Genomic DNA, 72,089 nt, shown 5'->3' on the forward strand with positions numbered 1-72,089 from the left:
CAGTAACATGTAATCTTAAAAATTCCCGACCATGTTGGCTGCTCTCTAAGGTTTACATGGCGCTGAAGAAATCTCTTGTCACTGCCTCTTCAGCCATCAGTTGGACGTCTTTTTAGAATTCTCACCTGCCTTCTTGACAGGATCAAAGCAGTTTTTGTCTTCCTGCGTTTGCGTCCTTCGTTGCTTCTTGTAAATACTTTTTTTGCATGCATATTGTTACAAAGATACACGAGGGGTCGGTTTTATACAGACAAGTACACTGTTGACTTCCTGAGTCTGCCCAGGTACTTTCCCTGTGTTAAATTTAAGCAACAAACACAAGCAAGTAAATCAGCAGATGGAGATGTGTGATGTTTGTAGGTAAGCCTCTACACAATTTTCATTTTCTTTAAAGCGTGCTTCCACATAGCGGGGCTCTCTGGAAGGCACCAAGTCTCTGTGGAAAACTGAAGAGATAATTAGACAGCAGAATATAACTGCAATTTATTTTATTTTTGACTTTGCAGTTTAAAAAGCACCTCAGACAGAAAAATATGTGGGAAGCCAATTAAAGCAAGGCCGTTTTTTTTCCTCCTTTTTGTTGGGTGGATGGTTCAGAGAGCACAGCAGCTTTGTGGTCCTATTTATTTATTTATTTTGAGTGTAATCTGAGGAAATGAACCATGAAACACAATTAATGAAATAGCTGTGCTGAATCACATAAACTGGTGTCTGCACAGCTGCCACTCATGTCACAAATGCATCTCGCGCCTAATGTCCACCAGGAGAGTCATTAGCCAGCCGCCTTTGTGGAAGGCCTCCTGTGCTTTAATTTCAGTACATAATAGAGTGGGGAGCTGAGTGGCCTTACAATGTTGTTGGTTTTTTTTTCTTCCCAGCAAAGATAATGTAAAAGAGAAATAGCTGCTACAGGAAGCTTGGATTGAGATGGGGTTGGGTGCATAGGCAGGGTTCAGTTACTAGATGGAAAGAGATATCCCTCTGGGTAGAAAATATCCAGCACTGGGTCAGGGGCTGTTCAACCTGAAATGTAGAATGACTGTCTGTAGGTTCTTGATATCGGGAGGCACTCCCAGCTGTAAACACTTGACTTCTGCATGTATTGTGACATGACTTCATTTAATGTGTCTGCATTCCATACTCTCTGTTAACAGAGTGCATCAAGAGGGCAAAGCCAGTGAGGCTGTGGGGCTGGTGCTACAGGGCTGCCCCAGTCAGCCCGCTGAGGGGCACGGTGCAAGGGCTGCAGGATCCAAGCCTTGCTGAGGAATTAAGGGTGGGAGAGGTTAGAGGACACCTCTGAGCGGCTGCCGAACCGGCTGAGCACTGAGTGCTGTATGCTGTGTTGCCACTGATAGCAGTTTTATCAAGATAAATCTAGTCTTGCTCAGGAGGATATTAATAAATTATCTGGTAATGAAAAATGTGAGAGGAACCATACTCTTACATCAAGGCCTGATGATTGCTTTGATAGATGCAGTGGCAAGATTTTCCTGACAAGGCAGAAATGAAAAACATGACACATGGACCTTTAAGGGTGACCTCAGAGGAAAACGCAAGTTGCTGAATGATACGAAAATAGAACAGAAAAACAGAAGCTTGAAGGGGCTCAATGTCAACAGCCAGACAGATAGGCTAGACTGATCAACTGATCATTGAGTTTAGTGTCAAACGCAGAGTCGGGAGAGAGGAGCCTCAGACTTGGCAGGACAATAAATGTAGCAGAGGCGGCTTTGAAGTAGAGTCTAGTGTTAAGAATGCTAAGAATTAAGAGAGGAGGAACATTGAGGGGAGAAAAATACCAGGCTCTGATAAACAATGGGTTAGTCAGGAAATAATCCCAGATAGTGTCATCAGTAAACCTGCTCGCTTCTTTTGCAGGTATGTTAAAAGCAATGCTAATTGGAAAGTAAATGAATGTAATTAAAAATACCCCTTCAATGGTTTGAGGACTGCATAGGAGGATAAGAGAGAAGGTCACTGTTGGAGGCCGAAATTACTAGAAACAAGACAACTTGGAGCACAAGATGTAAAATCATAGAAGAGGGAATGATGTTGGGGCAAGATTCGCTGGCTTTAATTTATTTTGTGCTTGGGAAATGTGTTCAGCGACTGCCAGAACCCTGTGAAAATATGCAAAAGTTGCCTTTTGTCTTATGTTACAGATGTTACTCTACTGTCTAATATTTGAAATGAGCCAATGTAAACTGAAGAGCAATACATGCATTTCAAAAACACATTACAGAACTTTCTGTGAGTGCAAACTGAGGAAAAATGGTGGCAAAGTGGAGCGAGCTCATACGCAGGGCTCACTTCCATGTGCACTTCTGTAAGAGCATCTCTTTAGAATGAAAAGGCAGAATTTGGACTCCCCTAACACCTGTATGTCTCCTTGGAATTTTTATTTGTGAAAAGGTAGTGAGTAATCTGTTTTTTTAGAGAAATTCCCACTTTCTCAAATGGGCAACTCCTCAATACCACAGACAGCAGGCAAATCTGTTGCAGAAAGGTGAAGGCGCTGATGCGATCTTGAAGGGCAAGGGTGGATTAGGAGACGTTCAGAAATTGTTTTAGAAAAGTAATGATTTGCTGAGCATGTGTGTGCATGTGTGCAGGGAGGTGTGGGGGTTTCTTTTCATCGTGTCTTGTAACTACAGCGCAATCACTTGCCAGGTGTCAGCAAGGTCTGGCCTCTGATCTTGAAGTGGAACATAATAGATGATCTAGCAGGGGGTTCAGCAAACATCACATACAGCTTTAAACTGTCATTACAGAAAAAATCTAGGAAGGTGACATTTAGTGACATACTGGGTGACATTTGAAATGACAGCACTTTCTTTCAGCTGCAGCATTCCCTCCTGTTGTGAACCAAGGGAATCTGTGACTATCTGTGACTATTGCTTCTTTTATTGATGACCCCAGTGCCTGCAAAATTCGGGCAAAGTGGCTGTACGTGGTCTGTATAAGGTACCCAGTGAGCACCGGTGCCGTTGGAGAGGGCAGCCGGAGTTCATTTACCTTCCGTGGTGTCATCTTAACGACAGATCTGGAAAGGAGCTTTAACTTCTACCCCGCTTCTTCAAAAGCGTTTGAATGGAGCAAGAGAGGCAAAAACAAAACAAAACCAAAACCCTTTGGAGGAACTGTGCCTCCATGGACTTCTGAGACTGGAAAGTTTCACAAGTAATAAAAAGTGCAGTTCAGTGCTTGAGTTTCAGTACCTCCCTACTGCTCTCAAGAGTCATCAGTAAGTGTTCACCTTCTAACACATGTAAATGAGCTGAATGCTTACTTCTGAAAGCTCTCAGAGCTATGGGAAAACTTCGCTAATTAGCAACTAACTGAGTTCTTGTTGACTGCTTCCTTTTCTCGTTGCGTGCCGGTGAGCCAGAGTTTCTTTTGATTGCTGCTTACTTTTGCAGATAAGGGTTAAAAGGACTCCTTGCGGCACTGTGATCGCTGCAACGAGGCAAGCTTTGGATGCATTTAGCCTGGATTCTATTGAAAACTGTTGTAAACATGAAAAGCTTATGGATTATGGATGGGTCTGCTTTGGTTTTTGCTTTTGTGTTCTTAAAACTACAAGGGGGGAAGAAAAGGAGTGGATTTTAGATATCGTTTACAACTATTTACTGATTTTATAGGAGGAAGCTTACTTTCCAAGTTTCTGCACAACTTTGAAGAAAAAATCTCGTATAGAACATGCAGAAAATTATCAACAAATGAGATGTATTATTCTCGTCATATATCATTAGTCAAGTTACTCTTTCAAACAATTTTATGAATCAGAATTAGTCTTCTGGGAAGACATTCTGTGTCATTTGTTATCAATATCATTTTAGATGCTATTAACTAGCAATGAAGTTTGGATGCAAGTAACTTTAGTGGCTGAGTGTTATATTAGCACATCATGCTCTAACCATATATTTTTCACTTGTTCTTAAATTAAACTGCTGTGCTTTACAGTTTTACCATATTCAAGAAACAGAGGTGTTTGATGTGCAGCGTGAGGTAGAGGAAGAAACGTGAGGAACTGGTGAGAGGTAGCAGTGAACCCTCTGAACAACAAGTAATGTGCATAAAATTTGCTTTTAAAACTTGTAAAACCATCTTTATGGGTGGAATAAGCAGAGTATTTTTATTCTTTTAACTTGTTCTAGATTCTATTCAAGAAATGAACAAAATCCTGAAGCTCCTGCTAACAAAAACATGGGTTAGATGTGTATCTGTGGAGCACAACAGCTGTAGGGCTTACACTTGGCACAAAAGCTTATATTGGCTCTCTCTACAGGGAATGAATTTTAGCTTCATGAGTACAACTTTCCAAGAGTTGGTATCCATGAGGAATACAAGAATCACCTGAACAGATTAGCACTATTCTATCTAATCTAGTGTCCCGTTCCTCAAGGCTTATATAAGGAACAGTAATTCTTGTTTATGAAGCAGGTGAAAAAAAAAAAAAGAGCAGCTATTGGTGGTTTGGGGAAGAGATGAATATTATAACTACTGATCCTAACAGTTAATACATTTGGATAGAAAGTTGACAAACTACATATCTAACACAGCTGTTCAGATAATGCACTTGAAGGTTCTGGCTAATCTGACTAATCTGGCTTCAGTGGGGCCTCTCCCTCCTTCCCTCTTTGACCGCCTTGATTCTGTATTAGGAAGCTTCTTACAATGAGAAGAGGCAAACATATCCTATCTGAGAACCCTTTTATTTTCAGCTTTCTCCTAAGAGAATTTTTGACAGCCACAGTTAAATTTCAGGCAGTCCTTTTTGTTAGAACAAAGTTTGTGTAATGCCTTCCAAAGCTTTCTCTGGTATTTCCACCTTCTTCGTAGAAACCATGGAAGGCCTTCTCACTGTTAACTTGAAGACAACATTCTTAGGCCTGCTGTAGCTCTTGGCTTCGTTAACATCTTGTATCAGAAACATTCTGTTCATTTTTTATTAACATTTATATCAGGTGTCCCTCAATTACAGACCCACCATTACCCAACCCACCATCTTGTCTGTCTAATACTGATGCTGTTTAATTACTTTTTTTTAAACAGGATTAGTGGTATATGATAGAGAATGGGCTTATTCAATTTGCAGACGTTGCCAAGCTAGGAGAAATCAGCATGCTAGAATGGCAGTAGATACATAGTTTTGTTAATGCAGAATGATATTTAACAGAGATAAAAACAAAGTATTATGTTACATGGGAATAGCCAAGTGCTCAAACACAGGGTACAAAGCTGTGGGCTAGGTGAAATTCAGTGAGAAGGGGACTTGGTCTGCTGTTTGGGGTCTGTTCATCTTGGCAGCTGTATCTGGAGCAGTTTGTGCCTAGCATCATCCCCAGCCTCCTTCTGCCCTGCAGCCATTGTTCTGCTTCCATCGTGCTCAGGTTTCATCCACAGCTCATTTCCAGATGGACCAGCAGCTCAGACTACAAAAGCTGTAGCACTGGAGCCATCGCAGCATGGATGTGCAGCTTCAGTTGCTTCAATCACACCTTTTGACAAAAATATCATCTTGGATAATCTTGAAACAATGTGAAATGGCACGTGTTCTCCAGGTTTTATGGCAGATGGGGTAAGAAGAAATTCTAATTAAAGAAAGTAAAATTTAAGTGAGGTGTTTAAAAAAAAGCTTTCCTTTGATCATGCCGTGTTGGAGCAGGGTGGCTAGAGAGGTTGTAGGTCCCAACCTCAGACAGACTCAAAGGCAAAGCCCATATATGGTTTTCTGCCTGCAAGCAGGGAAACAGATTTAACTGATCTCTGGAGGTCACTTCCAGCCCTCTGATTCATCTCTCTTAATTATTTGTAGTGCAAAATGAGTAAAGTGAAAGGTTTTCCTTGAGGTACAAAGACTGAATTTTGCAGAAATCACCTATCTCTTTTATTCCTTTTATTGTTAATCGCTTCACTGTAGGCAACTGGATTAGCCTTCTTCTGTTTGATCAGTATGAGGAAAAGGGAGGAAGAAAGAACATTAATCATATCAAATTTCTCTCTCAGCATTTTGACAATAAGATGGCATTTACGAAGAACTCGGGTCATACAATATATATCTGTCTGTCATTAAAGAAACACTCTCCAAGCAGTTTTATTAATCATAGAGCTCACTACAAAAAAAAGTGTCAGAGTGACCCCACCTACGACATTAATCCTATGAAGATATTCTTGATGGATATCTTTATCTTGATATCTCCCACTAGAAGATGCCAGCTTTGAATGAACATCCCAGTCTATTTCTATAGAAATGGTAAAATTGCTTTTATGCTTTGTAGTTTATTTATGACCATCGTGCTGTTTTGTAGAGGATTTTACTAAACTATTCATTTTAATGCCTGGAATGACTGCTGAAAGCTGATAGAGAAGAGCATGGAGACACTTGCAGTCACTGACTGAACATTTATACAAACCCACTTGCGTTCTCATTTAATTATCAAAATTTATGATAAAAATTATTAATTGAAAATGTTTGTCTTTACTCAAAAGACCTGCTAAATCTTTGAAGCTTTGTGGTTTCATTTTGAGACCTCGCTAGAATTTTCCTCAGTCTTCTTTGCTCTTCAACTTCATTTTCGAAGCTCAGAATTGAGGCTGAGATTGCCTATCCCTTTTGTGTCTTCATTTAAATAAAGAACTGAGGGAGCTATAGGACTGTACTTGGAAATCCTGTAGAGTATAAGCAACTAAATTTTACTTTTTATTTTTAGCACAAATATACATTCCTCAGCTTTTGAAATTAGAAGTTCAGCCCAATAGATGTTACTGATAAGCCCCCAGCACCAAGATCATAAGTGCTTCCTAGGAGAAGTCTTGCTCTTAGCGAGAATAATTTGCTTGGATAACTCTTTGGATTCCATGGAGATCAATGCCTGGCTGGAACACAGAGGCAAAATGATACTGAAAAAGCCCTGTAGGACAGTTTATTCCCTTTTCAGACAGAATTGATAATTACTGTTCCCAGTACTGTAGCACTCTCCTTTTAATTCTTCCAATAAACTGTTTTGCATCTTTTTTCTTTTTTGCTAACGAATGAGCAGATGCATTTTCTCTAAGTCACGGTGGGTTTAATTCATGACAACTTGTCTTTGGGCCTTCTAAAACCAGCTGAACTTCTGGCATTCAGAGCACAGACGCTCAGACTTTTTAATCACTTTCTGATAGAATCTGGGAGATGGACAAACTCAGACAATCAGGAGGAGATTATTGGTATGAAAATCCAGAGAGACTGCAGTGTCTTGCATAATAGTTACAGTAGCTCTTTGAAAAGGCAATAGCAAGTAGCTGATGGCAAATAGATCCCTCAATCTATGAATTTTAAAAGGCAATATGCAGTATAGAACAATATAAATCCAGGAAGTCTGCCATTTATCTGCACCTTGTTGTCTTAACTCATGCAAAGACAGCAGCGTTGCATCATATGAGGAGGAAAGGTTGATTTAGTAATTTTTTCCTTGAAAACTTTTTGCCTTGAGGCAAATATCACAGTAATGATAGCAGTCCATGTAGTTTCGAGGTATCAGTCAGGAAAGACATCAGCATTGAGATAGAAAGTCAGGAAAGATATCAGTAAGGTTATTAAGCTTTATAACTTCATAGATTCCAGTAAAACTAAGCAAGGGCTAAGATGCTATCCTAAATTAATATGGACTTATGCACTTACAACTGTGTAAGTGCATACAGTTGTATGCACTTACATAAGTGTAAGTGAAGAAGTGGGGCCAGCGTAGGCATCTTTTGAGCATACTAGCAGAAACGCTGAAGATTTATCAAGTATGGGACAGACCTAAAGGCTGCAAAGGTTTGAGCAGCTGGTACAGCATTGTCTGACAATTGTGATATCACTGTATGGACTTGGACTTTCTCTTGTTTTCTGTTGAAGAAATTTTGTATGAAAAAATAACATTAAATCAGATGAAAAGTAACTCTATAATCTAGTGCTTTCAACTCTCACCTGGAATACAGGAAATTGATCAAATATGGGCTGGACTTGAAGCTTGCATGTTCCGAACAGGAATCTGTGGGTCTTTACTCACCAAAAATGCAAAAAGGAAATACTTCCATCACGTTAGAGGTATGGGGGAGGCTAAATGTTCCTTTTCTATGAATATTATATCGAGTAGAAGTTTTCTTTCTTGACAAGCCTTGTTAGATATGAAAGCAAAGCAAAATGATAATTCATCAGGTTATTTTAAAACTGTCTATATAATCACTATGTAATTATTGTATTTAAGCAAGTAAAACATTAACACCTGTACTAGGTGAGGCTGGGAAGCTGAGGGATGAATGTTTCTCTGTTGTATCCTTAACAAAAACCTACAGCATTTCCAGTAGCTTTCTGTACTTTCAAAGCAAACACTGTCTTTCTGTGTATGAGTATGAAGCTGAGAGGTGGGGGAATAGAGGAAGGTGAGCTACTTTAGCTGTGGTGCAAAGCCTGAGTCCCTGTGACAGTGCGTCAGTGGAAAAGCAGGGCTGTCATAGCAGCACAACAGGGATGGGGCTGGTCCAGCTGAGACCGCCATAAGACCAAGGGAGGATGTGTTTGTTTAGGCACGTTCTCTGAGTTTACCTCTGCCACTTTAGTTTGAAGAAAATAAACTGTGCTTCTGCCCACAACTACATAATTACATTGTACTCTAATATCTCTCGACTTCAAAATGACAGCTAAAGCAGATTAAAGCTGTTTACAGCCTATGGGAAGTAGTATGGTGGCTGCTGGCAATATTTCTTTCTCGCTCAGTAACCAAAGTCCGGTCATAAATCTATATTCTTCTTCAAGGAGGAAGGCTGTGATTAAAGGATTCCTCCTACAGCTGTGGCTTGGTGATAAGAGCTTTATGTTCAGACCCTCCTAAGCAACAAAAAGAAAAAAAATCATTTTTCATTAAGTTAGCTACTCTAATTTGGGTGCGGGGGGAGAAGCAGACAAGTAGTTTGGTCAATGACTTGCTGTAGACTTGGTAGAGAGCATTATATACAGTATTTGTAAGCAGCTGGGGTTTGAGAGATAGACTACAGCCCTTGTACCACCTCGCCTGTGTGCCTGCTCAGTGATACTTTGCTCTGTGACGTGGATATTGTGAATTTAAAGAACTTTCTTTTTATGTACTTGTTAGCTGTCCTCGGCCGGTGTCCGAAGTACAGAAAGTGGGAAGGGTCTCCCCAAAACACAGACCCATGTGGAAAGAGAAGCAGCCCTAAAGCCGAGTGCTGCTGCCGTGTTCCTTCCGCAGCCCAGGCCTCGCAGAACTGCCACAGAGGACAAGGGAAAGGCTTCTGGGGATCCCAAAGGACTCCAAGCAGAGATTTTAAGTGCTGAGAGCTGTGCACTGCTGCAGACATTGCTCTGCCAGGCAGGACTTTGAATGAAAGTTTCTGTGACACCTTCACCACTGGAAAAATAACAAGACAGATCCGAAGGCACCAAAACAAAACGCTGCAAGTCAAAGTGCAGCGGCTTTGATGCATGTTTTGCAGGGTTTGAACATTTCTGGTGACAGAGCTCTGCTTGATTATTGTAGGGAAACTAATTAAACTCTACACCAAAATCATTGGGGGAATAATGTGATGCCTGGTACAAGAAAGAAGCACGAGCAAACTCTAATCCTTCTGCAGCTCCAGACATGAGTTATCTCACTGCAGCACATGCCCCCGGTTCTGCTCTATAACTCTGCAGTAACAAAGGGCACAGTCAGAGATTCGATGACATGTTTTTATATTTTCTTAATTTTTTAGAGTATATTTATATTGGAACCTTTTGCCGGTTCTGAGTTTACAATGTTCAATATTTAATTTGCATAATAAAGTGCTGTGCAAAATGGGATGAGGGTTAATCAAAAGGTTTTATCACTCTTTTTAATTATCTTCATTATGTTAGAACAAAGATGTAAATTTTAATTTCACCTTGTTAGCTAACATTTTTCACCAAAAGTTTGGATTTGCAAATCATCTGTCATTTTTAATAGGAGCAGATGCCAGTGATTTTTAAGAACCTAAGTGCCTTAAGTGTTGTAGGCTTTATTAATTTGACTGATATACAATTTAATATAACTTAACATAATCATTAATGCCATTTAGCATCAGTGTTGATATTTTGCAAGGTGGGTTATAAGCAAGAACAGCAACGCAAGACGAGAGTTTGGGTTTGATTTTAGTTCACCTAAATCTGCTCCTGAATAGAGCTAGTCTTTTTAAGCTCACCCTGTAAACACTCTTTCCTCCCCCCTATTGAATTTTTAGTCACAGCTATCACCTGGAAGGTTATTTTCTAGAGGTATGCGGTTATCTTACTTGCTGAGAGGCAAGCAGCAAGCTTACTCTTGGCCCAAAGACATTTACCTATAGTGTTTTATATGTTATATTTATCAACTTCCCCAATCGCAGTGAAGCCCACTGAAAAACACACCTGCTAATGGAAAAGGACTATTAAAGCACTACTGTGCGTTCACCTTGCACTAAGCTAGCTGCCTATAGCCCTGCCATAAATCACAGTTAAATGATTACATTCCACCAGAATAACTGCTGAAAGAATAAACTTCCAGCCAACAGGGAGACTATGCTAACAGAATGAAAACTCCATTCATTAACAGGGTGACTCTACTCAGCTGTGTGCCCCCTGATAGTGTTAAACAATAGGAAAAGGTAAACATCCTTGCCAAGCAGCCTGATCTGTAGCAGCTGCTAATAAAGGTGGGGTATTAAGGCACTTGCCATTGCTTTATGCCTGTAGTCTCCATGCAAGGTAAGGTAGCGTGAGCTGTACTGTTGCGGGTAGGGATGTGGAGGAATCAGAGGGTAGGCTGGGAGCATGTGCAACTTTTGTGGCCTGTAGCAGGCCCTACGGGGGCTGTGTGATGCTAAGAGAGCATTGGAAATTGAATGGATGTGAGGAACTGCTCAGTGGAACCTTAGAACTGAAGACTGAAGCTGGAGGAGGGGGTAGGAATTGCCTCATTTGGCTTTTGTGTCTGAGAGGACTTGTGTGTACCTCAGTTTCAGTAAAGTGGAGTTCTAGAAAGCCTGCAGTCGTTAGTAAATGAGATAGTTTGCTAATTAGAGCTACTGTTTTTTTGTTGACTGATGTGTTTCTTATTCTGGAAAAAGATACTAAATATTTTCAGATTGCAAATAAGTGCTTGAAAGCTTTCTGCTTAATATTTTGATGGAATTGATCTGAAGCATGCTAGGCAGCATTCAGGCCCTGGCAGATATCTCCTTTAGTTTGCTATTAACTCTCCAAAATCAGGTGAAGAGTTGCTTCCTTCGCAAAAGCTCTGTTCTGTGCAGAAGAAACAAGCAGGCTGTTCCCCAGGAGCAGTTTAGGGAGTGCAAAGGTCTTCTGGTATGCTGGGTTTATACATGTGTGAGGACTGAGACAGACTGCCTGTGGTCTCTATTTCCCTCCTCGGAAAGAGGAATGTCTGTATTCTGAGCACAGGAGAGAGAAATAAGACAAATGTCTTCGGTGTAAAAAAAAAAGTTTATCGAAGCTGAATGTAAAGCTTTTGGGTTCAGGGAAACCCAGTTCTACCAGGAAGCCTTAAGAGGAAAGAAAATGCAGACCCAGAATGACTCCCACTGCGCCTTTTGCTATTGCTCCCCGTCCCTGTGTTTGGCTCTGCTTTGACATTTTCTGTGACTCTTTTCGTGCACGTGTGTGCCATTGTCCATGTTGCAGGCAAGGGAAGCTGGTGCACTGACCTAGCAATGTCAGGAAAAGAAGAATTAATGGATTCATTTAACAAATGTAGAGCCAAATGTAGGATGGATAGATGAAATTTTGGTTTTTAAGTATGGACGGGTACTTTTTTACATTATGCTTCAATAAAGCATTTGAGGATAGTTATGAATAATAAGTAAGTAATTTTATGCTGAATGACTGCAGAGTATAGGACTGCTCCCTCCCTCCCTTTCTCTTATAAGTGTAAAATTTTTTTCCATTAGAGGCCATATATTCCATTCATTCCTGAGATGCAGCTTCCATTGATGCCAGTTTATGGGCCTGAAACCTTGACTGAAGATTAGGAAGGAAGACATAAAGAGACCTTTATGGGTTTTTGTCTTTGAATAATTTGAATCAAATACTTTCCCAAGAAAATGTCTTTTAAATGCATTTTTAAATTCGTCCTCTCATAGTAACGTCTCTTTTCCTAAGCAACTCGCTTTTTGAAAATATTGTCTCGTATTCCTTTAATTGAATATATAGTCTCAGAAATTAGGAGCTCCTTTTTAGTTGCACTGAATGCTTCGGAGCAGAACAGCGTCTGACTGCATGATTTCAAACAAGAGGAAGTGGGAAGCTGTTTCACAGTGAAAGCATGAGCAGTAACACAAGAAAACAGCAGTATCCATGTCTCCTATCTGTTGTAGTATATTCCACTGCAATTCCTAGGGTTAGTGAAACAGAAACCTGCATCTGACAGGCTCTTCCCGTTTAGAGTGAGGCTCTTGGTTTCCTCTAATTATAGACTTCTTCATAGTTTGTACTTTGGAGCATAACTTCAAGGTCATGATAGTCATGTGAAAATACAAACTTTCATTATGAGGTTTATGTATCCATGTTCTTCTTCCTAAATATATATATATTCTGTGACACTGTACCCATCTGTTTTCCATCTGATCATAGATTACTGTTTATATCCCCATCTGAGATTATTCTTTTCATGAAGGATATATAGGAGCAGAATACAGAACTCAGCAGCATCTTCGAGTCTGTCTCTTTGATATGTGCCCAGAGAAAATCATAGGTTGAGAAAAACCTTTAAGATCATATAGTTCAGCTGTGTACCTATTACTACTATAGCCTGTAAAACATCTACATGCTTCTTGAGCACCACAAGTGGTGATGACTTCACCACCTCCCTGGGAAGCTTGGCTGAGGCTGCTTCCAGTCCACTGACATCCTTCTGCTTGGGGTACCCAGCCATGTCCCGCAAGAAGCGTGCAGGTATCTTCTCAGAGCTGGCAGGGTGAGTGTGGTCAGAATGATGTCCGTGTGGGTTGAGTGTCCCTGCAGAACCCAAGTGTGGAGACAGGGGCAGGAAGAACAGAAGGACATGGCCACACACTGCAGCCTGTCTCCGTAGTGCTGACAGGCAGAGCTCCGAGTTGGGTGCTGCTTCAGAGAACCTGGAAGACAAATGATAGTTCAGCAAGATAGCTATATTTTAAACAGTGTTATCGAAATGAAAAATAACCTTCAGTTTGCAATAGCTTGGTAAGATCTTCAATTTTCAGTATGAGTTCCTGGCAATGAATGTGCTGTTTAGAACCTTATTGACAGCATTTGCATAGCAGCAGTGGCTCAGAAGGCTGTATTTTGTCAGTTGCTGAGTACAAGTTTTTGTTGTTTTAAATCTGTGACAGTGTGAAATTATGAAGTGTTAGGTTTCCAGAGCCTTTATTAATGATGAGTTGCACAAATTCATCTTTGTACAAAGGACTCTACTTATATAATGAGAGGAGAGAAAGCTAAAAACTAGGTCTCTTTCCCAGCTCCATCACAGGAATTCTATTTATTTATTTGTTTTTGTGTTTTAAGTTTAAGCAGCACAAATTCCTGAAATATTCCAGTGAGGTTATGCCTTGTGAGCCCATTTTTAATATTCAAAGACTGAGGTGTTTGATTCCTTTCCATGAATATTCCTCAACTGCCAGACAAGTAACAGAGCCCTCTCTACCGTAAGTTGCATGAGTACCTAAGTTTTCACCTGGCTTTTCTGGTGAAGGAGCAACACTAGCAGCTGAATTTTAGAAAATGCACCTGAGTTCTTTCATCATGGCAGCTTAAGAAATGAGGGAAGAAAAGGAAAATAAATCTGATTTGGTGTCATTGGAATAAGCTTTGTTGGAAGAAGGCCTTGTCGTTCTTCTGCACTGTGCAAGTCTAAAATCTCAAAGAATAGGAGGATGAACTCAGAAGAAAAAGCTGCTGCTTGCCCTGGTGCTGCACAGGAACACTGGGATGTACTTTGTTTTGATGGTTGTCCTTTAAGTATGCTGCTTATATAATGATTTTTCTATCACAAAAGAAAAGTTATTATACATGTATGTGTTATGGCTACTTTTCTTTTCCACAGCTTATGCTTGCACTCAGACTAATTGTATGGTCTTCTCAGAGCCAATATCCCCAGCTGGGCAGCACAACAGGTGCAGGTGCAGGGCATGCAGACAGGGCTTGCTGCTGGCAGGACCCCTCTGAACCAATGGCTTTGCTTGATGTGAAGCTCTACACAGGAGAGAGGATGGCTTTTTTCAACATCTATTAAATTTATTTGAAATAAAATCTCATCTCTAGTGTTTAACAATATAAAATCATAGCCTAATTATTGATAATTCTTTTTTATATTTATTAGACTTTATTAATAATGATGAACTCATTTAGTATTAATATGGGTGTTCTAAGGACTACAGTAGTGTTTCCTCTGTAATTTATTGTTCATTAATGTATCATTATTTCCCTCTAATGTTTTAGAGTTGCTATAAAGCTGAGGATATGCTAAAGCCAGGATAAGAATTTATCTCTGCAAGTAGCTAAAGAGAAACTGAAAGTTCTTGTTTTAAGTCTTACTTATTTTGCAGTATGAAAGAGGATTCTAAATAAAGAGGAAAATCTGGTGTTTCACATGTGTGCTGGACAGTCCTGCTATACATGTGAAGTGAGGAAAAAACTGATATTCACCTTCGAAGGAATCAACACTGTGGAGCTCTATACAAAATAGTATAGCAATTAAATTTGCATTATAGCTGTTGAACCATAGCTCTGAACAGCTATAACAGTGAAAGTTACTGGATTAATATTGTATGTATTTCCTTGGAAGTTTAATGTTATCACAATCCCATATTTTGAGAAAACAATTTGTCTCATTTGTCTCATGTTGACTTCCTCTTGCCTTCCATGGCATCCACTTTATCATCTTTGTGAGGGACTGAAAGGTAGTCCTCATTTATTTTGAGTTCTGTTCTGTCTCTGTGCATGTTCCAGCAGACTGCGATAGCCCTGTGTTTTAAAAGATTAGCTGAAATGCAGAACTAGGCATTACTTTTTCCTGTATTCAACTTGCTGGTATGATATTTCTGCAGTTTTTCAAGCCAAATCCCCTATTGTTATACCCTGGGTGAGTGGCTCTGTAAGAGGAAATTAAACCCCTCCACCTTTAAAGTTATTTAAAACAAGTTTTAAACCTTTCCAGCTACTTGTAGTTCTCTTTTCAGAAAGTGAAGGAAACCACCACAGCTTCCTATCATGAAAGCAATGCTGCTGTCCAGTGTGTTTGAGGATGGGAATGTCAGAAAGGCTGCTGGGAGATGGGCTTTGCAGGGGCTATGAGAGCGCCGAGGGCTTCAGGAGAAAGCAGCAGCACTGCTCGTGGCTGTGTGAGCAAGCAGCAGGCAGGCACGTTCCCACTGTGAGTCTGGAGTGTGAGGGCATATTATGGAGGTGCTATACAGACAATTTTTGGTATTTCTTGAGTCTTTCCTGGGTGTCTTTAAACATGACAGTACCAGGAGTAGTCAGTTTGTAGATCGGGAGACAAGTTCATCGTGCCCAGGCTCTTGTCAATACCAGGATAGATGCATATAGTTCAACGTAAGAGATTTAATAATGGAGTTTTCCATTAATGGAAGAATAATACTTAATGGTTACTGTGTGGATATTTCTGTGACTACTTATGTGGCTTCTTCATAACCTGCTGTTCCTACGGATGAGATATATAACGCCAGCACTCCTAAGGCCTAGCAGTAAGCTATGGGTTTGCCACAGCTCTGCCTTGCAGCAGGGACATTCAGCATCGTGCTGTGTGGGAAGAAACCTCAAGCTGCTTTCTTGACCCCAGTGTGTCTCTTGCACTTACCCATTCTCTTGATCCTCCAGATTCTCTGGTAGCTGAGATGCAGCCTTAATACTGTACCTTGTGAGATATTTCTCAAGATCCAACTATGTATTTATATGTTATGCTTAGGACAAAGGCACACAGAGATCTTAAAATATGTTTCTAGCAGAGGAGAGCTCCATGTCTCACTGTAAGTGACTTATCAAATGACTGTGTATTATTTGTATCTGCGTGGAGTTCAGTGTGAATGGTTTGTTAGACACTTACACTTTGTCAACAACCTCTACGAATGCATTTACTTTGTGTAGCACACTTCATTATAAATGGCTTACAGAACATATCTATAACCTTGATAACACCATTTACTTTGTTAGTAGTGGGTCCTCGAACACTTAGAGCATAACAATAACCAAAATGCATATAAAAACTTCATTGCAAATCTATTGTTACTTATTTATAGCATGCGCACCAAAAGCATTACAGAGTATTTATTAAACATTTATAGATTATTTTTGCTACAACTAGTGTGTGATATAAATACATTATACATTTCACAGTAAATCATTATCGGGCATACCTTAAAAATAAAGAGGTACTGGGAGGAATTGGGGTCTGTAGAATTTAAGAGATTTATTTTTATCATGCGCAATTCGGACTCTACTTTGTGTTTATTTTTGTTGATTTAAATGGAAGAGGGGTTAAATAAGTAAATTCACATCTCTCAGTAGCAAAAAGACAATGAAAAAATAGTTATGTTGAAACCCTTGGTCTTTTAGCATGCACTGCATTGAGTATCTGCCAGCAATTGCACACCAAACTCTAGAAGCTGTAAATCATCCTGCTTTTCTGGTGGGTTAGGTGCAGTGTTTCCTGGAGCTAACAACATGGAGCACAGGTTATTCTCTCTCTAGCGATAGTTTTTTATTTGATCTGAATTGTTTTTCTGCTGGCTTCCAGTACTGAGACCACATTCACTTACTAACTGGAATAGCACACAAGACATGAATGTGTGGATGCAGGCAGATCAAACTAATTTGGCTCTGTATTGTTTTATGTTCTATGTGGTACCTACAGTCTAGAGCGATGAATTAAGGTGTCTCTTAAGTCCACACTTAGTAAAGAAATAGCTCCCATTTTACTGAGAGAATAACATAGGGTTCTGATCCAGAGAATGTTTATACAGCAGTTTGATAATGCACGTGGAAAGTTTCTCTTTCCAGTGTGAAGTAACTTGCATGTGTGAATAATGGCAAGAGCTCCTCTCCGGTTGGTTGCAACATGCTATCAACATTTATCTAGCTATTACCTGGCATAGTTTCCCTTAGCAGTGTGCTATTCAATAACTAAATAGATGGAGTAATTTAAACTCTTACCTAGGCTTCAGGGGAGCTGGATTCCCCACAAACAAGCACATCAGTTTAGTGAAATGACTGTCAATATAAGAAAGGTGCAGAGTTTTAAACCTGTTAAATTACTCCCTTTTTTGCGTGTATCTATCCATTTATTCTCAAGTAACATCTCCTCATTAAGTGCAGCTTTATATTAGCTGTTATTTCTCCTCTTTTATCCTAAATGATAACCTATTTAATTAATTTTGCTCTAATATAGAGGGAGGATATAGCTGAGTGTTCTCACAAATGGGGGCGTGTAAGTAAAGAATCAGGATAATCTCTCAAACTCATTTTCTCCCAGCCTTGCAATGTTTGCATAACACATGAGTTGTTGCTAGCATACTTGGGCATAATACTTATTTCTTCAGAGGAAGATGTTAAAAATCTAGGAAGTGGTGGAATATCCGTATTTTTTTTGTTTCTTCTAGTTTTCTTTTCAAATTCATACCTTGCAGTTTCATGCTGTTGTCTCGCTGTCATAAAAATACTGCATTGAAACCTAAAAGACATGGGGAAAGTGGAGAGAAAAGCACAGGCTGTTTAGAGTGAAGGAATCGCATAGGCAAGTCACTGTGACATCAGCTTCCTTGAACAACAGAGAATTGCGTTATGTCTTCGTTTTCTTAATGATGTTGATTTTGCAGGTTTGAGTTGTTTTGCATTCTTGGTGATGAACAAGGAACATATAGGTAGAAAGGTAAAAACTGCCTTCATTGAAGAAGGATGTTCAGTCAACACAGGCACTGCTATCTGTACAGATACAGAATCCCTCTGTACACAGAGATGCATGCATGCAGAACAAAAAGTGCAGAGCCCCTTTCACAGGTTGCGAGCAGTGTTGGTTTTGGTCACTGCAAGGGCTCATCTGAGGTCATTTCTGGAAGAAAAGCCACTTCAGGGATTCAGAGAACTTGCAGAAGGGAGAAGGTATACCCTTGACTTTACAGCTCTTCCAATCACTGTATTTTTGTCTATTACTTTCAAATTATTTTGATTTGGAGATTATCATGTTGTTTTCAGCTATGGGCTCTCAGATTTGAAGCGACTTGTAATTACTCCTAGTTGGGCATCAGGATGAGCGACATGGCACTTTGAACTCATTTGAGTACTTACAGGCAAATTGTGTGGAAACATTTATTCTTAAATTTAAAAATCAGTATTGCATAGCAGTACCATTGATTCCTCTGCAGCTTGTACCAGCAGTTCTCCCCCAGTATTTGGGGAAGATAGAACGTTTGCATGGAAAAATAAACATCAATTATACTTATTTTCTGTGTGTTTGACTGATAGTAATGTTGAAGAGAGACATTTAACTGACTTATCAGTCAAAGGAGAATAGATAAGTAAAAAACTCATTGTGCTTCATCTGAAATGCCCAGTTATATTTGTAGCAATGTTAATGACTTGATGATGGCACCACCTGGACGTGTAGAATGCAGGAGAAATGCAGGTGTACCTTTATCAGGCAGTTTTTCAGTGAATGAGCTTTGAAGTACTATTTCTTTTCAGGACTTTTCCTTGCATACTTCTCTCTTAAGCGTGCAACAAAAGTTACGCTTTCTAAGAAGTCTTTAATTTGGTTTTCAGTATTTCAAGTGTTAGCTTAAATGGTTGCATTTCATATGTGAGAATTGAATACAAATCCAATAAAATAGCCAGGCATAATTTGCTGCAAAATTCTGGAAAAATCTAGTGGAGCAATAGCCACTTCTAATAGGTGTTTTTTTTCTTCAAAAATCTGTGAACACCATTAGGTTTTTGGCGTTTTCAAATGCTCATTAGTGTCATCCACAGGGGTCTAAGATAGTCATTATTAAAGAATGAGTTCCCAAGAGAACTCAGCCGACAGAAGCCAACAAGTGACAGAAGTTCAGTAGTTGCTAGGTGAGTCACTCATTGAGGTGCTGCATGGATAAATTAGCTTTCAAAGTCCTAAGCTGAACATGTAAAGAACACAGATGTCATGTGGCATATTCTCCAGAGGTTAAATTTAGGTTCCGCAGCTCACACTGCCAATTTTAAGGAAGAGAAATGTCAGCCATCACAGAGCTGAGGCTGAGGGCTTGTTGCTTGTGCAAATTTTACTGACATTGACATTAACTGACTCTGGAAGATAAACTGTGGATCTGCTTCAGCTGTCCATGATTTCATCTGTATTGCTTGTTAGTTCTCCAGTTTGTTCCAGCACAATACCAATTTGCTCCAGTTGACTTGACAAGCTTATGTTTTGTGCCTTGTATTTGTCTGGAGGTAATTTATAATCCCAGCTCCGTTCCTTGTGTGATTACACAGACAGGTATTGTTTGTGCTGTTTGCTGGTGCTGGGCAGTTACATAATGCTGAAGCAAGTATATAAACATGGATTTTATCAATGTGAGGTGTGTGTCTGTAATACCAACTAAAATGTTAAGCTTCAGAACAGTCACAGATATTATATTTTTGAAAAGAAAGCTCTTCAAAATCAAGACAAGGATTAAATTGGAATAGATAAATTTTCCACTGAAAATCTCTCATTTTTACATAAGTGAAATGTATCTGCCTGTGTTTATTTTTGGTAAAAGATTCTTTGAGAAACAAACTTTCTTGTAGATGACACGAATGCATTTTCCTACAAAGCTCACAAGTGAACCCCCTGAAGGCAGTTTGGATCTTTTCCACCACTTGGCCCAGTCCTTTCTTGTGTTGCTGTGCCCAGCTCGGACAGCAGGAGGTGGCACACATTGTAATTGGGAACTGGGCTATGCTTTCCCACCCTACTGATGGCTGCTTTAATTAGAAGTATCCTCAGAGCTGCTTGCCATCGATGACGTTCATCTGTGTGCTATTCTCAGAAACCATGCATTCTGATCGTTCAGGTAAAGGAATCCCAACGTAAAGCTTCTCTCTCTGGTGTTCTGAACATGGCTCCCCCAGAGCCTAGGCCTGCCTTGAGCATCAGGCTGCTCGGAGGAGTTGTGTGCTTCCACTTGCTTGTGTTCTGCCAGGCACACAGCTAAGGCACCAGAGGCATTCCGATAAGTGAGGAGGAGCACAGTCATACTGAAATTCAGAATTCTGTATGACAGCTGTCTGGATGTGGTTGCTCTTTTCCCTCAAGCTGCCCCACACCAGCAGCAGTTTTCATGTGGTGTTCCCTTCTCCCAACAATCAGAGCTCCGTTGCTGCCTGCAGCTCAGCAAGGACCAGAATGAAACCTATTCCAAAACCCACAGAGGTCACCTTTTTGATAAAAGCACAAAAGAGATAATTAAATTAATGTAATAATTGTACCTAGCCAATTACCGATTTCCCACCTGTACTGTGGTTTAATGAGCTCAGCTAATGAACTGTAATGTAATTAATATCTGTGGAGGGAAGGAGGAGTAATAAAAGAAACAGTAGTTTCCTTCTATGCTTGCACCTAATATTTTTTATAATGGCAGGGGGGAAAAAAGCTTGAAGTTAGTTGAAAGGAAAACGTTTAGCTAAGGACGAGAGTTTTCAGGCATGAATCTTCTGCAGAGGTCTTGCCTGAAATTATGCACCTGAAAAGCATCTGTGTAATTACAGAAATACTTCAAAAAATACTCTTTGCTTTTCTGAAACCATCCTTACAAAATATGTGAGGGAGAATGAGAATTTAAATTAATCTGCAGATCTGAGTTGTTGCTGAATAGTGCATTCTCACAGTGCAGGATTCCAGTGTCTGATGCAGCGTGCAGGCTGGTTGATTTGGTCCAATCTGCCTTTGGGTTTGTGCGGTACCTCGCCCTATCCAGGATGATTAGGTCAGGCTCTCTGGGGAGCAGTGAGCCCTGCTTGGGGGAGGCCCTGCAGGACTTCCTCCAGTCCCCGCGTGTAGGCAGGGGGTGGCTTTGGGACACGGCTGTCCCACCGCCCCAGCTCTTACATCCTGGGGCAGAGATTGCCACAGGTCAGTGAACCTGGAAATGGAGGCTTTGTGTGGAGGTCGCCCTGGTAAAGCACTAAAAGGCATAGGGAGAAAGTAAAGCGAGTCAGAACCCTGCTGTGAATGTAGGTTCATTTTCTCTGAATTAAGTTATGCTTAATCTATTAGGGAGGCTGTGCAGGAGATCTATCAACTTGCGTTTCAGAGCCGCTGGAAAGCAATTCACATTTCTGCTTTAGTATCTTAAAATCCAGCACTAGTTTTAATTATTAATAGGCTTCATGCTATTATTATTTACTTGCACATATACATTAATCATTACATGGGTTTGCTAATTTTTCATTTCTTTCAGAAATAAATAAATAACTGGTGACAAGATGCTCAGAGCCCTCAAGAGAATATGTTCCCCTCTGATGGGCAAGTAACATCTGTGGGCATTTTGCTGGCTTAACAGCGTGTCTGTCAGAAACTTGGTGATTCAGAAAATTTACTAGCACTCACCTAATGATTAATTAGCCTCCTCTGTAAAGAACGGGGTCTCTTCGTTATGCATGTTGTCACCAAAAGTTTCATCTGCTTGCTGTAATGCATATGCTAGAGACTTAACAAGTAGAGTTCCAGCAGTCAAGAAATGAGTTAAAGTTGTTTTTGTGAGTAGAAAAATAAAATTAATCTGTAAATGTTTAAGTAAGTCTCCAAGGATTTTAATACATATGGACATATGGGGTATTATGGAAAATCTGTTTTATCTGAAAGAAAATACTATAGGATACTAGCTTTATGTAAAATAAATTGTTAGATCCAAGAGGTGGGAATGATTTAAACAAAAATCATGTTTTATCTATATGTAACATGCACTGTCTGAAAAATGTTTTGAAGAGAATTTCATTTGTAATGTACGTGAAGAATTTTGCTCAGCAAAGCTTACATCTGTAGCCTTCTGTTACACAGAGCCCATCAGTTGTCTTCTTTGGGTTCTGTAGTGTACTGAAGGGCAAGGTCAGATGGGCGCTTGGGGACCTAAATCCAAAATAATTATCATGTGTGTTGAGGTGAGTTAACTATTTGTTCTTGTAAGCAAATACATTCAATGGTGAAAAATAGATGTGAGGTAGAGTTTGCAGCTGCTTCCTTTGTCCTCGATGCCTGTTACCATTGCTTCAATTGAGTGAGGCATGGCAGTGTGTCTGTGCCTTTGTCCATAGGGAAAATGGGGGCACGGAGCAGGTGACCTGCCTGGGCACTGCTGCATAGTGCTGTAAAGTTGTTTGCAGATCAGAAGACAAAACTTGCTCTACTTGGTCTTCTTGTTTATCTCTGTAAGTATCTATGTTGAGGGCTGCTCCAGAAGTAGTGCCTCCTATGTGATGATGTTTGCACGTGACAGAGATGGATGCTGGGAGGATGACTGTAGAGGTTGGACCTTTCCACCAATGTGCTATTACATTTTGGTGCAACAAAAATGGCACTCAAAAAAGGCACTCTGACAGAATGGCATCTGACATGGAAATGGAGATGAAGAAAAGGTGTGTCACTGAATTCATCTATGCAGGAAAAATGGCACCTATTGACATGTGTCAACACTTGCTGGACACTGATGGAAACTAAACGTTGGCTGTCAGCACAGTGAAGTGGTAGGTGGTGCATTTCAGCAGTGGTGACGGTGACAGTCACCTCCACTGGTGCAAATACTTATAAGTGCAGCACACAGGCTCTAGTTGATCGTTGGCAAAAATGCATAGCTAATAGAGGAGAAAATTAGTGTTTTGTAGCTGAGAATTTGCTCTATCTACTAGTGTTATAGTGCTTTTTGTGTGTATTGTAGTTTCCATAGAAATAAATAGGAGGCATTAAATCTGGGGTGACCTAAAAAGTTTTCATGGCAAATAAATTTCTGTCTTGGAATAGTTTTTTTTGCAGGAGATATCTGTGGGAGTCTTGTTGTTGTTGTTGTTGTTTAATATATCCAAAAAGGAACCCGAAAAATGCCATGTGACTTGTGTATCTAATTAAAACTATTCAGCACAGCTTGAATTTACAATTTTGATTTCTTGCAGTAATCTGCTTGTGAACAATCTAGAGGAAAGGAGTTATTCATGGAAACTGTTGAGTAAATAATTTTCAGATAATGAAAACATTCAAAAAAGTCAAGATAGTTAATTAGTGAGCAGAAGAAATTAAATTAATTGAATGAATAATTCATAATGAATTATTCACCCAGCTCTATTTTACAGAGTGTGGAAGGTCTGAAGAGGAGCCAGTGTTTGAATTAACTCCAAACGGAAAACCACATCTCTATTTCTGCTGTGTTGAGGTTATTTATTGATGTGTAAAAACAAGCTGGGCGAGCCAGTCTATTTAATCATCTTACTCTTCTTGCTCTGTAATGTGAGTCATGCTGGATTTGAGACAAACATAGAGCTTTGCTTGCAAATGTGCATTGGGGAATATGTGTTAGAGGGTACTTTGTTTTTGTTTTCGTTTTTAATATATTTAAATGTTATGAGAGAAGTACAAACAGAACCTTCTGTGGAAGCTGTAAATCAGGTAAAAGCCTGTATGCTGCTAACATTTGCAGTTGACATATAATGCAGTAACGTCCAAATACTTCTGCTTAACTTCATCTCATACTGCACAGGACTGTATCCAAAAGATAGACAGTGTAAGCTGTATTTGTTTCCTTGTAGTTGAGGAGCTGGTTGGTTGTTCTTGGTCTTGTTTTTCTAAAGGATTCCTTACTTTGCTTCTTGTTCTTTGGGAAGAAAAAATAGCAATCAGGTAATGAAATATTGGAAACCCAAATTTGTGCTGAAGTGGTTGATTTTTGGATCTGCCCTGAGACGGGGCAGGCAATGAGAGGCCAGAGCTCACCTGCTTGTCCTTTTCCTTTTGTTTTCCTTCCACTGTGCTTGGAGGAGAACAAATCACTTGATAAGAACAGAGCTGTGTCTTCCCTGTGCTGTAACTTCTGCTCTTAAAGGAACTGGGCTTGTGGTGGAGTTATGCTTTGTTCTCCATGTATCAGTCGTTCTCCTGTTCTGTGATGAGTCTGATGCAAGAGTTTTCTAAGTTTTGGGTGGTTTTTTTTTTGTTTTGTTTTGTTTTGTTTTGTTTGTTTGTTTTTGATTGGAAGTAAGGCTGTGCAGGTGGAGCTAAAAAATAAAATAAAAATGAAGACGGTGAGAAGTACCATCCAGCATCACTCAGGTTGTTCTTTATTGTTCAATTTTCTCTGTAAACTAGGAAAGGCTAAATTACAGATGTAAATTTCTGGAGAAACAGCATCTGTGGATATTGGTAAGATATGCATAACCATAAGGAAAGGAAGAAGTTGAAAATTGAGTAAGATATGTATTGCCATTATTTTCTTGGGTAGTTGAAACCAATGAATGGATCTGAGTAGCCCTGGAAACCACAGCTGTGCTATAGCAGTAGGGCACTTCAAACAATTGCTTTCAGTCTGGGTTCAAGGTCATTGAAGGCAGCAGTTCTCATTTACTGATTGGCTCATTTAATCCACAGCATGAACAGGAGCTGTGCTAGAGTTGCCTTTGCTGCTTTTCTGCTTTTCTTTACTTCACATCAGTCCGGTCAATCCAATATCAGACTTCTGTCGAAGAGCACTGTTGGAAAATATTATGGGCTACTTTCTGTGATATTAGTACATTTGATCCTAATTGCAAACTGTGGCGACATCCTGTGTAAGCTAAAGGTAACTAAAGTGCTGAGTCAGAAAATCTAGGTCAGTAATGACCAAAATTAAAGCACTAAAGGTTCCTCACTTAGGTTTTATTTCTATATGTTTCCAAAGGCAGTTCCCAATTGCTGACATACTTGGGCTCTTAGAAACCCTGCTAGAGTACTCGGCACAAGGATCAGGTAGCAGGTGGTGGTGTTATCCATTTACTGCAGGTCATCTCTGCACCGGCAGGTACAGAGCAGGACTGATTGGATGAGAAGCAGGCTTTGACCGCAGGTAGTGGAAGGGATGCGGAAGGAATGAAAAATATAATTGTAACTGGTTGTGTTAGAGAGACAAAGCAGGCTAGAATTTAAAAGAAGATATCAAGGGGTTGTTGTGCATCACTGAACAGCCATTTAGATTTGACTGCAGTCGTACAGAATTTGTCATGGTGGTTTAGTTAACATGTTAGGTTTTGATGAAAAAGAAAGTGTCTTTGATCGCTCCGCAGAGAGAACAGAGTTTACATTTGGAGCAGTGCAGTAGCTAATTTTATAAGGTCATGCAGTTCAATGCCCCCTCCACCGCAAACTTGCTGAGGGGAGCAAAAGCAGAAAGCCCATGGAACAAGAGGGAGAAAAATGATTAAGTTGCTCCAAAGAAAATTGTGCCTCTGCTTTATGTTCATAGCTGTAGATTCTGCCATCCTATTTTATAGGATTGTTGCATAAGATGTCATTGATAGTTCAATAGAGGGAAGAATATGCTAAATTGAATGAGGTAGCACAAGGCTCGTGAAGGTGAAGATTTCACAGTGTTTTTTCAAGTCATGGCAAGATTCAAATCTTGCATTATAATATTTTAGAGGAATGCTATCTTAGCCATTGAAAAGGTGGCATGTATTTGCACTCCACTCTCAGCCCCGGTATCTGCGGCATCCCTCTGTGGCAGCTTGGCCACCGATGTGTTGGGTGTGTTTTGTAAATACAAGGCATTCATATCATTGGAAGCTATTGGTGCTGTGACGTGAAGTGATACAGTATTGTGGAGCTATCCTTCTTAGCAGGATGTGATGATGCAGGGTTTGGTTTTTTTTTTTTTGCCAGAAAATCTTGCTCAGGACAGGCTGGAGGTGGAAGTTCTGAGAAGGCTGCTCCCAACAGGAGGGTGGCATGGGAGCTCACTGCCTCCCATCGAGCAGAGACCACAAAGCATCATGGCCGGATGCCCTGCATGTGTCATGGGCAATCGTATCATTAGGATAGTGGCTGTGTAGGAAGCTGGTCCCAAGTGGAGGACGTTTTGTCAGTACTGTTGTTCTCACGACTTTTGGAGAGCATTTTAGCCATATCAGAGACGAGTTCTGCCTGTGTTTGCATCTGGCCTTTTGCAAAACGAGGTGCCCAGTTCATCACTGATGAAACCTAGATGTGTGATTTCCAATAGAAAGCTATAAGTGCTGAATTCTTTTTTTTTTTTTTTTTAACGTGTGTGTATCTCTGTGCTTTTTCAAAAGGAAGTGACCAGCTTCATTAAAGTTATTCTTGTTTATTGTTTTTTTTTTTGTGTAAGTTTACAATGGGTCTGAAGTGTAAGAATATTATTTGAACTGAATTATTTAAAAAGTTGAGAAAGGAATAGCTGAGCAGTATTTCTTGCCTTATATCTGCCAACAGTATCATTAAATTGTAGAGGATTTCTGGTATGCTGTGTATAGATACATCTATTTATATACCATTTTTCTTTTGTTGTTGTTTTTACTACAAATGTCTTAACAATAGTGCAGCAAGAAAAATCTGACACATTGTAAGGAAAGAGGTATGTTTATTGCAGGTTTGAGTTTCACCAGGAAAGCTCAGAATTGCATCAGGCTCTCAGCAACGATAACCGTTGTAGTTTTGTCCCACCTTGCTGCACCTCAGAGGAATGCCTGTGCTTACTATTTAGCATTTTCTGTTTTGTCATTTTCATGGCTTACACTGAGATTTAATTCTGTAGTGTCTATTAAATCAAAGTCCAAGTGATCAGGGCAGTAGGATTTGGGGGTTTGGGTTTTATTTGTGTGTTCTTTTATATTAAAAAATAAAACTTCTGCAATAGGGTGTATTTGCCTGAAGGACGTAGCCAGGTGGGCTGGGGAGGGGGAGGCTTGCTTGGGGCTGCTTGGTGGCAGGAGGGAAAAGTTTCTTCCTGCACCGAGCAGAGAGAGCAGCAGAGCCTGGAGAGGCCTGGGAGAAAGGCAGTGAGCAGAAGGAGGCTGCAGGAAGGGCTCCTTTGCTTAAATATGGGTATCCCGTACTGCTCCAGGGGCTCCAGTAACCACCTGGCACTGGCTGCTGCTCCAGAAAGGTGCTTGTTAAATGTAGGTCTTCTGTCCTAGGGAAATCTCCAGGAGGATGAGGTAGCGAATAGAGGAAAGCATCTTCCTAACAGTCTGAGAGTTCCCACTGCTGGGCTGGAGAAAAGAGAAAGCACTTGAGCTGGTGGCGTGGGATGGATTTGCTCTCAAACCTTCAGACTATCTGTAGAGAAACAGATGTGTACTTTTTTTTAATACATGTTTCCTTTTCAAAAGAATTAACTTCATGTTTCCGAAAGCTTGCTAAAACCATCAAATTCATTAAAAAGAAAAAAGAGAAAACATTAAGGATAAGGGCTGTTGCTCCATTATATCATAAGCTTTTAAAAGGTATTTCAGGTGTTTTTTAGGGCAGTCTTGGGTGACATTGGCTGCAGCAGTCCTCTTCACCTTAGCTTCTCTGGAAATCAATAGTGTAAGGGCTTTGCTCTAGTGTTGGCATTTGTTTATCTGTAAAAGCCCACAGACTAACACAAGACACCAAGGAAAAAGCTGCTTCCAGCAGCACAGTGCTATTTCACTATTCGTCGTAGGAGTGCCAAAAAAATCCACAACTTTACTAAAGTCAGTCACCGATTTTTTTTTTTTTTTTTTTGAGCTGTCCCAAATAGCCCAGTACAGCATAGTTTCTGTTGGCAGCTCTAGTGAGTACTGTCTGACATGGATGTTTTTCAGAGAGATAAATTTTCGCTTTCTTTTCATAGATTTGGAAGGGCCTTGTTTTCTCTTTCTGTGCTGGATGGGGTTGTTAGATGCATGTGGGTACCTTTGCAGAATGGGGGAGTGGGCTGACCTGACAGCCTGTCAACATCTGGCGCTGCTCTGAGCTTGCTGCTCTGCAAAAGGCACGATGCCGAATCAATTAAAGAGTGTTTTCACTTGGTTGCAGTGAGCAACCTGCAGAGGTACGGAGTGAGGGGAGTGTGTTCTTCCAGGCTTGCAAGTTTTGGCTAACGACCTCATCTCTCTTCTCCCCACAGGTGTGAAGTTAAAGCATTATCAGTGGAGTTAATACTATGAGTGGAGAAAGACATTGCAGGATGCTTCAAGCAATGGAGGAATCTGAACAGTGGCAATGTAAGTTAAGGATCAGTTTGCCTGGCAATACAATTCTGAATGTATTTTTGGGACTTATGTTTTGCAAACAGAGCTAAAGCGCTTGTAAAAGAGTGCATATGTCATCCTGTATATTTTGCAGGATCAAAGCCCAGTTAAAAGCAGGTAATGCTGATGTTAGTTGTCAAAATTTTAAATCTTTTAAGATCATTTCCCAGTACATTTTGACGTTGTTCTTGGGCCTTTAGAGTACCATTTGTGTCTGCTTTTCAACTTGCAAACAAGCTGTCTGGACACTGTGGTAAGTAAGCGGGTCACGCTACATTTGTGACAATGTCTGAGAGGATTTCAGTGTTTTCTAGGTAATATAGCAGTGTTTCCAAGTAGAGAAACAGTGCTATGATGTCTGTGTGATCTATGTTCTAATCAGCTGTTTATGCTGGCACGGGTGCCTAGGTTGGATATGTACATAGAAGTTTGCTCTTGTATATGGTGAAAATGACTGACCAGGCATCTGCCCAAACTTTTGGGGTACAGTCTGCTTGATGCCAAAACATGCTCATATAAAAGCAGCTGGTGTGAAGTCTGGCCATTGTTTATTGGTCTTGATGAGGTAGTTGCAAAAAGAAATGATGGAAGTACAGAGAAGAGTAGGGTAATAGTGCCTCTCTCTGATGAAGAATTCCTTTCTGTATGTTGTTTAGCAGTACACTATGATAGCATCACTTTTATTATTCAAATAACACACGTGTTTCTCAGGCGTTTTTATGTCCCCTTTTCCAAAGTGATTAAGAAATATTTTCTCTATATCTGCCATATATTTGACTTACTAAAAAATAAATTGGTGGTCTATTAGCAGAAGTGTTAATGGCTTCATAAAGTTTTAAAATATAGCTTGCCTAATGCTGTACTGTATATGTAATCCTTATTACCTTTTCTATTTCCTTTTGTTGTTTGATGATTGGTTTGTTCTTGAATATGTTTTGCAATTACAATAAGAGATTTAATGTTTTGAACTCCGCCGAAGTCTGATTACATTTTCTGTTTTGGCCTAAGTAATTTCTTTGTACTTGAATTTTCTCCATATAAAATGTCTAGATTGCAGATCCTGGTAATTAACTGCAATTCTGATTTTTAGTTCAGCACAAGGTTAACCACCTTCCTTAAAGGAAAATCCTATTTATTCAGAATGAAGGAATTATAGGGAAGATATAAAGTGACAGAAAAGCAGTTTACATACAAGTCTGGGTTACATGAAGTCACCAGTGCTGACATGGAGCTCCTAATAGAGAAGTAGAAAATAATATCCTCTCGAGGGTTTAAAACTTCTGGAGAGCATTTAGAGAAACATCCCTACATATGCACCCTATGCTTATGCCTTTTCTTGGACAATTGCTTTTGGCAGCTGGAGACTGCACTGGGCTTTGGTCTGACCCTCTACAGGCATTCTTATGTTCATAGAAATCAAGACACCTCTAATACAGATATTTGTTAGTTTTCAATGATACTGCAGGTATTCATGTTTTTGTGTCAGGCTGCCCAGAAGAACTGGTAGAGATTGAGCTTGATTTATTTGAAAAAAAAAAAAAAAATCCCCAACCTGAAGGTATTTACAGGCCAACTAGGACAGAACGGACAAAGGCTGGGGGAAAGTAAAAGTAAAGAGAAATGTCTTGATCTGTTCAAAAAGAGACAGCAGAAGCTGGGAGAAGCCTCAGGGTCGTGCTTCATTGTTTTTCCTGTAGGTCAGCTTAGATTTGATTTTATTGTTGTTGCAGCTTCTTTTATATTTATTTAGAGCTTCATTTCACATGTTTAATGCATCTCCTCATGTTGCCATCACCTTCTCAGTTACTTATTCTCTTTTATGCTAACGTATGTCGTAAGTTTCAAATTATCTCAATCAGGATGGGAGAGGTAGCTAAGTATTTTACGTGCTTACAGGTGGACCAGATTCAGTTCTAGCTATCAGCATGCACTTTCATCCAAATGTTACCATATTTCTAAGATCCAGTATGTTTTCCTTTTTCTAGGCGTAAGTTTTTTGTTAAATTGGAGTATTCTGGTATTTGTGGGACTGAGCAATTTTCTAGCCTTACTCTGTATGTCAGAGTGCTAAGCTCTAGAGAGGCTGAAAACTTGTCTCTTCATCCAGCATGAACATTTAATTCTTCAGGGGTCCATCTTTCACTGCAGGGAGGCACACATTTTTAGTGATCTTGCCAACAAGAATTGAATAGATTGAAGCTTTTTAAAAAATTGAACAGGTTCTTTTGTCTTTTTTTTTTTCTTTTTTTTTTTGGCGTTGTTTTATTGTTTTTGTTGTTCTTGTCTTGATTTGTTTCTGTTCTCCAAACTACTTGACTTTTTCTGCTTATAACTCTTTTTACCTCCTCCTGTGAAAGACTACTGGTGTGTCCCCTGATAATTGTAGAATGTGTGCTGGAAGCTCCTTCTTCAAAGATATATCTATACAAAATTCTCAGGTGAGTATTGCTCTCCCTTGATGTATGTAGTTCTTTCTGCAAAAATAAGAAAATCACGCTCTGTCATTCCCAAAGATGAAGTCAGATCTTTTTCTTTCTTTTTTTTTTTTTTTTTTTTTTTTTTTTTTTTTTTTTTTTTTTTTTTTGAAGAATATATTTTAAATCACAGTCACTTTGAATTCCTGTATTCTTTTTATCTGCACGCTCCCCAGTTCTCCTGTTTGACAGCAGCAGGTAAAGATTCTAACCTCTCAAAAATATACTGCACAGCAATCATGCAGAGGGTGTAGGGGGAGTTGTCATTCCTTATGCTTCATAACAAGGGTGGGAGGGGGATGTCTAATACATGCTAAATTTTTGGAGGACAGTATGAATACAGTAATTTCAATCTTACTTGGTGGAATAAACAACAAACACTTCTAATGCCTGAAGAAAGGAAACCTGCTATTCATCACGTTCATTTCAGCAGCAAAGTTAAATGACTATGTATCACGTTTGATATCCTCACATAGAAACTGTTCCATCTAGCACAACAGAAAAACTACTTCTGTAACACTGAGCTAAGCCAATACACAGATTTGGGTATTACTTATAGAAGTCAAAACAGGCATGAGACTTTCTTGTAGGAAGGAGTATACATTCCAATATGAAAAGATTTGTGAAGATTTGTGGATGAGAATTGAGACAGGTGTAGAAAGTGGAAGAGATGGGAGAGGACAAGATGACTCTGTTTTTTCTTGGGAGATGACAAAGACAATGCAGTTACAGAGTTTTCAGTTTTGGTGTGATTCAAAGCCCACCCAAGCACTAAGACTCAGTACAGCAAAAGCACCCCCTTCATTTGGGACAAGGCTCTTTGACTTGGAATACTGACAGTGTTGTTTACAACTTTTCTGGAAAAATGGAAGCATGCTAGGGTGTGAATCAATGCAGCAGAAACGTTATTTTTTTCCTTAATCTCCTCCAATGCACGATTAAAATTCAATTTGAAAAAGCTGGGAAAATACTACTTTGTCTTAGCACTGCTCTCTGATGCCATGGACGTGTTCAGTTGGGTACCTGTTGCTCCAAGCTGGTGGAACACAGGGTAGTGAGTGTCAGAACAACTTTGGGAATTCAGTGGAGCGTGCAAGCACGGGGTATCTGTAGTTGTAAAATTAATCTGATTTTCACACAGCTGCTTTGGGTCCGTGGTTATCGTGTGCCTCTGCTCTGTACCTTCGTCACTAGAGGAAAAGAAGAAAGCTTTGCTTGTTCCGTTTCTTTTTTTCGCCTTTGAGTCCAGAAACTCAAAAGGTTGCTAAAAGATTTGGGATCTCCATGGTTTAAATAACAAATGGTAAGAATGATAACTACTCTTCAGAATTAAAATACTAATTATCTCTGTTAGTAATAATATTTCAGAAGTACCAGTTAACCAAATATGTATTCCAGAGATGCTCTCAGAAAGATGAAATTTAAAATCCTGAAGTGAAATTCCACTTCTCCCCTGACAGTGGCCGCACTGCCTCCTTCTTGTTTACTTGCGAGTCACATACTGCCTTGATAGGTAAACTCTGAATATAATGTGTTTCAGTAATCCACTGCAGTGACCTAAAAGCACTCTAACAGGTGATCAGATTATTGTGAACAAGAGCCTAAAAAGTAGCATTTACCAGTGTCACGCACACCCACAAAAAAAGAAGCTAAAATTGGCTACCATCTCTGCAAGGTTTTGTATCCGTGTTGCTGTTTCAAATGGCAATGTGTCAGTCTTTACTGTTTGCTCTGAAGAGCAAACATCATAACTTAAAAAATAATAATAAATAGAAGTAATACACTTTCAAATTTACAGATGTTGTTAGATTGAATTTAGTTTTGCAAATACCAGCTTGTGTGTGTGTGTGCACTAGGAAGTGTTTCAAGAGTAGCTTGGCATGTAGTGCTATGAAGATGTCATTCTCACTGAAAAAAAAATAAGAACATTGTTTTGGTCATCGATGCTCGTCTGAAAAAAAAACAAAAGAAAAGAAGCAATGCATTTGCACTTTAATACTGTGTCATATAACTAGACATCTATAGCTCTGCATACATTATTAATACAACTTTATTGCCAGCTTTATTGGTTTCACTACTGCTTCTCCTCTTGGGAAGCCATGTAAAATACCAAGACTGAACAAATGCCGACATTACAGGAGCCACTATATACAAAGCAAATAACATTGCACAAATACAAATATTCACTTGAGTTGCTTCCTGCAATTCACATAACATAATAACAAATAGCCCATAAATGCAATCCCCCTAGCTACTACTATTATTCCAAGTATTTCATATTTTTATCTAGAACACTTGTGCTGCTATTAGAATACTGAACAAAATTTTATTCCTACATTTTGTGACAAGAAAAGAGAACTTCTATTAAGCAGAAACTGAAATCATGAAATATTATTCAGAATCACTGTAACAATACAGCAGATGCTAAGGAGGTGTAGTGCTCAGTTTTTCTTTGATTCTAGAGAACAGGGTTTCTCTTTCATTTCAGAAATGAGTTTAAGACTTGAACTGAAGAGACAACAGCAGTGTCAAACAGGTATGAAAGAAAAGCACTGCAGGCAGGATTATTATTGGAAGTTAACCTCAGGAACATCACTGACATGTTTTCCTGTGAAAGCTTCCTAATCTATTGAATCTCGAACTAATTTGTACAGGCCATCAGTTCAATAATCCCCAACCCTTCCAATTACAGGGTTGTTTTTTTTTGCGTGTGTGTAATGTGTAATGTAGTACTTTACTAGATGCTGAATGTGTGAGGGCTGGTGATTCAAACTGGAAATGTTATATGGTGTTTTGTGTGTATATGCATGAGAATCACTGCAGGGAGATTGGTTTTGTGGTGTGTGGTGATGGCCCTGCAAGGAGCTCTGGGCAGTCTCTCGCTCAGCTGATGCTTCTGGGCTTTTGTGGGGAGGTTCTGAATAACAGCCAGGAAAGGAAGGAAGACAGGATGGATGATTAGAAGCAAATAGTTCTGCATGCCAGGCTAAAGTATCATGTTTAAGAGTTTGTATTCCTCTTTTTTTCTTGTCTGTATGAAACGATAAAATCTCTTTTGAATATTTTGCCTGAAACCTGTGTGAAAATAACTTCTGCTGAGGAAATGAAAGTGTAACATAAGTTTGAAAGATAGTCTCATGCCAAGAGAAGTCTAAGCCAAGGGGTGGTGTGGTTTAGTCTCAGCACAACAGGCTGCTTGGGTGCGGCTGAGTGAATGATAAGGGCCAGTAGGTGTGCTGCCTTCAGTGATAACATCACCGCACAAACAGGTGGTTCCTCTGCTGCAGTGTGCTGCAGGTTCCCGTGATAGATTCAGGATGCTCAAGCAGATTCTTTACGACCACTTCACTGTAATTTCTAAAGGCACGTTCTCCTTAATTTTCTCTCAGGTAATGTTTAAAAATGTCTGCAGGTGTTCATTTACTTTCTCCAATGTCCGACCTTTTTCATTCTCCTACTTCATCCCTCATCACACTCCATACGATTTCTTATCTGTTTGTTTTACTCTATTCCAATTATATCCTTCTGATCATCTTTTTTTCTGAGTTTAAACTTTCCACAATAAGCTTAAAAATATTTATTTGGGGCAATTTATGGTGTTATCAGAGCAAATTGGTCACAGCATCTTTTTAAGCCTTAGTTTTGGTAGCTCTTGACCCAGCTGCCATTTGTTTCTGTTCATTCTAGTTCATGTTCTCTGCGAGGACTTCTTGCATCGGTGTCTGTGATCCCACCTCTCTTTTAGACCCACCATGGTGGCCCTGTGGACGTTATTCAGGCCATGCTGAGCACTCCGTGGTCCCCAGGAGCTGAAGGACTGCTTTGTGATATGCCCTGTCTTCCAAGGAAAGCTTCAAAGTTGTGCCTCTTTGTGTCCTTAGCTATAGCAGATGTCGTGGCTGTATTTCTTACCCCAGTGTGTGGTAACTGTCGAGTCCTGGCCTGAACCACTGATTGAGCACCTGGGGAAAGAACCCGGTCAGCCCTGGGAGCACAGGTGAAGGCAATTCTATGTAACCAGAAGGGGTGGAGCCTGGCTGCACCTCCCTTAGACCTCGTTTAGGGGCTGACTGCCCCTGGGGAAAGGTCTCTGGTTGGAGATCCCTCCCTTGTGGAGTTTTCCTTAGGAGTCTCCATCTTCAGAGATGGGTGAGCGCTTTTTCCTTTGTGAAGTCTTTCCATCTGCACTATTTCCTTTATCTTTGCGCCTCTTGTATCACCATTCCATCGTATTGATCTTTCTGATTGTTACACCCAGTTACCTTGTTTTGGAAGGGCAAGCTACTGCCTTTTCTCAGAGTTTGGAAGGTGCCTCTCATCCCTGACAGGTCTTCCAACATAAAAGGAACTCTCCATAGCAAACAGAAACCAAGAAAAGATTTATAAAGGTCTCCATGAGCCTGACACTTCATGCTCTGGAGCAAGTGCTCTGATTTCTCCATTCCTACCCCTGTCAGCATTGATAATACTCCCTTACCTGACATAAGCTGTTATTGCCCTTGACTGCTCTCCATTTATACAAAGGTTAACTCTCCCCCTCCATCTGTGCTTTATAGCAATATACTGTTTAGAAAACGGTGATTCTATTGAACACTAAGACAGGCGAATCTGGCACAGTTTTTTTTTTGTTGTTTTTCCTAGACAGTAGACCATTGAGTTGATGCAGCTTAAAGCCTTTCTCACTTCTGAGAAATCCCAGGAGAGAAGCCACAATTGTCACCATAATGGGGAGGTGACAGGAGGAGCTCATTGTGGAGTGAGAGGATGTGGCACAAATCACCTGTGTCTGAAGTTGTGCCCCCCTCAAAAAAGTGGGGGTGGGAAACTCTCCATTTTAATTATCCCAGAGAGCGACATCAGATGGCTCGTTTGTATCTGGATGTGAATGGGGAGAGTTACTCATCACTGCAGGCAGGGCAGGAGATTCTGACTGACATCCCCGGAAGGGGAAAAAAAATCCTCTTGTGCTTCTTCAGCTCTTCCTCTGACATGGTCTTTCTATAGATGTAATCTAGAAAAACCCAGGTGGGAGCCTTGGTGCTTCATTCCCACAAGTGCAGTCAGGGAGCTCAGTTCTTTATCCAGTTTCAGTATTCTGGTTCAGGTTGCACTGGTTTGTATGCTAGGATGGTTAGTTGTATGAAAAGTTGAGGAGAGGATTTTTGTTCTGCATTTTTCATTTCAAGTTACCTCCTAGATACAGAAATTATATTGTAACATTTGGAACACTCATACTCCTCTAACAACAGAATGTGTAGGTAACTTTATAGCTGCATTTTTTTCCTTTTCAGTTCCCTGAAGTCTTATCTGCCCTGCTTCTTTTTCTTCCTGCAGGAAACAGGATCTTCAGAGGGTTTTCAGAAATCTCTTTGTAATATTAGTGAACATGTACAGGAAAACCCTCAGGTTATGTTCAACTCCTGATATCCTTCACTTTAAATTTAAGAAATTCCCTTAAACTCTCATTAGTGGAGACCTTCTCATTCCTATAAAAGTTTAAAGAAAATCTGTGTCTAATCAGAGATTTAGCACGGCTCCTCTGTGTGGTTGGAGAAGGGAGATTCTTAGCACTTCTTTGTTCTGGAGAGAAGACAACTGTTAGAAAAATCTGTCTTTACTGATGTGGCCTCTTTCTCCCTCATCACTTTTTGCCTTATTACCTTTCCCTCTCCTCTGCCTTTTGCAAATCTTTTAATTGGTGAGGGGAAGAAGTCAGATTTTGATTAAACACTGATGAAACTGGGCAGGGTTATTTGTTTTCCCTCTGCTCCTATATGAGATGGCATTGGTACAGAAGCACCAACTCTGTTTTTGCCAGTTTCTCAGAAAATCCGGTCCACTGTACGTTGGGGTATTTTATTTGTGTGTTTCTGAAAAGAGTGGCAAGGATAAAGAAGTGGGGAATCTGGGTTCAGTGGAGTTTCTGTTTCTTTTTTTGTCATGAATCTTCAGCATTTTCATGTGGTTTTTCAAGTTCTCTCCTTCATGGAACCAAGTTACTATTCTAAATGTGGAAAATTGCACATAATCAAGATGAGGAGAACATGAGAGTATGCATAACTTTTAACCGAAAGGAAGAAAAAAATGGGAGTGAAAAAAAAAAAACAAAAAACCCCAACAACCTAATTATTGTTTCAGAAGTTTTAAATGTGAACACTGAAGGGTCTGATATACAATTTAAGGCTTTTGAGTGGGTATTGCAGACCAGATTTTGCCACAAAACAGAAGTGCTCTTTTATATGTGGCAGAGAGCTGCCTTCCTTTTGCTCTCTGGGGCTCACAGTTGCTGTCTGTGAGTTATTTTTCTGAAATAACTGTGGGACTAAAATGAGGGGAAAAAAGCAACCTGTTCTCCTTCCCAGGTATGTTTAAATGTTGGGAGGAGGGGAAACAAACAAGAAAAAAAGCCCTGTCTTTTACATTTCGTGAGAATATTGGATGCAAAATATTGGCTGTTATTTAAAACAAAACAGTGAAAAAACAGTACCCCAGCATAACAACATCCGTGTCTGACTTGTCTTTTCTAATTCACTGATATGCTGTATGGACTTTCTCAGCTAACTTTGAACAATTAGGAGTCTTAAGGAGTTCCTGCAGCTTAATACACATCAACTGACCTAAATTTTAGAGACAATGCATATGTAACTCTAGCCCTGAGCGAACACTGGACAAAACAGGGAGGTTTAAATCCTGTTGGAAAGCCAGCTTTAACCTACTTGATTTTGCTACAAAATACTTATTATCATTAGAAGCCTGAAATGCATAATGCTGCCCAAGTGCTACAACCATTTTTGTTATGTTGAAGTTAAAATTTTAATGATTTTGATTCCAGAGTTATTGCTGAACTTTATTTTTGTTTGGAGTTTGGATCAAATAATGACAGTTTAAGGTAATGAAAAGAAGATGGTGTGGCAGTTTTGGGAGAGAGGAGACGTTTGGAAACTATTCAGAACATGTAATGCTGGAAGAAATTCTGCTAACAGGAATTGCAGGCACACTGTACCCAATGAATAACATATCAAAAAGAATCAGTGTGTTCCACATTGCTGTATAAATAATGGGAGGAATCATACGAGGCCCATCTTTGGATAAATAAATCAGTGCATGGCTAAGTATTTCATGCAGGGTTCCGGGTGGATAGTTTTGTATTATAAAAATGAACTTCTATTCACTGGAAAAAGTGACCTCTAGATGTAGGCAGCAGCAATTTTGATGGCAAAAATCCACTAAGCTGCAAAAGGCACACTAAAGGTTGCTAAAGGTTGCAGTGTCACTTGCAGTTTACTACAGATTGCTTTGCTTTTTGTGAGTCCTGTTTCTCAGGAATTTTGTTTTTGTGATCCATTGTTTTTTTTCTTAACAATGGTACAACCCAAAAGAGGTACAACTGCATTCAGATGTGCTTATGGCTTTTCATATGAAGTACTTACCTCAAACTCATTTTGTTGGGCTCTGCCACTAGAGGATAACTGCTTATTGCTTTTGGTTAATATCGTGTATTTTTAGCACCGTTCTTGCTTATGAAATTCCTCCCCATTCAATCAGATCTTATTTATTTTATTTATGTAGGCCCATTATAAAATTATGTAGAACATGCAAGTTTCTAAGGGCCTCGTTCCCTTAATTAAACAATTAACTTGCCATTTTGGATTTGATCAAGAAATGATTGAACGTGACAGACCGTCTCTCCTCTGGAGCACATAACTGTGTCAGGGTCAATTATGTTTCCTTTGGAGTTAGAGAGAAAGGGGCTTTCTTATAAATTAGAACATACTACTGATTTACAGCAGTAAATACCATACCTAACTGGTTTAGTCAATGTTCTTATAAGATTAATAAAATAATCTGCAGACAATTTGGGATGTCAATGAGGTGGTTAAGAATTAAATTACAGCAGGCTGAAGAAACCTATCAGCTGGGTGAGATTTTTTGATTATTTAGGAAAACGAGACAATATCTAACATGAAGCATATTTGGTCTATTAAACTGTGTTTTGGGAGCTGAGACTGTTTCTCTCGGTAAGGATGTATTACTGCATGAATATTATTCATGCACCAGCCACTGGCAAACATTAGCATCAGTCGGATGCTTTTTTCAGAGCAAAAGGCATAAATATCTATTTCTGGAAGAGTGATGGAGCTGTAAATCCTTGTTCTCTACTCAAGTATCAAAGCCATCTTTGTGCTTTGGGGAGGACAGCGTGCTTGTTGGGCTTTTGGAGGCTGTAGAGGGAATTATTTCACATCTACCTAGTCCTGCTAATATTGAGGTGTACTCTGTCCAGGGGATGCAATACATCACGATGTTTTCTTTTATCTTAAGACAAGTTTGTCATTAAACCAGCTGTCTGCATCTGTCTATTGGCCTATATTATTATACCTGTTGGTGTCAGGGGATGATAGAAAGTAGTTTAAAGCATTAAAACCAAGAGATGTAAGTTACAACTGTGCATGGAAATGCAGCAGCCACATGGAGTCATTTCATACAATATATGTGGAAAACAGTTGCTAAGCATCTTTGAATAATTTGCTTTTTTTCTTCCATATTTTTGCAAAGCTGAAGGCATTCTTGATATTTTTTTTTATTCCCAAGTTTATTGTAACTTTATGTTTTCAGACTATTTACTAGAATCAAACATGCTCTTTATGCAGTTATAAAATGAATAAAGAAATATTTTAAACAGTGCTTTTATCACAGAACAAAGAATCTTTATAACTGCTTGCACTATATTAAAATGAACACCACTCGTTTTGGCACTTGTCTATCAGATGCTTGTAGAAACTGAGTTATTTGCATATTAGTAACTGTTCACAGATACATTGAATAACATTTTATTAAGGACATCTGGACTGCTAAAAATCTGCCAAAAGTTTGGATCAGATAACTGCAGCAATCCTAAATTATAGAAGGAATGCGTTCTGAAAATGTGTTAAAACTAATGTCCTTCCTTCATTTTCTAGCATGTAAACTTGATTATTTTGCAGGAGCTGATCTTGTCAGGGGTCTGAGTCTCCCCCAGAACAGCTTGTTAAATTCTTTTTTATCTTACACAAAACAAAGGAATATCTGCTTCTGCAGTTACGATTATCCAATGAAAAGAATGTGCTCAAATATGCTAGAGTTAAAAAAAATAAATAAAAATAAACTTCCCAGGGAAGCTGATGTATGGCTTTGCATTTTGTAAGATGACTAAACCAAGCTTTTGACTGCCTGCAACGTCTGTAGATTGTGGAAATAATTGAACTTCACTCTTTCTTCATTACAAATATTCTTTAAAATAAAGCTGTGCATTTTACATTAGTGTAGTTTGATGGCTTGTTCCACCAATATAAGTATTTTTTAGGTGTAATTCAATAACCTTTTCTTTAATGAAAATTAAAATGTGACTCCACCTCCTAGAAAGGAGCTTTGCAGTTTATATTTGGTACTACTTATGGAACGATGCCAGTGTCAGTATGCTTTCTGCATCCAAGTTCCATTGTATTTTGACATGTCACTTTGAAAGGGCCTAAGGTTCCTGTCAATCGAGCTATATAGGGTAGTAATTAATTTTGCTATAAGAATGTCAGCATCTGAGAATTTCTTGAGATAGGGCTCAGCCTTTGCCCTGTCCTAGGCTGATTGGCACTACTTCTCTTTTAATAGCATGGAAAGGATGTTTGCTCCTTGTGGCTCTTGGATAGCATAATGTAAGTTGTACTACTGATAAGGAACAAAAGGGTGAGCCCTGCTGTGATTTGCAGATAATAATTCAGTTAAGTTTAATAACGGATGGTGGGAATGGCATCCTGCAGAAGGTATTTGTGGGAGAGATCTGCCTGTAACAAGCACTAATGTGGGTTTAGCCTGCACTCCCACCGTGTGATTCTTTCAGCAGTAAATCAGGCTCAGAACAGGAGCTTTACCTCTGAACTGTTTCAACCCATCCCCTCTCACAGCGGATGTGATCGCACTGTGCGTATTCAGCCTTTGCAGGGCTGTTCCATGTGGCCACACATTTGCCTGCTCTGTGAAACCATCCTTCTCCCTGAGGATATGTGGGTGTGTGTTTTAAGTAGCACAGCTGGATCACTTAGGCCTGTCAGGAGAGGAGCAGGACAGGGAAATTAAAACACAGTGAATGTGATTGCTATGTGCTCCCTCCTTGCCAGTTTCACTAAAATTATGGTTCTCTGACTGTTTTTCAACTTACTCCTATAAGCATTATCATATGTAAGTATGGCATGAATAAACATTACACGTTGGGTAACTGCAGACCAGTCAATGATAGGAATTTCAAACACAACCTGTGCAGATTTCAAGGATGTAACAGGACTAGAAACAGAAAATGGCCAATGCTTCATGTTTTAGAAACATGTCATTTACTGACTTGTCACACAGCAAATATGGCTGAAAGAATTTAAGTAGAACTATGCAAACTATTTAAAACACAGTCCAGATACAGTGTCAAACTGTCTGGTTTCAGGCGCTATTTCATTTTGAACCTTTCAATGTGTTCTTTAACAAACTGACAGCGGTGTGAAAACTTATGTCCTATTTCAGGCAAACCCAGGCATGTGAAAGCCACGGAAAAACAAAATAGACTTTCTCCATTCGTATAAGGAAAGGGCAGCTTGGATGGGCAGCCTGAGCTTGGTGGGTGGCAACCAGCCCAGTGGGTGGGCTTTAAGGCCTGCTCCGACCCTAACCATTCTGTGATTCTTTGGGTCTGTATTCTTTCATATACTATTTTTACCTTCACTGTGTTTAACTTCAGACCCTTTTGTTCTTTGCCAATGGTAGTGTTCTGAGTTTCGTTTTTATCCTGACTTTTGTTTATACCACGAACAATCTAGATTAATGAGCTTTGTGAACTTTCCATTGAAAGAGAAATCAAGGTGCAATAAAAAAGGACCGTCTTTTTTTCTCTTTTCATGTAGAAATGAATTTCCCCTGCTACAGACAGGAAACTTGTTAATTTGGCTGCTTCATCAGTGCTATGTAGGATTGTTCTGTTTCACTTCATGCAGGATGATGGAAAATGAGTAGCTGCGATTCCAGTTTTATAGAGGTAGCAATGAGTCTTATGTTTCAGTGATCACTATTGCTGAACAGATGTAATCTTTACTAGCCACTCAGAAAAATGAGGAGAAGACTATAATTTCATCTTCTGTACTTTTGAAGTCAGAGAGAAAGAGACATTTTTTTTTAAGTCTGTTTGAAAACGTGAATTAAAAAATATGCTGCTTAGTATTCCATCCAGTTTAAACAGTACAATTAGTGAGATACATACTGTTCAGCATGTCCTCCAAATTTTATAGCAAATGATCTTTGCTTACAAAAATCACATTTCTTCTTTTGTTTTCCTTTATTAATTTTCATTGATTGGTCTTCCCGCTATCAAATTACTTTGTTTTCTCATCACTGATCAGTCACCATATGACGTGTGTCACATACTGTGTACTGGAGAGGAAAATAGCAGTCTGTTTTCAGAGGTAACAATTCACAAACAACTTAAGTTTGAACTTATGTCATCTCATTTAGATTGCAAATATTTATGAAGTGTGCACCTCCTAGGAAAATCACAATTAGCTCGTAAATGAGTTGCTAAATGAATACACCAAATATTTTGCAATTCGTTATTAACTCCTTTTCCTCATCTTACTCTCACTCTTTATGGCTCACTTAGATGGATATTACTCATTACCAACGTGTGTGTTATCAGAAGGATTCACAGCTCACAGCAAGTTATTCCCCTGCCGGATGTAACTGCTGGTGGAAGGCAGGGTAACCTCCAGTGATTGCTTTGTTGATGCATTTGTTGGCGCATTTGGAATTTCTGGTGTGTCAGGAACTGAAGTGGGGAGTGAATGTCAATTTACATTCATCCTTCAGTGATGATAGATATCCCTCTTGTTCATGAATGATAAGGCTTGTTCTTAGTCTTTGCTTTTTTTGTTTACCCATTATTGAAAAATGGCACTCTGTTCTTTATTCTTCTTTTGCTGGAATATCCTTGGATTCTGATTATTTCTTTCTTCACTACAGTTCTTCACTGTTCTTTCATTTGCTCTGTATTTCAGAGAGTGGTCCGAAAAACTTCCAAGGTCTAATGACAGCTAAACTATTTACTGTATAGGTTTTTACGTTTCCTAGCATGAGTGAAAAGGAGACGTGCTTTAATAAACTGGTTTTCTGCACAGCCAGCTGACTTACCTGCACTTAACTCTTTCGCAAGGAAATGACAGACTCAGAAAACACAGTGTGAAAATCAGGGACCTCCCAGAAATTAAGAACAGACTTGAGTGTGCACAGGAGTGGAATGGAAACTCTTTGCTGTGTCGTTGGCTGTGAGCACAGCTGAAATGATTGCAGATCTTTCTTCTCTTTTCCTCTTCCTGGAAAGATGAAAATGTCTCATTTTAGAAACAAGGTTGACTGCTTAAGTAAGGGGAGCCATGGCATCTCCAAAATGAGAGGGAAGCAGAGGGCCTAGGCTCACTTACTAACTTGAGTAAGATTTGTAATGTGCAGTAGAAACAGACTAATTGGGGCTTACATTCAGCAGCTTGCAATTGCACTTTCATCCAAGACTGTGCTGGAGGCAGTTCAGTTGAACTAGCTGCTGAAAATACAGACATCTCCCAAATTACTTGTTTAAAATCTGCCTCCAGTAAAATTTACTCCCTGCAGCTGCTATCATCTCTTCTACCTGGAGCTGTGTAAAGTTCTCCTTGCCTGCAAATATCTCACTGGGCAGCACCACTGATGCATCATCAAGAACAACAGAACACGGTGTTGCGTATAAGCTCTGCAGAGCCTGAAACCAAGATGCTGTTTACAGCCTGCTCATGGATTTAGGGCTGCTGTGGGATGCTAGAAGCTAAAATCCACCTTAATTGTAATTAAAAATGAAAGTCTCTAGGATGAGGCACTCACATGTCAGTATGTTTTCTTATCTAAACTTGATCTGTGGATAAAAATGGGGGGTGTCAAAGAGCAAAATGTACCACTAATAATGTACTCTTGCCTTGCCCTAGCACCTTATAGCCTAGAGAGCAGAGCAGTTTGCTAAAAAATTCAGCAGACAGTCTTTTGTACTGAATAACTTACAACACTGAAACACTTGCCAAGAACTCTAAGTGCAGGGAGGGAGGAGGATAATTTTACATGTAGCATATCAAAATGGGCTTTTTGTGAAGTTAATTCTGGAAGGTTTCAGCCTCAGTATAAGGCCATTCTAGAGTGGTGAGATGGTTCATTCTTCAAATTAAATTCTATTGCAAGTTATACAACAGCGGTTAAAAAATTTTTGACAGCGAATTTTTCCATCACAAAATAGCAATTCATTAAATCACAATATGTGTTAGGACAGGGCTGAATGGTTAAGACATGGCTTTCTGTATTCCTCTCTTCTCTCAGAGGAAGTAGCCCTTGAGATCCAGATGTCAGGCTGCTGTGAGAGCAGGCTCTGAGCTCGGCAAGCATTTCCAATCTTCCTTCTCCCACTCCCTCTTCTCCCCGCATTGCAATTGTGCTCCCTGTTCGCAATATTGCTGAGCTGTCTGTAATGATAAATGATGTGCCTTTCTTTAAATTTGCTTTCTGCTCAGTACTAGATATTGGCCAGCTTGGATGTGTGTTCTGGGTGGATAAATTACTTTGGCAAGTCGTAGAGAATTTATGCACGTGGCAACAGATGTACCATGTGTGGTAGAATTTTTCTTTGTTGTTCTAATTATGTAACTTGATTTTACCTGAGGCAATTATATTTTCACAAACTAAGATTCGGTTGCTGGGTTTTTTTGTGTGTCAGAAATATGAACTTCAGTGTTGAAAGCAGTGTTGGTCTCAGACAACACAGGCCGATGCGGAGCTGAGCCATTACCCAGCTGCAGTCACCCTTTGTTAAGCACTGCTCACTTCCCAAGGTTGGGCTTCATTGTCAAGTGAATCTGTATGGGTTCAGAGAGGAGAAACTAGGTTTTGATTCCTAAAGAGAATTATTGTTATTTGTAAAGGTAGCTGTGGACAACATTTGAGATGAATTTCAAATGTGTGGAACGGGGCCGCAGTAGAGATGAAAGTGGTTTTGTTCTTAATTAATTTAGAAAGTCGCCTACCTCGATAGTCAGGGAGAAGCACGTCATGCTTCATGCTGTTTTTGTGCTTCCTTTTGTTTTAGCTCTGAAAGTAAAGCTTCACTTGGAGAAACAAAATAATTTCAGTTCTCTGTGCCTCTTTTCCCCTTTATGTTTAAACGACTGCTAGTAGAACGTGCTGGGCTTATAGGAGCAACTGTAGAGGAAAGATGTTAAAGGCTATTTATGTATTCACAAATCTGTATTCAGCCTTCAGCGTGCCCTGAAAAGGGTTTCCATGGGCAAATTTTGCTACACTGAGTTACGTTTTCAGGCAAAAGCTTTGCCGAATGTTCAGGCGGTGTGCAGGGTTGGTAGTGGTTAAAAAAAAAAACAGACTGTGTCACTGTAGTTTGACTAAGCAATATTAAGAAAGGTCCATAGAAACCATTCTAATCGCCTTTCTCAGTACTAGTGCCCATGTTCTCTGGATCACTTACAGCTGTAAGTCCTTCCTTACAATGACGTAACAAGGTCTCTATGCCAAAGGCAGCACCAGAGAAAAACTCCTGTTCTCCTCAGTGGGACATGGAGAAGGACTTGTTGCTATGTGGTGACTGGAGATATCCCTTAGGAGTTCTTTAAAAAACAAAACAAAAACAAACAAACAAAAAAAAACGGTCAGACTGATAAAGGAGAATTTATGGGGTAAAAAAATGGTATTACCCAGTGGGGTTTTCTGTGGGCTCAGGGGTGAACAACTGAACCGTGATTCTTGGACTGAATTGAACGATTGACATTAACTTGATTTGTACTTCATCTGTGATATGGACTGTTTGTAGCGTGTTTTCATGCAGCTGGCTCCAAGAATCCTTTTGTATAAGACTTCTGGTCTTTTGGTTAGGATTCTCTATTCTCTAATGCTAACCACCTAGACAAATATTGTAAATAACTTAAAATAATTGTAAATCAGGGTTTTACTAGAAATTATTTAGAACTTCCAGAAACCGTAAAATTTCCTTTTAAATCCTGAAAGAATAGGGAAGCATATTTAATGTGGAGGTGCTAAAAGTGAGGAAGGGAAAAGTAGTAAGGCTCTTCCTTCAGTCCACTTGTTGTGAACATGTTGGGCTGTCTTCGTGGGCTAGAATAACCGCATCATAGTTAAAGCTCACTGGAAGAAAATGTTTTTGTCCAGAGATAGATCTGAACTGAAGGCAGGCAGTTGAGTTGATGGGTTGGGGTAGAGGCCAGCACCTCCAGGCTGGCACCAAGGGCTGACAGGTGGAGTTCAGTGCAGCTGCCAAGAAAGCGGGCTCAGACTCATGGCTCTACTAAGCGCTCAGATGCAGCCGGGGGAAGGGCTGCACCCAAGGCCTCAGCACAAGCTCATTGGAAAAGGATGTGGCCCACTGTTTCCTTCTTCCAAACCTGGGGTCTTCCGAAGGACCATGTATGTTTGCTATTCAAGCCCTTGAAGAAATGCTCCACAAAACAAACCGCTAATCTTTTCCCTACATGTACCTAAAACAGAAAAAAAAACCCAGTCTGTGCATTTGAAATAATAGCAGTTTTGTTTCGTTTAATTATTTTTCATTTCCCCACTAAATATTCTATTCAGATAGAAAGTGTTACACAAACATGTTTCTGTACACCAGGACAGCACATACCCGTGCTCTCCCTCTTCCCACTTCCACAAGAACTGAGGCAACGCAGTTTGTGATTCAAACTGTAAATCCCAACTCCTATAAATCCTTCTCTGCAGCTCCCTTCCCCCACAAATAACAGCACTGTAAATAAGTGGCTGGTCTGAAAAAGAGTAGGTGGTGTGTAATATTAAAAACAGTAGCTTGTTGAGCAAGGCTATTTAATAAGATTCTGAGTACCACATAATGAAGGTTCTATCAGCAAATACCAGACTAGCATCTCAGCTAGCTTTACTGGGCTGTGAGTTATTGCTGTGGTCAATAGATCTCTTTTCTGTAGCATTCTGCTTATGTAGGTGATAAATCTTACAGTCTTATGGGAATAGGGTCAGGCTTCTGCTACTCTGCCCCATTATTTTTCTCCTACATCATTTAGAAAACTGCTGGACCGGACCATTTTGGTGCAGCGACTTTTTGTTCAGCTACATACTAAATTTTATTGTGCATATTAAATTTTAGCTCAGACCATGTTTTAAAGTCCATCTTGATAGAAGTTGAAATAAAATCTTAAGCAAGAGAGCAAATAAGTGTAAGAAGTTGAAAACAAACACAAGTGTGAGAACTAGAAAGCAAATGCCGATGTAGTGATTTTTTTATATGCCCAGTGCAGAAAGATAAAAGTTCTGTTTTTGATGACAACAAGTTTTTGTGAATGCCTGTTGACTCAGGAGCATGAATAACCCAGTAGTATTGGCACTTGTTCAGAGAAATTTTCAGTAATTCCGTAAGCTCTGGGAATGTTCTAACCAAGGGGTGGTTTGAAAAGTTCTTGCTGCTAAAACAGAAGCAACATAAGGTGATTTTAGGTAACAGTGAATAAAGCATTTGAATCGTTCAAGTTTTTGCTGTCCCCTCAGTGCAACCACCTTCTGGGAATCACAGCTCCTGCTCTCCCCATTTGCACTGGCTCTGATCCTTGTGCTACTTGGAGAGGAGAGCTTACAGCCCTGTGGGTGCAGGCAGTGAGCAGAGAAGGGGAAGGAGGAATGCACATTGTCTTTTACCCTTACTCTGAGTGAACAGAACAGACCTTTCAGTTTTGTCCTCCATGTTCAGGCAATGGGATGAGACAGACGTGCGATGGTGTCAAGGTGTGAAGGCAGCTAATAGAGCACAGAATATATCGCAGACATCTCCAGGTGCATTGGCACCTGCTGCTTTTAGTGTATTAGCAATAATGTGTTACACATCTAGTGCCACAATAAAGCATCAAAGCGCAAAGGGGATGAGGACAGCATTTCACTGCACAGTCACAGGGTAGACATTGCTGGGCAGATGCTTCTGTTGTTTATTTATTCATTAGGCTGTATATAGTGCAGCAGAATGCTAAATTGCATTTATTAACGAAACAACTGTTTTTAAATTATTTCTAACTGTTAAGACTGAAGAGATTGTAAGGACATTTGTTCAAATACACAACAAGCTGTGAGGAAGAAGAAGAAAGGAATAGTCTGTTTTCTACTTGAATGACTAGAAGTAAATTTTTGCAAGAAAGTTTCAGCCCAGCTGTTAAGGAAAGCCCCCTAATGTTAAGCATAATGAGGCACTGGAATAGGTTACCAGTCAGGGACTCTCCATCAGTAGAGGTCCTTAAGGCAGAAGAGATGTCAGGGAAAAGTGAATGTTTGCAGCATATCAGTACATCCCATCTAGCCCCATTTCTCTTTGATTTTATAATGCAGATTGTATAAGGTTCACATAAATCTTTGTTTCACAGATACAGTCTGTTAACCCTGAGAAATTGGTTCAAGCATTTTTGTTGATTCTTCTTCTATTTCCTTTACCAAAGAACTATTTTTTCCTTCCTGACAGGAGTTCCTCCATATCTTTTTCACAGATTTTGCTCTTCACTAGGCCTTTCAAGAAAGTCCTCTGCTGTTGTCGTTAATTTTCCACTCCACAATGATTTAGTACTGTCCATCTAGCTTGCACAGGACAAGTTTTTCTGTTGCAGTTCTTTGTTCAGTAACTGGAATGAAGTTTGAGTTTCTTGGGTTTCAGATTTCTGTAGAAAAGCTCTACAGCTCTAATACGAGGTCTTTGATCGTATGTTCTTTATATCAGTCCTCAGTGTCACTCTGTTTTCTCAATTAGAGATCACTGCAAAGCATTTGTGCAACTGTGGGAAAATTGTGGGAAAGCCATGCTTTCTGTGAAGAAAAGGTGCGGTGCCTTTGAGCCACCTGTTAGTTTCGCTGAAGAAAGTTAGATTATGGAGTTTTGCTGTTTGTTAGCTTTTATTATTATTATTTTTCAGACAGGCTTAGATGAAAGTACTTGGGATGTCTGATATATGTCATATGTTTCTTCATCCGCTACGTCTAAAGTCCTGTAGAGAAAATTTTATTATGTGCAGGGATTCTCTTTAGAAATGATTAAGTGTTCTTGCTGCCATTGGAATTGAAAGGTACGAAATTATAGACCCTCATGCTTTCATAGCATAAGACTAAAAATATGCAAAAGTTTCTTGTGTGTTGGACTTTAACTGTTCTGAAAAAATGGTGCCCCTGTGTTGTAGTGCACAAACTGCGTGATAGCTGCCTTTTGGGTGCCAATCAGAAGTACAAGTCTTAACCCATAAAAATATCTTCCAAAACAAAAGCAAAGGAGTACTTTAAACTGGTTCATGTTAATTTTTAACTTGAATAAGCAACATACAAAGAAAAATTTTCTTTCATTACTTAAAAATGGTCTTGTACTTTATTGTCTAATTTAAGAGTAGTCAGAACAATGACGTGGTTTCCTGTAGCATCATTAAAAGGTTCAGATAGTATTATGGGGTAATAAGAATGGGTCTGAGTAATGAATTGGCCTTCACCAGCTGTGGAAGCATAAATTCTGCTTTGATCTTTATCAGACTGATGGTCTTTATAAATAGAAGCTCTATTTTGTTTATTAGGGCTATGCAGGTAGGTTAAACGAGGGTTGGAAGGTGATGATCCTTGAGGCCCCTTCTAATCCAAACCATTCTATGATTCTTCCCAGTACATTTTCTTTTGTATTTGGTTCTGCAATCAAATCGAAACCCTTCTCATTTTTCCTCCTTTACCTCAGTTGACTCCTGAAGTATTCTTCACACATCTATGACTTGCTACCTCCTCATTCAGCACCTTCTGTTTTTCAAAAAGATGCATGGTTGGAAGACAGGAGACATGCAATGTCACTGTCACGGTGTCACAATCACTTATGGAAGGGAAAAGCTGTTGTGCAGTGATCAGTCCATGAAAAATGCACTTAGCTTATTCACCTGTCTGCTGAAGAGCTGGGATGTGCTTGAAAATTATCGAAGCACGTGAAATCATTGGATAGTTTAGCTATCCTACCCTAGCAGTCACTACCAAGTTTCATAGGCATAGAGGTTGTTCTTCCCATTAATATGGCTGAATATGTGACTTTGCAGTTACAGTAGGACAGAACTATGGAGATCAGAGTCAACATGAAAATTAGAGTCTGATTAGAAATAAATTACTGTTAACAGCAGGTCTTATTACCTAATCAGATACTACCAGTATTTAATCTAGCTACTCTTTTTTTTTTTTTTCTCTTTACTATCTTCTATGCATTCTTTAATCAAATAAAAGTTAATAATTCCAGTTTGCATGAGAAACTGGGAAAAAGTATTTGTCCTGACTTGTGAAAAGTCAGACTAGGTGATCTAATGACCCTTTCTGTTCCTAACTACTAGGACTCTTCTTGTCCCAGAGGATGCTGTCGCAGTTGCTGCGAGCTGTAAAGTCACGAAAATAAGAGATGCTTTGTCTCGTACTTCAGCAGTCTGCTTCTGCAAGATCACCTGATGACTTGGAAGGAAATAATTTCTTATTGAATAAATACTTTTGGCTCTAACTTCCACGTAGTATAATTACTTCTTAACCACGATCTAAGATGAGCGTGAAACTTACATCTTTACTGGGGCATCTTTATGACCTAGAAGTCTGCATGTACAGTTGCAAAACTGTCAGAACAGACAAAACTTACAGACTGCCATGTGTGGGATACTGCAAAGATGAAGCATGTCACAAGTCCCACTCTTAATGGACTTGGCATATAATTGGAAGAAGCTTTTTCTTTTAAATGCCTCTTACCTTGATTGGCAGGTAATGTTATTGTTTTGACTGGAAGTCCCCAGTCAGTCAATCATGCATCATATTGTAACGCAGATTTTCCTTGATTTCCTGAAGTATATGCAGGATTCTGAGTCCTTCGCTAGAGGCTTTATGACTGTACTTTTCAGTGACGGGTAACGTACCACAGTTTATTTGGTTTCTCGTAGCTTTGAGAAGTCATTCTCTAGAATTTGTGGCAGCACTAATTTGAGGACACAAAAATAGCTTCTTACTGTTGTTCAGAGGCTTTGACAGCTGACTCTCAAATCAGAAGACCTTGCAGTTTATTGTATTGCAGCAGTGGGCGAACTGTTGAAGAAGGCACAGTTCAAAATAAGGAGCGTTTCATGTTGAAAACATTCCAATATTAAGAATCATCTGAGCCTTTCTTCCTGAGAATGTTGTCATGTGACCTTAGGAATTTCAGATGCTTTGCGCTGTGAAGTTGAATCCTAAATGACATATCTGACATATTTTCGTGTTTGTTTTTTCTCCATCCAAATAATTTTGGCTTCTGATTCACGGCACAGCACAGTCCTGTATCTATGAAAACTAAACTTAGTACAAAAGGCAAGAAATAAAAATACTTGCTTATATTAACTGGATTAGTTTTGCCTATTTCAGATGTTTCGTTAGACCAGAATGACCTCCTGATGTTACCCAGGAACAGGAATGCTCTCAAACAGCTTCAACCAGTTATTGAACAATGCATGGAAGGAGAGAGGCTGTAATTCTAGGTGGCAATGAATTAGTGATTCCCTGATCCCATGTTGAATTATACTCGGCGTACTGAGAACAATGGGCTGGTTTACTTTCCTAGTCTGATCACCTTCCTAATAGTATGGTATAAACCATAGATCAGTTACTTTTTTTAGTGTTTTCCATTTAAAAACATATCGCATTGGTTGATGTATGTATTCTAATGAACAAACCAGGCATGTTAAGGTAAAAACAAACAAAAAAAAACACCTGAGAAAACAAGTTTTCAGAGTATTGTGAAATCCTATTTAGAATGTGATTTAACTGAAAATAAAACTAATAATGCTGGTCTTTAGTCTGCCTCTAACCCTGAGACTTCAATTTAATTATATGTTCCTGAAAGTCTCTTCATTTTGAAATCTGTTGGCGTGAAGTATTGGAGTGGAATGATAGAAAAAAGACTTTGTTTTTTCCTTCTTTATCCAGAAGACCATTCCATCATCTTTTTTTTTTTTTTTTTTTTTTTTTTTTTTTTTGGTAGCAGTGAAGCTTTGGATATTAGTTTTGCATACATTTAACTGCCTGCTTGGCCTTTGGAAAGTAAAAAATACTTATAATTAAATTAGAGTGCTCCTGTGTGTCTTTAGGCTGTATTAATTTCTCCAGAGATTTATCAGGGCAGTGCATCGGAATGATGATCAAATACTGTCAGGCCAATTTTTTTTCCTTACCACTATTTTCGTATGGAAATACTCTAAATTAAATTAGATTAAATAGTTTAGGATAAGAAAGTGGTAAAAATTATTCTCATGATCTTAGTGTAATCGTGTCAAGTCTTTAGTACTAAATTTTACAAATTTTAGTAATCTTTTATAGCTCATGGTCTCTCTTCTTTCCTTTGTGTAATCACTCCTAACAGATCATGGCCTTACTCGTCCTTACTTATGTGTAAATCCTCAGTAAGTGTGTGAGATGCTTCGCAAAGTTGCATTAAAGAAATATTCGTAATGGATATTGTTGGTTTTATTCACAAAGCAGGTGAAAACATGGAACGTGAATCTGAGATTGTGAATTAGCTAGGCCAGTGCTTAGAGAATTGGAAAATGCACCATAGGGTAATTAACATTTTATGTTTTTCATGGTTATAAGTATTCAACTCATTGGTTTTCTTGTTAGGAAAGGCTTTGATAAGCTTTTCCAGTTCAAGCACATTGAGGACAGAAATTTCTTGATATTGTGCTTCAATTCATTAACTAATAGGTCTTATTTGGTTAAAAATGTGTAGTTAAAATGTCTCTTCTGAAAGTCTGTGCAAAAATAATGAGGCATTTATTCGTACATTAATTATGGATTGAAACTGTATCTCAGATTGGAAAGTGTCTTTCTTTTCATAATGTAGCCTGTAGGCTGCTGAGCTCTTCTCAGTTAGGGTAAAGCAGAAAAATACTTTCCATTCCTATATGGATACTGTACTCACTCAGTAATTAATGGCAACTTTCTGTTTATGGTAAAGTTTAAGGTGATATAACAGACACTGTATTGGGGTGAAGATTATCAACTCATTGACAGAGCACCAGGATCACAAATGAAATGCTGGAACAAATTGTTTAGCTCACATAGAAATGGAAGGTGGCTTTGTTGTTGTTTTAGCCTGCTACTTTACTTACAGACACACTGCAGTTGCTGAAGAGTGCTGGTATGTTGAGATGATTAAAGTTGTATAATCTAACTATTAAAAAAAAAATCTCAAAGCATTGTAATATTCCTGATCCCTTCCTTCATGTATGCATTTAATATTTTATCAAAAAGAGTAAAAAAAAAGTTCTTACTATGTGTGAAAAAAGAATAGGAAATTGAGTGAGCCCTTTTCAACTATCTAGAGTAAAAACTCTGTTTCAAGACCTTTTTGAAGCTGGATCTTTCAAAATCTAATCTTACTGATGTTAGTTCTCTGTTAATTGGGCAGGTACATAGATACCTGTGCAATAACATGCAATATATGAGAGAATTTTAAGAAGAAGCAAATTTTGGTTAAGTCAGCGAACCTTTTGGACTTCAAATATGAGATCAAAATTGCTGGGTTACCTCTCATTGCCTAATTTTAACATTGTACCTCTTTCTCTGCAACCTATTTGTGAAAGAGACCACAAATACATTAGTACATATTATTTCTCATGTATATTTTTAACTAGAAAAACTTTATTAAAATTAAGCCAGATAATTCCTAATCTCACAGAATCTGCTTCAATTGAATTGTTATGCAGTGAAGAAGAGCGAAAGACCAAGCTTTCACTTGGTAATGAAGTCCAAACTGCAATCTCTGAAGCCTTAAATTCTAGGGAAACTGCTTTGTAAATATTATAGAAGCCTATAGTTTATTTGCTATACCTGATAATGCAATTTCTGAATTAGTAGGTGTGTTTAGTTTTCGTCATTCAAGTATGAGAACAACTTTAAGAGATGCACGAAGAATGGCATGACTTGTTCATTTCACAAGCTTATACAAATCTAGACAACTTCTCACTTTTGAGCATGGAGGCTTTGTGAATGGAGATAATAAATCCCCTGTAATACGGTATTACAGCATGTGTGGCAGAGTGTATTCTGTTTATTTGGGTTTGTTTTCAAACCACAGAAGTTGTTATTTTTCAAATGGCAGAAACAAAATGCAGATGGCTTTTGTGTAGAAGGTAACACAATCTATGGACTTCCTACATAGAGCCTGGAGATGCTAGTCTTACTCTCCCTGCACCAGGCTATTCTGATGTTCTGTGTTTGTGATGACTGATACAGAGTACTTGGAAGAAAATGTCCTCTTCCCTTAAGCTAGACGGTGTAAGCACAAGGAGGCTGGATGTTAAACTGGGGGGAAATTTGGTTTGCACCTTTAAGAAACAGTGTTAATGCTATGTTAGACTCCAGATGCTCTTTATCATATAATCGTTATCATAAAAAGTCTTAATGTAAAAGATCCTAATAGAGTCCCACAGTGTCTCAGGAACAACCTGGACTGGCCTTTGCATTTAAATTAGAGAATAATTAGATCCAGGAGGAGAAAAAAATGGTGAAGTGCATTGTGCTTTTCTCCTCTAAGGGAAACACACACGCAGTCCCAAAACTATTAAATAGGCATTGTGAGAACATAGAATACATTTAACATTTTGGAATGAGAACTTATTTTATCATCCATAACAGTCAGAAAGTGTTGCGTTGTCCTTCATCTGTCCATAAGCTCTCTTCAAATGCTGAGTCAGACTTAATCTGAAAACTAACTGAAAGGTAAGAAAAAGGACAAAAGCACCCAAAAAATAGTCCTTTCACTGCCTGTTTCAACAGGGAGTGGCATAGTAATGTGTACACAGATCGTGTAAATTCTTGACTTCTTTTGAAAATGTAATACTGCTGTCTACTAAGGAAAGTAGTGCTACAGTGAAAGACTTCATGAAAGAAGCCTCGTATGTATGGAGAGTTGACTATTTGCTGCTAATCAGAGCAAGGATGTAACACTTCATAGAACTTAATTTTAGGTTACAGACAGTAGTCATTAAGTTGCAGTGGTTCTGGTTTGGTGGTTTTTTTTTTTTTGTTTTAACATTTAGTAGTTTAGTTTAGTAATTTTAGTTACTATTAAACTTTGAGCAGTCAAGCACTGGAATGGGCTGCCCAGGCAGGTGGTGGAGTCACTGATCCTGGAGGTGTTCAAGGAACGGTTGGATTTTGTGTTGAGGGACATGGTTTAGTGAGTACTATTGGTGATAGGTGGATGGTTGGACTGGATGACCCTGAAGGTCTTTTCCATCTTTTCCAACCTTGGTGATTCTGCGATTCTATTAACTTTGTTACCTTAAACGCTGTTCTTCCTTAGCTTTGGAGAACGCCACCAGTTGCTTATGCCCTACTGTTATCTACTACCCGTCATTCCTGTATGAAACACCTGCTGCACATTCCCTCATGAGGAAAGAAGCTAAGAATTGAAATGGGGTAGAAGTAGAGTTTAGGCCCTCTTCTCTCTGCATTGACTCCTATTGACAGCCTGACTTGCTGAAGGTGAATTGCGTACAACACAAGACCGTCTCTGTAGAAAGTATGCCAGTCAGAAGCACAGTTACCCTGGTTTTCCTCAGAAGGTAGGACACTGATTGGTACTTGAATAGGGCTGGTACTCAAAGCTCGATGGAACATATAGAATGCCCTTTTCAGTAGTTTCTCAAAGAATTTTTGCTAGGCCACGTGTGTAGAGATTCAGGCTATTTCTATTGACCACAGCTGTAGGAAAAATAAAATGTACCTTTTGCGTCTCACTCTGTGGCTCGCAGTTCATTATCTGTTTCAGTATTGATACTGGGAGAATCTGCTCAGCCTTTCCTGAATTGGGAGTTATAAAAGAGAAGCTTAAATATTTATGTCACCTTAAAGCATGAAGAAATTACTGCCTGTATCACCACCTGTATCCCATTTTGAAGAAGCAAAATGCAGAATCGCAATACAGTGTAGCACGTTTTTGTGGTAACAATAATAGAAGATTTTGTGTGTCATGAAGTTGGAAATGAGTGCTAATGCAGAGATTGTTACCACTGTGCTTTAAAAATCTGTCTCTATTTTGTTCTTTTAGAAGTTGTAATACTTTCAGATATTCACTGCTTTTCCTGAAGGTTGGGAAATAGTTGTGTGTAGTCACCTGGAGCTGAAATATTTCCTTTTACTCGCCAGTAAGGGATTTATTTAGACATCCTTGCTGTAGTGAGAAAATAGCTTATGTATATGCCCTAAAAAAAAAAGAAAGAAAGAAAGAAAAAAAAGCAGCAGTCTGCAGAGAATATGCCTATCTTTGTGTGACAGATAAATAGTTCCATCAGGATGAAGTTAAGGTTAACGTTGTATTACAATGATTTTGTTATTCAACCTACAGTTTAAGCTGAAGAAACTCCTGAAAACCTCTTGAAGATGGAAAAGATTTTGTCCAGGTGCGTTTTTCCTTTTGAGATATCATTATGTGCCTAAGGTGATTGCCAAGTATCTCCTAATTGACATAGGGCATCCAACGTAATCATGTGAGAACAGAACATGCAAGATCTCTCTGTGAATAGCTGCTCTGCTTAGTGCAATGGGATTCAGAAAGAAAAGGAGACAGTTCCTCAGAATGCCCTCTGGAAAGAGCAGACACTTCTTGAATATTCTTGCACTTCTTGGGCAGTGTTTTAAGCGCTGATGTTGAGCCTTTCTCCCTCTATTTAGTCTTATTACTTTTTACAGTGGTTTACATTAACAAAGTATTGTAACAATTGACTGTGCTTCCTGAGTTCAGGAGCACTTTATTGAGGTTGACAGAAGCTTTCATTTTTAAACACATTTCTATAAAGTGAACAAAATCTGGAACACCATATTTGGCAGTTTCCTCTCATGCTACCATTTTGTTCTAAATGAAATATGACAACACAATAGCTTGCGGTAATTGCAGTAATTGACTTCAGAGAGTTCAAGATGATCATGTAATTAGCTGCTTTATGGGAGAGAGATCACCACCATCTCCCTGTTTCCACGCTTCTGTGGTCTTCAAACATGTTTTATACAGGACTACAATCCACTTCTACCTGAATTCTAAATACAGTTCACAATGCTGACTTGTGAATTTAAAAACAAAATCTACCTGCCGTAAGGAAAAAATGAGCTGCCCTTCCTCAGCTAGGAAACGTTGTCATGTTGGTGCTCTTGCAGAGCCAGCACATGATGAGAGAGGTTGTAGTTGGCAGAGAGATAATTCATTTTAAAATATCTCTTTTACTAAGGAATTGCAGGTAATTTCAAGAGAATGAATTAGATGCTATAAAGGATCTTTACTGATGTCTTTTCAAACTTTCTATGGGAGAAGCAGAGGGCAAATAGAGACCATGGAGAATTTTTATATAAACTGTGAATGAAACACATAAAGCTCTAATTGTTAGGAAGACAGTGTGCTCTAAGTGGCTCACATATAATAGGATCATTTCTATGCAGCTTCAATAGAACATTCTTCCATTTTCTGGTAAACAGGCTTGTGTGCATGGCAGACAATTTGTGTTTCTTTGCCTGCAAAACCATTTTGCGAAGAAAGATCACTGCTGAAAGAGATCACAATAGAAACAAAGTCTTGTGAGTTTTACTCAGCTGACTGTTAGTTAGAAAAGAAAGATGGATTTCTATGATACATGCAGTAGTAGTAAAGCTTTAATTTTTGAAAAAGCTAAATTGATAAAACCTGTCATAATAAGATTACTGTGGATATACACAGCTTTGGAAGCTCAAGATACAGTTTTTCCTTTTCACTTTTTGTATCCTGTTTCAAAACAGGAGACATCAAAGCTAAAAAACTTCAAAACATAAAATAAATCACTTGAAGGGGTAATAAGACGCCTGAAGCACAGTATGAGTTAGATTCAGGTCTTCAAGTTGATGTTAATACATAGGAAAGACATTCTAAGCTATATATTCTAATTAAAATCCCTATTTTGTTCATACCTGATTTAGTACTGCATTCGTATTTGCGGTAAATGCACAGAAGAAATCTGAGCACCTTGATCCAGTGCTGAAACAGGAGATTGGGCCATATGGGCTCTTCTAATTTTTTTTTTTCCAATCTAAATTATGTTATGATTCAATGATTAACCTCTGTTATCCTCTTAATTCAAGATTATATCTTCTGAATTCAGACTTGAGCATAATTAGCATTAATCACTTCTGTGATCCATGGTTATTAATTGTGTGATTCTGGTCCAGCCCACTTGTCAAGTAAAATGTTAACACAACCACTGCGAGCTCTGGCTTGTATCAGTCCTTGTGATTCCTCCCCCTACAGAGACATTCGTTGCAGTAGGCGGTACTTGAAGCGCTTGTCGTTGGCATGGGGGAAAAATGAGTAGAAAGAAAAGATGGGGATTTCCCAGGTAGTTGGGAGGTTGCACTTGGACATGGCTGTCTCAACACATAGAGTAACTGATAGCATAGTTGTTCCTTGGTGTGCAGGCGCACAGATACCGCTGGTTTGTTCTTTCCACAAATGAGAAAAGCAGCATGCATTGGCTAGTAGAGATCGTAAAAATCCAGGTTCGTATGGACCTACCTCACCATCTGTGAACCAGTTTTCTTTCAGATCATGCAGTGTGAATTAGCACTTGACTCTTATAGGATCTTTAAAGGGTTTGAAGGTGTAGCAAAGTCAGAATTTCTACATGAAATATGTGGCAGAGCAGTTAGCTAAGCAAGAACGTCTACAGGTTTTAAAAAGCGGCATCACTAGAGTTAGAAAATTAAAAGTGAAATCCTCTTCAAAGTGATAATTGCACTGAAGCCTGCATTAAACAACCTCACAAGGGACTTAAAAAATAATATATATATGTATAGAAAGAAAATATAGAAAGTCTTAGGGGAGGGAGGTTGATTTTCTAACTCATGTTAATTTATGTTGCGTTTGCCTTCAAGTTTAAAGTTTCAATGACGTCTTGATCTGTTGCTTAGGATTTTGATGATGTGTTAGCTGTGAACAACTGCATGAGAACTTTTTTCAGATGTAGTTTCAAACGGACATCTGTGTATTCAAAAAATAGAAAAGCAACATTTTTTCGGTCATTTGAACTCATTTAGTAAGCTTTGTTTCAACGTAACTATTGCCCAAATGAACCATTTTTATTAGTGTTGCAAATGATCTGCAGTGCAATCATAATATTGTTTCTCAGCCATCTGGGACTCAGTTACTTTTTATTCTTCATTTTCCTGTGGGCATATAGCATTATTTTTTTTCTTGGCTGTTTTTCTGACTTCATCCTTCCTGTGTGTAAAGAAATTATTTTTATCAGATGGGTCTTATCATTACAGCATGGGGCTGTTATGCTATAACCAACCATTACAAGATCTAACCACTTCTTTTTCTATTGTATTATTAATCACAGGACCAGGTAACCAAACTCAAAACATGTTTTCTTTAACTGCTTAACTTCTTTGGAAAGGTTATTTTCCTTCATAGTGGTTCTGTTTCTGAACTTCTCCAACTGACATTTGGAAGTCACTGGAAAACATCAGGGCTCTTTGGGCAGAGTGACTCTGCTTGGTTTTACTGTAGTAATCAACCACTGTGAGAGGTACCTAAATATTTAAATACCTCAAAATGCCTCTGTAGTTTGTTATACAGTAAAAACAGTGATGGTAGTTTGTGAGAGCTCTCTTATGATTCTAATTACCTGATTTCTGTCTTTTGCTGACTAATTTTAAGAAGGCTCAGAAAGCTGTCAGTCTTTCTTGTGTTGTCTCCCAGGTAGCCCCCCTGACTCAGTGAAACTGATTATTGGAGTGCAAATGAATATCCAGAGTAGCTTCTCAAAACCTCTGCCTTCAAACAATGTGATCTTATTAAACACTGTTCTGGTGTGCAGTGATCCTTAGGTAGTCTTGCTATTACTGCACATCCAATTAGTAAAAAAACAAAACCATGTTTATATGCTCTTTAAAATATTAACCTGTATTTTCAGTTGCTTTAAAATAAGACAACATGTATTTGTTTTTCATATACTTTTACTTTTCTCACTGTCTGTGTTGCACATCTGCTAGAGCCTCCCTGTATTTCTGGGATAATTTTCAGAATGAACAGGGGAGCCTAATCAACTTTAACTAAACCAGCCATTACTTCACGCATCTCTGTGGTTCTCCTTTCCAAGAAACCACGAGTGGTTTTCATGTTGGAGACAAAATATTTTCAGCCAGCTGAAAGCTGAATGTAGTGCAGTAAGTGTGGGAGGCATGTGCTGGAAGGGCATTTTTCATTTGTATTAGTGTGCATAGGCTCCACAGGTCCGAATTAAAGCCAGCTGTCAAGGAGGTGGTTTGGCAGGGCTTGAAGCTGCCATGCAGAGCTAGGCTGCTGTAACAGGAGGTAGTCTGGGCAAGTCCAAAAAGGATTAGCCCGAGCACCTTCCATTTTCTCGTTTTGGAATGGATGAACATGGTAAAGCAGTTATTTCCTGTGGTTACTTATTATATGCAATTATGCCAGTTGTGTGAATTATATTTTTTCCTCCTACACAGGTCGCTGCTTGGCTTGTTTTGTGTGTGTATGTGGTGGTGGCTGGGTTTCTTTTTTGTTTATCTTTTTCTTTAATACCTCATAATGATGTGTAACAGAGCTCTTCTGCTTCCCAAGCATCTAATTCCTTCAGCTTTGAAAAAGTGTGTGTATCATGACAGAAACAAGCTGGCCAGCATTTTGGTCATACTCTTTGATTGTCCTAGGTTTGCCATGATGTAGTTACAATTTCAATGTATTTTAGACCCTTTTGGAAGCTGAAGAGCCTTAGGGATAAAACTATTTACAGGTGTATTGTGTTCCCATGCCCAGAGCTGTTGGTGGGTCCTCTGTCAGCAGAGGTGGGAGCTGCCCCAGCTCCAGACGCCAGCAGGATGTGTTGAGCCCAGGGAAGCGTACTTGGGAAAGGGCGTAGCGGGGCAGCAGTGAGGGAACCGGTGTGAGCAGCCCTGAGGTGAGACAAGGAGGAGGGCAGGAGGTGCTCCGGGTGCTGCAGCATTTCCTGGCAGCTGCAGGGGAGTCCACAAGGAGCAGGGAGTGTGAGGAAGAAGAGATTGCTGAGAACCACTGTGCCTTTACTCCAACAACCTCTGCTTTGCGCTGCTCTGTTTGTAGAAGAAACTTTGTTGAGTTGCCTTGTAGAGGAAGTAGGTGAAACCTTCAGTAATAGCAACAGCAAAGGAGAGAATTTTGGAGTGGAGCTGCGCATCAGAAAGGGGAAGGAATGTTGATCTGCTTCTTTGTAAATATTTGCTTCTTTTCTATTGTTCCCTCCATAAGCAAATCAATACTCAAATATTTATATCAATTGGTAATAAATTAAATTCCCCAAGCCGAGTCAGTTTTGTCCATGGTTGCTAAGTGGTTTTCCTCTCTTTGTTTAAACTCTGGAGCACTATCACCTGCATCTGTCTTTCTGTCGGGGTCCTCAGTGAGGCTGGGCTAGTGCTTGGCTGCCAGCCCCCCAAAGCCAGTACTGAGCTCATCAGAAATGTGCCATAGAGGTGCGGGTTTGTCTTGTTTTCCTTTGGATTTTGACAGTTTCTCTACATTTGAAGAGGAAAAAAAATATAGTGGAAATTCCTCCACTTCAATCCCCGAATCCCCAGTGAAATCTGCTTGCTGGACCTCCTCAATTCCACCCCTGTTCTTAGGAAAAGTCAAATTTGCAGTATTCTGTTCTAGTTAGCAGTGAGATACAAAGTAAGATAGTGTTGCCCATTACTGCTCTTAGCCTCCATCTTAGGGTGTTCCCACAATTAGATATCTCCTGATCACACAGTGATATTTATTTCCACAAAAGGCGTGAGCTGTTGTTTTTCTCAAACCAGGAAATCTTCTTTCTCAGTTTGACACCGTGATTAACATCCTAATTTGTACAATCTCATTTTGTCTCATCTCTGGATCTCATTCAGCATTTTCTTTAGGCCTTCCTCCCACAACACAACAGGGACAAAGCCAGCTTCCTAACAGTTACTTAAAATCAGTAGATTGGCTTTGTGACTGTTTAAATCACAAACTGAGAGAAAAAAGTTTCACAAGTCCTGAAACACCTTATTTTTGCACTTGATTTTTTTAAAATACGTTTTTAAAAACGTACACCTGCATTCCAGCATTCTTTTTTTTTTTTTTTTTTTTTTTTTTAAATTTCACAGGTTAAATAATTTTTGAATTTGAATCTCGGTTAAAAGAATTTGAACTTGCTACAAGTATCTGTGTGGCTTCAGCTGCCTCACATGTGAATTTTTTCTCTATAGAAACAGCTCTCTTGAAAATTTTCGACCAGCTTTCCTTTGACTCATCTTTTGGCAACCCGAACTGGAATTCTAAAGTGACTTTTGAAAAAAAATTTTAAAATGAAACTGATTTTTCTAGACAACTAAGTAACTGAAAAAATGTGCCATCTCTAAAAGAACTTGTGGCCATATCTACAGGGCTTTAATGGTTCTCTCTATGAGAAGACTTCTCTACAATGTCTGAAAGAGAATTTCTAAAAAAAAATTTAATTAATCCATTGACATCAGCTAGGTCTAGCAGCCTTAGTACTTACAGCTTAACAAATGTAGGGAACTACATCAAAGGCGGAACACCTTTTGCAATTGATTTTGGTTTAGCTCTTTCCATTTGAAACAAGTGTTCAATGCATAGCACTCTTCTGATTGCTGAAACACATTGATCTAAAAGGACAAAAGGATCACACAAGTTATGGGCTAGTATCAGCAATAGAAGAGAATACTTTTTCTTTGATTTATTTCATTATGCAGCTGTGAACAACATGGACTCCAATCTCCTTCTGTCCTGGTTATATCAGTATTCCACACCATGACATCATGAGGCAGGCTGTTGGTTGTAGAGACATGGGACTCTGTGGAGCTGTATTTCCTAGTCTCATGCTCTCTAGCAGTTTCACGTGAGTTCTGATTCTCTAAGATACATAAGATGTCCTACATTTCCCAAGGGCCTCCATGTGATCTACGATTCTGTGTGACTGGGGTAAGGTGGCTTCCAAATTCCAGCAGAACAATGAGCAGCAGCAGCATAGTCATAGCCTTCGTTTCTCTTTTCCATTTGAGTTATTAATTGTAACCCTTTCTTATTATTTTCTGACGTTCTTTTAACATTTGTGAATTTGCTATCCCTCCTTATCTGAAATAGGTTGTTTTTGTTTCCTTTTCCCCAAAAAGGGAGGAAGGGCCCCCTAGTTCTGTCGCACTTGAAACCACAACAAATTTGAAACGCTATTACTAGAGAAAAGCATATCAACAACAACAACAACAAAAACATAATAGGATTTTGTTGTGGGTTTATTTGTCAGTGTTTTGTTGTTTGTGTTTGTTTCATCACCAGGTGAAATGTTCCTACCTTTTAGTTTCATAGGTATTCCAGTGCTGGCCTTGATACTCGCTGTATGAATTGTGGCTCTGGTAGCAGTGCATTTCCACAAGGAGACAAGGTGATAACTCTTCTGACTGGTTATCTTTTTTTTTTTTTTTTTTTTTTTTTTTGTCCCAAGAATAAATCTGGTGGGATAGATGTGTAAAAAATGTCATTGGATCAATGGCTTTACAGGCAGAAAAAGATGACCATGCAGAGAAGGATGTTTGCTTGTTTTTCCCTTATTTTGGCAAACATTATTTCATATTAGCTGCAGATTGTGTAGTCCACATGAGGTAAAATGCAAAGGAAAAAGTAGAAGAAAATGCAGCAATCTAGGGAAGTCGAGTTTTGAATTATAGCATCTCATAAAAGCTGCAATAAAAACTGGGGCAATGGTATAAAAACAGGAAGAAACTGTCTCTTTCCTGAAGAGATTTTAATATTGGGTTCCAATCCTGCAAAGAAATATACAACTCCTAAACTTAATACATAAGTTATTGAAGTCATCAGAATTCCAGGACTCTGAATTGAAATCTTTATTGCCAGAATATTACATCTGTAGGGATGAATGTCCTGTTGAAGTTAATGTGAGTTTATAATGTAAAGAACTAATGTTAACAGGGCCTGTGTGTGCAATCAAGGTTACAAACACCAATTTATGGACTAAGGGTCTAGAATCATATATGAGGCAGAAAATAGCTGCTATGATCTCAAGTTAATTCTTTTTGAATACCAGTATCTGTCTTATCAAGCTTTTCACACTTAAATTGAGCATTTTGTTGTTTTCCTCTGACTCCTCATTTTCTCTCCATTTGTTCTCTTAACTATATGCGCTGTGCTTTTTCAAGTTGCTCAATTTGGGGTAAAAATTGTAATACGGTCAAATCTCTTGTTTGCAGAACATTAATTTCCAAAGCACAAATCAAACGCTGCTCCCCTAAAATTCATCATGCAACACTTGACTGAAAACTATCTCTTTTATTTACTTGTTTTTCCATTGCAGAACAGTTTGTCTGTTACAGTTCCTTGGTTTCTTCCTGTTCTCTTATGACTTGTTTGGTAGTGTTTTTGAATGTCTTTGTCCTGTTGTACTTAAACATGTAACAAAGAGTTCTACCTCACTTGTTTTAATTCCTAACATTCCTTTAAATTAGGATGTTAACCAGTTCCTCTGCTTAGTTTGAGACCTGTATTTCAGTACATTTTACTTAGCAATACTATGCTTACTGGCACTGAGGTTTGATCCAGTCTGTGCCGTTAGGCTGCACTGTTGTGGTGGTCCTCTTGACAAAGGTGAAATTAGTGTATTTCAGGTGTATTTCACGTTATGTTAAATCTCCTAAATTCCTTCACTGGTGTGTCTTGACAAATACTGTGTTTTTGATGCCTGGTTACGCATTGTTGGCTTCAGCAAAGGCTTGGCTACAGTGTTCTGGTGTCAGGGCCAAGGTACAGCAAAAGTTAGTCTAAGTGGCCACTGGCAGAATCCCTGAGACTGCAATTGTTTGGATAGGGAAAAAGCTTGCCTTTGCCATTTTCTAGCAGTGTTGTAGATCCCGGTGTGTCATCAAAGTGCATAGTACACTTGCAAGCAGAATGTCATCACATAAAGGCAAAAATGAAATAACTGAGTGAAGCTGAGAATAAGAGGTATTTGATCTAAAAATCTGTCGCCTTAGATGTGTTGATATTGGAGCCTTTTAGTACAAGTACCTGGGGAGATGGTGGAAGTAGAGTTACAGGAGAGAGGGAAGTCATCAAGTGAAGCCTGTAGGAGTTGCACCTGCTCTTGCTATTTATCAGTCTCTGAAGACTGCAGGAGAGGAGCTCCAGCATCATGATGCTGGGTTGGAATTTGGCAGTGTAAGTAGATGTTATACCTAACAAAGAGAGGATTATAAACGTAACAAGACTAGGCATAGAAGATAAAGTAATCTTTTGAAAGACTGCAGTCTGGAAATGCCTACCTTCTTTCAAGGAAGCAATGGCTGTATTTTCATCACTTTTTTTGAACTTATTTTAAGCATCTGTTGAATTTTTGACATGAGACTCAATGTACGTTGCAATCTGACATCTCTGAATAAACTAAAGTCAAAACTGAAGGTACTTCAAGTAGCACTTGAACTACTTGTGTACTTCACAACTTCTCTTTTTCTCACCAATTTGCCTTTTTACCTGCGCAGACCTACTTTTGATGCCACAAGAGAGCCTGTAAAAGTACCATACAGAAAGTTCTCCAGGAGTAACAGGTCTGTAGGAGTGCAGATGTGCTCTTAGAAAACAAGTCTCATCTCAAACATGGGGATCTGATTCTTTCTGTATAGGAAAAGATAGAATCTTATAAAGACTAATAGAGATGTTGTCAAGGAGTAGGCTGATACTTCAAGGTAATGGAAGTTGGAAGATTTCGGGCTATTAACGTACACCTATTATTTATCTTGTGAGGAAAAGGGATAAACCTCAGATTGTAAAGTTCAATAAAGGACCAACAAAGCATACTGAATTATTTGTCTTAGATTTAGTTGCTTTTAAAGTATATCTATTTCTTCTTAGATCACTTTCCTAGCATAATATAAAATACAGCTCTATTATTAGCCCAGTTGTTTTGTGTTAATCGTCCTTTTATGGTAAATCCTATTCCATATGCAAAGGCCTTCAATCACCTCTTACATAATAGATGAGCAATGCACTTGTTGCACAGTTGGTTATGATTAATAGATCTGTGGACTGTAAAACCCATGTCTTTTGAGTCATGGTTTAATAGTATAGTGCTTACTTTTGACATTTGTTCAGATTCTGCCAAAGCAATTTTAGCTTGAAGGAGACAAGTTCAAGTTTAAATCCCTTTGGCCGTGTTAAAACAGTGAACCAAACTGAAGACACAAAGCAGTAGGTCTTATCTTAGGAGGTGAATTTATCTCAAAAAAGCCCTCAATCCAAATCAGATCAGAGGGGCCAGAGCCCTTGAGGATGCTGCTCTGAGCAGCACCACACTGCTACCTGAAGTCATGGCCTGCAGCCAGTCAGGCTCAGGCTCTGGCTGGAGCTACATGGTGGGGTATCTCTTTCCAGTTCCATCTCCTCTTGGGCTGCTTTCAGGTTTCCTGAAATAGCCCAAGACCTGGCTTCTTTTCTGCCTTGCTGAGCACTGAACTGTTTCTGCTCAGGTGCTGAGCATATGTGATTCCTGGTCTCGAACTCATTATGTGGAAGCCAGCTGCTAGTCACCAGTGAGGCTAAGCCCAATTTCTATAGAGACAGCTTGTGTTTTTGCCATAATTGTGAAGTAAGGTTGGCAGTGTCAGCATATATTTCACACTTGTGTTATGGCAGTTTCTTCTACTAAGAACATTTTGTGAGGTTATCTTTGGTCTTGTGTCAGTGTTGTTAGCAGAAGAGACAAAACTTGCGTAGCAGATTGCCCTAGTTTTATGCAGATAAGCCCTTTAAATGCTATCTTGTCCTGTGGCAGACCTGCTTATTCATTTGTAAGGTTTAGCCCTATATAAAATAGGCTTTCTTTTTCACAGAATCACAAAATTACCAAGGTTGGAAAGACTTACAAGATCATCCATTCCAACCATCCACCTATCACCAATAGTTCTCCCTAAACCATGTCCCTCAACACAAAATCCGACCGTTTCTTGAACACCTCCAGGGTCGGTGACTCCACCACCTGCCTGGGCAGCCCATTCCAGTGCTTGACCACTCTTTCAGAGAAGTAGTATTTCCTAATGTCCAGCCTGAATCTCCCCTGGGGCAGCTTGAAGCCATTTCCGCTAGTTCTGTCACCAGTTACACGAGAAAAGAGGCCAATTCCCAGCTCACTACAACCTCCCTTCAGGTAGTTAGAGAGCAATAAGGTCTTCTCTGAGCCTTCTCTTCTCCAGACTTAACAATCCCAGCTCTTTCAGCCGCTCCTCATTACACCTGTGCTACAGACCCCTCACCAATTTTGTTGCCCTTCTTCTTGTGTGATGATAAATAGATTTATAAGAATCCAACTGGAGGATGAATAGTACAGCTGCAGGGTGCGGCCTGTGGTTATTTGGGAAGGAGATTACCCCTCTAACATACAGTTTACTTTTATTTTATAACAATAATAAAATTTTTGTACTGGCAGGTATAGGTGCCTATATGATCTTCAATAGCTTTCCATTTCTAGCTGTTTTCAGGGGGGAAGGAGAGAAAATTACTAAGTGAGAAAAAGAAAAATAGGAAAGGGAATGGGAAAGACAGAGAGAAAGCAAAGCATGACATCCATTTCAACATTAAGTTGAAAGGGTTGACATTGCTGTTCAGTAATTAAATTCTTATTTTTGTTGGACAGAAAGGGGAGGATATTATCACTCCTCTTAATACCTGTTTGGATGGCACATGTTATCCAGCTTTGAGCTCTGGACTGTGCCTTAGTCTGTGCTATAACCTAAACCATCTGCATACTTAAATAACAGATAAGGAAAGCAGAGAGGTAAAATATCGAAGAAATAAGCTGAATCCATGGAGGGTTTAGAAAAATGCCAAGGCTCATACTGTTACCAAGGTATTTCTGTACTGATTCTTGTTTGGCACAAAATAAAGACACACAGCTAAAGAGCGACTGCTGTTTAGTGGTAATATCAGGAACATGGTGTTCAGTGAGGGATCTGATCATAGCCGAGGCTTAGGTTATAAGACCAGTTCCTGCTTTTGCTGATAAATGTTCTTCAAACTCATTTTGCATACAGTGTGCAGAAATATATTTTCTGCTTATAGTAGTGATGAATTTCTGACTCAACAAAGAAGACTTTATTTCAACCTTGGTGTCTTAAAACAATAACATAATCATCTGCCACTCATCATAGAATGGCCATGTTTGCTACATCCACCGTAAATGACGTGCTTACTCAATGTGGCAGCAGTGCTTACAAAATATCATTGCATCTAAATCGATTAAACTCTGACTATTACAATAATTGGCTTTAGGGTGGGAAATAATTTCATTACAGCAGTACCAATATTTACAAACATCAGTAGTATATTTATAATTGGCCAAATTAGTATAACCATTTTAATGCTAAAATAATTGGGTATCCAAGTAGTACTAAAGTGATCTTATGGTTGACGTTGCTGTAGGCAGCTCAGCAATTAAATTCCAGACAGCAGATTCCAGACTACTCAAATTATCATTCTTCTGGATGTAAGGACAAGAAATAAGTAGCAAGGGTGTAATGTGTGTAAGAAGATCTTTAAAAGCATTTGAAACGAAGCACTGGAAAGAGACTTTGAGTAACGTGATCTGCCTGTTCTTGAGTTGGGAGTGGAAGCATGGTCTAGGGATTAAAGAAAGCTGTCATCTCTTATGCTAGGCCTTGGGCACCACATCTGTTTGGTATGACTGTGAGAAATTCATTTTTCTTTTGAGCAGGTGCTTGATATTGCTCAAGTTTTCCCCTGTTGTCAATTATAGAGGGAGTATTTTATCTGTGTGCTAAGTGTTGAGAGAAACAAGTTTGAATCATAAGCTGCAAACTTTTGCATGAAATTTCCTTTTGAAAGGAAAAATCAAAATCTTATATTTGAAATCTAGGGTTGTTTTTTGATTCTCCCTCTTCTCCCAAATATCTGTTGTGGTTTTCTGAATTGTTGGTAAACATTTGGAAATAATCATCATAAAGACATGCCAAGTTTCATAACCTAGGCAGAATGTTCAACCAAAAAGTCTCCCACCTCAGTCCTATAGGAATTCGAAGAATTAGAAGCGTAATGACAGCAGTGAATAGCGCTGCCTGGCCCCGTTCTGCTGCCTGATGAGAAAGAAGTTTCACAGGGAGTTTGATTTCCCTTTACTCTGGGCACACTTGGCTCCCTTCTATTTGTTGGATAATGCTGGCACTTTTATTAATTGAAACCAAGTTGCTTGTACTTAACTGGCTATATGTGCTATTTGCTTAGAGTGGTCAGATTTGTAACGTGTTGACTTTATGGCACACTGGATTTTTTTAATCTAGCAAACATAGCTGAAGTTCACACAGCAGTCCTGCTCATTGATCTTAAAATTCCAATAAAATGCAAAGAAAATAGTTAATTTTCGTATGGCATAATGCCTGATTAAACATCAAATTTTAGTTTTACGCTAGGTAAGCTTCCTGTGTGTTTAGGTAAGGCTTGGCACTACTGGAGTACAGAGGAGTACAGAGGCATAGAGCCTCATTTCTACTCCTTTCTTTTTTTTTTTTTCTGTTTGGAAAATGCTTCTTATTGATGTTCATCAAGCCTAAATGTGATTCTTATATGCTAGTAAGGGCAGAACTTTCTTTCCATTAAATAACATGATTAAATAATGCCTTGAATCTCTGTGGTTATTTATGCTCTGATACGTTTGCCAATTTTCTGTTTTCTCCCAACTTCCCTGTAAGTGTTAGCACTTGGCATCACTGCAAAGAATGGTGCACCTGTTTTAGCTGTACATTGCTGTTACGAAGGAAACAAATCGACTGTTTTTTTGATACCAACTGTTTCCAGATGTCCTTATTAGTCCAATATTATCTGATTTAGTAAATGTAGCCCTGCTACTTTATTTAAATGCCACTGAATCTGTTTTTAAATCCGTGGGGTGCCAGAAATACCCTGTTGTTACTCCCTCTGCACATTTTACCAATCATATCTAAAATTGTTTTTGCGCATAGAATTGACAAGATTAGGTCTCAATTAGCTGTGTTTCTGGATTTTGATTGTGTTTCTGTAAGGGTGAAAGTCTTTCTCCTTATGAGTTGGCCAGCTGTACTAATGTACTTAGCATGCAGCAGTTCGTAGGAAGGGTGGTAGCTTGGAGTACGATTTTAATTATTTGACCAGCTTTGATTTGTTTAGACTTACACAGCAATTCAGCACACAAATATATTAGCACTAAAGGGAAGAAACAGCAGTAATCTCCTCTACCCTATTCTCAGTTCCACAAAGAATTCTGTGGTTGGTTTTGTAAACCAGATAGATAGGAAATACACTTCCCTTTTTCTTCTACCCACCACCAAGCAATCTCCCTAGACAGACTTAATCATCAGGGCTTTTTTTATTCGGTAAATAATTTTGGTTTATTTTTGACCTATATGTTTCTTGGGAAGTTTTATTTCATCCTGCAGTTTCTGAACTGCACTGCTCAAAGATTTATTCCAGTTCTACCATGAACTTAGAAGAGATCCGCTCTGAGCAAAGATTATCTGCTATCTGCCTAATGCAGATTTTGCTCCTTCTCCTGAAGTATTTGGTCCCCAGGGCTGAAGAGACATCTTAGTGAAATAGATGGTCCTCACATCCAGTCCAACAGAAGCATCTATATTCTTATTTGTCGTTGTTTAACAGCATTATTCTCCCTGAATTTATGGAATAGGAGAACAGATAGAGGAACAGATCCCATGTATGTCGTCATAGCTTTGTCTGGTTTGTTGACACAAACTGAAAACTACCTGGCTGTCTGTTGTAGGAAACGCGATGCCTTCTTATTCCTAGGTAAATGTGAGTGTATGTGCTAAGAAGGCTTACCATTAACAGTCAAGTGAATGGAGAACTTACTGTGCGGAGGCTTGGGAAAGCAACAGAAACATGCAAAAGCCAACTAGTTTGCTCTTAGCTTTGATGAATGCTCTTCAGCTCTGAGATTTGAATGTTCTGTTCACCCTTCTGTATGCCAGTGGAGCTTCCCTAGAGAAATGTGGTGCTAAGGAAAGTGCTAAGGATACTTTACTCTGTGGTTCAGGCAATCCATCACAATGCTCTCGTTTGAAAAAGAAAATTACCAGTGTTTAAAAAACTGTACCTAAAACTTCTGTGGCTTGTCTTCTCAGTCATGTTGAAAGCAATTGTTGTGTATCATCCTTGTCCCCAACATACAACGCTGCAATTTGCTGTCAGTGTCTCAGGTCAAAATATTCTCCATGCTCTAAGGAGGCTGGTAAAGTTTTAAATTTGGGTAAAGGATTGCCCCTTTCCTTTTTTTGTTTGAGAAAGTAACACTCTTCTGGGATACTGTAGATGGGTCACAGTGACTGAGATTAAACTAAAAATGAAAATAAATGGTTTATTTAAGATCTTGGTTTTTCCTATTTATTCTATCTTGATTCTTTGCATTTCTCAACTTCAGAACTTTTTTTTTTTTTTAATTCCAGGTTGGGCTTATATTCTTGCCTCATGCCTGAACTTTGTGTCCAGTAAAACCTTCCGCTTCCATCAAATCCTAAATCTGAATGCCTGAATTCTTCTTAAGTGATTCCTAACACTAACATTATACACATGCATCTAAGTTTCAGTTAAGGTGATCTCAAAAGGGGTTGATTAGAAATTGTAGGAGCTTTATCTTTGTTGTCAGTGCTTTGAGAGTTAAATTGCCATTGAGACCTTTAAGGGAAAGAAAATCGTGGTAGAATCACACGGCTTGTGTTATTTTGGGTAATCTCTTGAGTTACTGCTTCCTCTAGCTGAGAAAAAAAAGTGGTTTCATTTTATTGTGTTATTTTGTTGTATGAGGGAAGTTTGATAATTCTTTCCATACAAGAACGTTTTATCTTTTCTGAGGTGATATTCGTATCAGAAAACAATGATGCAACTCAGTTGGAGGGAAAAACTAAAAGGGAAGAAGGGAGGTCACAGATACAGTGTGATCACAGAAATATACCGCTGCTTGTCACTGAGACCTGTGTAAATTCTACTGCCTTCAGTAGCTGGATACAGTTATGACTCCATCATCTACATTTGTGGTCCAATGAGGATCAACACATGTTAGGAGTTGAAAGATCTTACCCTGTTAAAAAGGTATTTGGTGTCCATAAATACCTGTTCTTATGCTATGTCACCAATGGAAGGGAGTAGAATAGAA

The sequence above is a fragment of the Centrocercus urophasianus genome, unplaced genomic scaffold (assembly GCF_019232065.1).
Source record: "Centrocercus urophasianus isolate 14NV4802_14NV808 unplaced genomic scaffold, USGS_Curo_1.0 seq_29, whole genome shotgun sequence".
NCBI lineage: Eukaryota > Metazoa > Chordata > Aves > Galliformes > Phasianidae > Centrocercus > Centrocercus urophasianus.